The sequence below is a fragment of the Cryptomeria japonica genome, chromosome 4 (assembly GCF_030272615.1).
Source record: "Cryptomeria japonica chromosome 4, Sugi_1.0, whole genome shotgun sequence".
NCBI lineage: Eukaryota > Viridiplantae > Streptophyta > Pinopsida > Cupressales > Cupressaceae > Cryptomeria > Cryptomeria japonica.
In genome coordinates, this window is record NC_081408.1 from 454,731,730 (window position 1) to 454,803,818 (window position 72,089).

A 72,089-nucleotide genomic window follows, 5' to 3' on the forward strand; every position below is an offset into this window, starting at 1 on the left:
TTTTGAGGGGGGTTTTTGTTCCCATAGAGTTTTTTTCTTTTTTTCCCTCTCTTTAGGATTTTGTCTCCTTAGTTAGACTTAAGGGGGGGTGTTAGCGTAAATTAGTAACAGCTAGAGCTACCGCGGTTTCCAATTGGCAAATTAGAATTAACAACAACTCCTTAATTGGAACTTATCTGTTGTTGCCCTATTTTTCTTAGTAAGCTAACGAAGGAAACATTCTTGTGTTTTCCTTTATTTCCCCTATTTTCTTGCTTGCCTTCTTCGTAGTTGGCTTTAATAAGCTATGTAAAAAAATTGCAATTTAATTAGAGTCACTAATAGAAATTTTTTATTCTTCTGCTTCTAAATTTTTGTTCTGCAAGTTCGTTCTTTCTTTGTTGGCTACATCTCTGTGTTGCAAGTTTATTAAAAATTTACAGCTTGTACAAAATGGTTTGTTGAAAGGACTTTACAAACTATCAAACAAATTGTCACAACAGGCATGCTAGTGCTACAGAATACACAACAATAGATTTGTTGAAAAGGATTAGGAAAATTTCAAGAAAATATCATTGGTTGGCGTAAAAGCCCCCATCCCTCTTCAATGTGTAGATATCTGATATGCAAATCCCTTTAACATTTATTGCTTTTGCTACTTACTGGTTTTTATGCTTTGCTAGAAAACCATACCTCTTAATGGCATGTCGTTGGCCCTATGGTTTTCAAATTAATAACTTCTGTAAGATATTGTTAACTTCAAACACCTTGGGCCGATGTGGCGAAGGTTATCATGAGATACATCACTCTTGATGGTTGGTATGTGAGCATTTTTTCCCACCACTTTGTCATTTTGAATCACTTCAGGTACGATAGGAAAATTTACATTATGTTTTTATCTTCTATCTTCTTTAAGGCATAGTCTGGAGAAACATGCTGAGAATATGGATAATCTAGTCCTCCACGAGGACCTTGTTCGACTTATTATGGATTATGCCAAGGCCCATGAAGTCAAGCCATCCCCTGTTATGAAAACCCATGTTTCTTCTTCCAAACCAAAGGTTCAGGTGTTTTTTGACATGGATTTGGAAGGGGAAGATAACGGTCTTGCCAAGGAATGACAAGATCAAGACTTGTTTGTTGATCCCAAGTATTGTCCGCCTACTGGTGAGGGCCCCATTCAAAATATTACCCCTGGGACAGGTAGTAGTAGGCACAACAAGCACCCTAGGTGGGCTGCTAGCAAGTAAAAAAATCTAGGGACCAAGTCTGCTGACTTTGTCTCTCCCAAATCAAAGAAGCCCAAATCTGGAAAGGGGGGTGGGGCAATATAGATAGTGAACATGAGATTAAGATCGAAATCCCCATATACAGTGATCATGGGAAATAGGGGAGGGTTGTCATTGACCTCGATTTGGATAATTGCATTTCCTTTGCGGGCAACAGTCAGTTCGATTGTCTCTAGAAGATGAGCATAGAGATTGAAGTGTTAAAAGAGGGTATAAAGGGTATTGTGGATACTTTTACGGACAACCCTAGACCCAGTAAAATGGAGAAAATCCTCTAGTTGAAGGAGAAAGTTAGTGAGGACGTGGACAAGATGAAATCAAATCATGAAAGAAGAATATGGAATTTGGAGGTGAGTGTGGAAGAAATCAAAGGAAGTTTGAAAAATCTGGTTGAGATCAGTAAGGCCACCATGAATAATAGTTTGGAAGGCTTGATGAGGATCAATAATATGATTGCAGATTACAAGGTTGATCCCATTGCCAGTGTGACTCCTTCGGATTCCAAGCAGAAAAAGAAAGTGAAGAGTATAGGTGGTCAGATTTCTCGCCCCCATACTACGACTGGTTCGTGTACCCGTACCAAGAGCAAGGCAGCTCCAAATTTATCATGGACGAGTTGGAGGTTATCAATAGGAAAGTTATTAAGAAGAATGCATATCTGTTGCATTCTTATTAGTAGGTCTTTGTTTCTTCTAGTCTTATTCTTTTTTGTGTTTTAGGCTGTTTTGTGGGCTTGGCCCAAGATGGTTTAGCTTTTGTTGTTGGTTATGGTCTTTGATGCTTATTCTCTGGATATTGTAAAACTTTTGGTTTCGGGTCCCTGTAAAACTCGTTTACCTTAATAAAAAACAGTTAAAATACCAAGTGGTGCCATTAATCGCACTTGGGTAATATCATTCTTAAGTGTAAAAATAGAATCACTAATACTAATATTAATCGCATTAGTATTAATAAAGTTCATATTATTGAAAGCAAAATTAACATTGACATTACAATGACATGAATAACCATATTGACAATAAGACTATCGTTTAGACCATTGTTAGCGTAATTGATAATGTTCTTGTATCATGAATAAATTATAAGTGATAATGTTATTAGGATAACTCGTAAGTGTATTACTATATTGTGATGACCTTAGGCACTATTACTATTATAAGGATATTATAATTAATTTATTATTATTTTATTATTAATGTTAGTTAATATTAATAGTAGATACTTTATATGTTTATCACTAATACAATAATTCACAAGGGCATTTTAAATGACAATATTAATATCAATAGAGGATAACGTTGATATTCATTGAATGTGAATAGAAATATTAAAGCGAATGTTAACATGATTATCAAATATATTGATGTTAAATCTAGTAATAGGTTTTAATATGGTGGATGTGACCATTTGTAATAATCATGTTAGTTAAGGGTCTCGTGAGGATTTGAGGATGTGCATAACTTACTTAATCTCTAATGAGTTCCTATATGTATATTTACATTTAGAAAACTTTGTTAGCCTCTAACTACTTATACCTCTACTAATGATGAGCTATACACAAATACTTATAAGAAATGAATTTTCAATTAATATACCTATTAGAATATTTTTTGAAGAGGTGAATCAAGATACCTCTTAACTTATGAAATCAAATCCCACCCAAACATGATGTATACACATAATATCAAATAATGACTCTATCTATTTATTTATACTTCAATTCAATAGTTTAAAATACTAATTTGATATCTTTATAGTTAATAAGGACTAATCCATTCTTTCAAAATAACAAAACATGGCAAAGTAAGCAACTAATTACCTCATTACTACATGACTTGTTTCCTACCACTCAATTCTTCCAAGCCTAAGATCTGATCATACTCAATCACAATCATTAGTACAACATAGCATCACAACCAAAGTAATATGATCTTGACACAAAGCATTCCCAATCATTTTATCCACAATAGTAAAATCATCATACTTTACTCTAAAAATATTTATATTTTAAGTTACTATTGTAGATTAATTAAACCACTTTGTATTTTTAATTTTGCCTTAAGTATAATAGATTCTTAGAGCATAATTAACTATTCCACATGCATAATGTAACCATAACTAAGGTCTAATCACAAGCCCAATTTCCATATCATTAGAATCAAGTAAAATACCACTGAGTAGTGTCAAAATAAGAAGTATCTATGTTCGTCTATACCAGATACCCCCCTGTAAATGTAAGTACGATGTTGACAGAAGTAATTATTATGAGTGTCCAGAGGTGATACTCATCTTCTCTGAAGATGTATTTCTTAGAACGAAAAATCATTATCCTTCTGTATATAACAATGCTCAGCATAGCCAACACTGTGAATTCTATAAGTTCGAATTTTGGTGCCACCACCTCACAAATGCCTGCCCCAAATATCAGTAATAGATATATCAAAGCTATCCATTATCCAGTGAGAGAGGTGTTGAGAAGAAGAGGGTCTTCTTGTTTTCCATAAAGTGCATACATTAGCAGAATTGCTGATGAAATTGAACTGCAGAATGCTAATGCATCACATATCACTGTAATTTGAAACAAAATAGCAAATGCTACCGTTGCGATCAACACCGCATTTACTGAAATAATTTGGACTTTCCACATTGATTTTTTAGTTATTAATGGGAGCTCTTTTGTTTCCTCCATCTTCTTCATAGTCCTCCTTGCGCCATTTATTTCTAGCAACCTTTTAATCTACACACTTTAAATCAAGAAGGTTGGAAAAAAGTTCAAGTTGGAATTAAGAGGTAAGAAGATTCCTTTTTCAATTACTTATCTTTCACGAACTAAGATTTTATTTTATCAAGATGTAGAGTATTGTTTAGAGTGGAAATATGTTAAAGACAATTTTCGATTTTATTGTAAGGGTAAATTAATGTTTAAAATAATTTATTTATTTTGGTATGAATATGGTTATAATATTTGTTTGCACTTTCAAACCATTGAGAAGTGTCATGGTATATTTGGCCATTAGAGTTTAGAGTTAAAATGAAAGTGGCATATTCTTCATGAGGTAGGGGGATAATTTTTTTTAATATTATTTATTTTTTCAAAGAATGAGTGAAATTCTTAAGTAGAATCTTTTGTAGGAGTATTATTGTCATATCTTAAGTTCTAATTTAGTGTTTCCATTATTTAGTTTTGGTTCTCTTTTATAGCATTGATGAAGAACAATGATTCGACAGATTTATGTTGTTATGTTTAAAATAGGTTTTAATTATTGATCACCAAGTGATTTTATTCCTTTGACAAGTGTTGACAATACTAGAGAATTTGAGGTAAACTAGACTAAATGAATGTGTGGCTAAGTAGTAGAGAGTTGGTTGATAATGCAATCAAGGATTATAGGCATAAGGAATCATTGAGATAATGCTCATTATAGTTAGGCATTGATGAATCTTGTTCACACTACATGCACAAATGGTCAAAGACATGTTGATAAATGATGAATTTGAACATCATCTTGCTAGTTAGTATCAAGAAATGTTAATGGATGTTTGTAATATATAGGATAGTGGCATAGGATGCTAGATGTCCAGGATTGACAAATATTGCTCCTACATGAATGTGAAGCAAATGGTCACAAATTAGGTGGATGCATATAAGTGATTACACAAGTTGATTGGTATTAGGAGATATGAGACTAAGTTTACAAAGAAACATGATGAGTCTTGAAAATTTGATGGATTCTCTAAATCATCCTAATTTTTTTCCTTTGGATAAAGGATTTTCTTAGGTTTACATGATACAATGGATTATCTTGTTGTATGTTATTAATTTTTTCCATTAAGGGCTTTATTATATGTTGTATAAGTTTGATATGTAATTCAAAGTTACATGTTGGCTAATTTTTTGATAGGGTTAGATAGTTTTTGAGTATTTTTTTTAATAGGTATTTGGTACCTACCCAAGTTGTTGAAAATAGATGAATTTACAAGTATATATTTGATACTATAAAATTAACCTAAATATACCCTCATTAATGGGGCTCAAAAGGTTGATATGTCTTTCAAGAAACCCATATAGGGGAGTAGTTTGGAAGGAACCCGATTTTGGTTGTGTGAAGGTCAACTTCAATGGGGCATCCAGGGGCAATAATGACCCAATTGGTGTTAACATTGTTGCAAGAGACCATAAAATATTATCCTTAGAGAGAAGTAAAAAATTCTAGATGTAATGATAAATAACATTGTCAAACTAGTGTTGTTTTGATCTTTTGTCTCTAGAAGTGGTGGGGTTGAACTATGCTTGGATTGTTTAGTTGGTGGTCCATTTCTCTTGTTCCTATTGAGGGGGTTCCTTTTCCTATTGAGGTGGAGAGGAGCTGCTCTAGAGGGGAGCTAGATTTCAGAAGGAAAGTCTTTGTTGGTTTCAAATTGATGGTTTTGGGAGCCTAGTCAAAACCCATTATGAAGGTTTGGAGAGCCTTTCAAAACCCCTTGGTTCTAGAGCATTCCTTTATGCTTCTCTTCATGACTTTGGTTGTTCTGGTTTTGGTACATCCTTGCTAAAATCCAATGTTCAGGTTATGGGTGCTTGGAAAAACCCTTGGTACTTGATGCAACTTAAGGAAGCCTTAATAAAACCTTTGGATCTTCTTGGGTTGACATCTGTTGGTTGATAGTTTAGGCTTTGTGGTGGCCTTTCTTGCTCTCTACTGCCTTGCTAATGTTTGGTTTTAGGTTGGTTACTCTTATTTTGTGTTTGTACCTTTTTGTAGTGTGTTTCTTATGGGTTTTGGATGCTCGTTAATTCCAAAGGGTTCCAGGCCCCTCCAAAACCTATTATATGGGGTTTTGGGTCCCCTCAAAACACGTTTTATCTCTAATAAAAAACATTGTCAAATTCTATAATGTCATCTTATGTCTTAAATATGGTTTAGAGTTGAAAGCAAACCACTTGCAATTGGCAGGTGACTCCCTCATTAGAATAAATTTTATTCATCAAAATATTACTCCTAATTGGAAGCTCAAAAAATGGACAAGTCCTATATGAAAGACAATAGGCAAGCTAGATGAGTTCAAAATCACCTATGTGTATCATGAAGGAAACATGCTAGTGAATGATTTGGCCAAGATGGTAGCGGGGTATTTCATTTCCAAGTTAGAATTTCACTCCCTAGGCAAACATCATTCCTCTACCTTATGTTGGAGGGTAGTGATAGGATGGGCAAGCTATAGTTTATGATTTTGATCCATGTACTTGTGCATGTGATATGTCTCCAAGGTCATAAATGGGTTGATCGATGCACCTTTACATTTAAGTCTACATTAGCTACACCTTTTCTAGGATTAATGAATCCGTACATGTATAAATTTGGCAAATGAAATCATTAGCTTGAACCATTGGAGAGAAGTATGTGTTGGACGATTCTCTAGCCAACATATCGACAAGGAGCTATACTTGGTAGATTAAATGGGCGGTGATAATAAGAATTTTTACACCAAAAATAAAAACCTATTGAATCCTTAGATACAAGGAAGCTTGACGTAAGGGGGATGTCTAAAAAATTATGAAGAGGATGCGATTTTTTGGGAGTAAAGTGTGTTAAAGGAATTTCAACAGGTTGTGAGAATTGATTTATACCCTTTGGAATAGGTTTTAAGTCATTATTCTTGGAGGTTGAGAGAGAGTGGATGAGTGGTAGTAATAGACATGCCTTGTGACTAGTATGCAAGAAAATGCAAATGTCTTTTTTGTGTGAAGTGTCAGAGAAGAATTTGAAGTGCATGCTTAAATCAAACCATGGCCTTGTCATTCATGTTGTTAAGGTGATTCTTAGAGATGGGTTTCTATGGATGGACCATAGACACAAAGTCAATTTGAACATCTCTGCAATGTTTTTGGCAACTTTGTTGTATATGGAGGAAACTAAGGACATGACAATGTCTATGTACCAGAAATTGATCTAGAAATGCAACTCAAGGGAGTTCAAAGATGTGTTAGAAAATGTTGATATGGATAAAGGGATACCAATACCAAAAGACTATTGTGTTATTTGGCATTTGGGCAAAGAAGTTGTGAAACTCTCTCTAATCATTTCTTTGGAGTCATCTCACCTCCCTCAAAGAATTATAGCGGTTGAGTGTAATATTATTTTTCTTAAAAGAATGTTGAGTTTGGTTCCTAAGGGTGGTGTTGGATGGTTGCGGAATTACCTACCTTGGTAAAGGCTTGGTGAGTGATGAAGAGGGGGAAGAGGAGTTTGGCATAGATATCAAAGAAGAGGTTCATCCTGAATGGGAAGTCTTGGAGGAGGTAGAATTGGAAGCACATGCTGATTGTGCTTCATATTTCCTAGTGAAATGGGTCAGTGCAAGAAGCTAAGTCCACTTTTTGGCCAAAAAGTGGAAGTGTTTTCCCTGATTTTCAAATTTTGTCTCATTTGAGCTTAAATTTTGAAACACTTGGAGATTGAATCTTGGAAAAAGTTAGGAATATAAAAGATAGCCCTTTGAGTGTACTTTCCAAATATTTAATTTATTTTAATACCCACATAATAAAAAATAACTTTTGGAATGGAGTTCTAAAAACTATGTTTTAAAAATGCCTGTTTCAGGACCATACCATGCATGTGTACAACCCACACTTTTTGACACAATTAAAATTATTTTCTCAAACCATTTTAGGAAATGGTTTGTAACACACTGAAGATTGATGATCATATTTTTCTGTATTTTTTTTAAAAATATTTTATTTTTAATTAATTTTTTAATGACCGTGATTATCTTTTTAGAAATTTGACGTGTACGACCCACATAATTTGACATAAGCTTAAAATTTTTATTTTATTTATTTTTTAAATAGAAATTTTTTTTGTGTAGATTGATGACATATAATTTTTTTTTTCAAAATTCATTAAAATAAAAGAGTTATTAAATTAATAAAATTAGTTAATATTTCAAGTTTATGGACCCGATTTAGTCTAAATTAAATGAAAAATAGTTAAAATAATTATTTTTAAAATAAATTTACATATTTAGAATCTAGATAGTATAATCTGAAATGGGTTTTAATTTCGTATAAAAATTCTCTAATTACAGGCATGTAAACTATTTTAGAAGTTCATATTTGTGCTTTCATTCATGGAGATTTGAATTTGCAGGTCCATGTCTCAGGTGTGGCCATCCTAGGCCTATCCCGGGCCTCATTCCGAGCCAAGTGGCGGGTTGTGGAATCAACATCCACAGAACGGGCCCTCGTTTTCAAACAAGGGCAGCTTGTGGAAGAAAAAGGGTAAAATACGATTTAACGTTTTAGAACAAAACAGGGGCCCATTTATTTTCGCTTTGGGCCCCTGTTACCTTTCAGCTCGGGAGCCCGAATCATAAATGGGGCCATGTTTTTTGAAAACAGGCCCTTGTTTTTAAGAGCACGTTTTCCAACGCACGAACTTCCACGAATTTGTGACTCATTACCTTGCACTTGCCCAAATCCAGGGTGGCAACTTAGAAGTGTGATTCGTTTGGTAAGTGAGTTATGGTGCTATGTTATGATTTTTCTCCTTTATGTGTTGTAATAGTTGCATTTTCATATCAATAGTGATTTGTTAATGCTAATAGTCAACTGGTAGTGTTAATCTAGTTTTTTGGGTCTCTCCATTTTGCTCTTGGAGACATTTTGTGGGTTGCTTGGGATGCCTTTTAATAGGTGGGTTGTTTGGTTTGGATGTACTTGGATGGGTAAACAATGATATAGGATTGTTTTATAGTTGAAGCTATGAACTAATGTAATACTCTTTTGATATTAATACAAGGGTGCAACCCCTAGAGCTGCTTTTTACTAATAAAAAAATTAACCTAAATATAATAATTTTTGCATGTAGATTTGTATCACTTGAAAATATAATCTTAATTTTTTTATATCTATTTGATCCTGGATCTTATAATATCATCATAAAACATTTATACATACAATGTAAAATTATAAATGTAAATGAGAACTTGCATGCCATTTTGAATGAGGGTTCTTGTGACTATGGATAAATCTCCACCTTGAGATATCTACTAGTTGGATTATTATATTATTTAATGTTGGAATACTCAATCCTTTCATCTAGCTATGATGTATTAGTCCATGCCCCTATAAGATTTTCTAATGACATGCCTACATAAGGATAGTTAGATCTAAAAATTTGTGAAGAGTTTATTATATTAGACTACGTGCCTAATGAATAAAATGTATTGTTCTAGTTCAACTATAATGCACATCTTAGATGATTCATCTCACTAATTTTAGATGTTTCATGAAGTGTTTGAATGCTTGTAAATGCATTTTGCACAAACATTCAAGAAAAATATTGCATACATTGGATGAAAGTTTTTTGAGATAATATAATGACATGAAATGGTAATATGATTGTGGGCTATGAGAAAATTGGGTTTAATAGAAAGAGTTAATATTTCAATTTTATTATACAAATGTTTTGATGAGTATTGTATTGTGTACAAGTATGGTATATATAGGCAAGTGCAAGTGCAAGTGCAAGGTAATGAGTCACAAATTCGCGGAAGTCCATGCGTTGGAAAATGCGCTCTTAAAAATGGGGCCCCGTTTTCAAAAAATGGGGCCCTGTTTATGCTTTGGGCTCTCGAGCCGAAAGGTAATGGGGGCCCGAAGCGAAAATAAACGGGCCCTCATTTTAGCTCCATTTCTAAATCGTATTTTACCCTTTTTTTCCACAAGTTGCCCTTGTTTGAAAACAAGGGCCCATTTTGTGGATGTTGATTCCACAACCTGCCACTTGGCTCGGGATTAGGCCCAGGATAGGCCTGGGATGGCCACACCTGAGACATGGACCTGCAAATTCAAATCTCCATGAATGAAAGCACAAATATGAACTTCTAAAATAGTTTACGTGCCTGTAATTAGAGCATTTTTATACGAAATTAAAACCCATTTCAGATTATACTGTCTAGATTTTAAATATGTAAATTTATTTAAAAATTGATTATTTCAACTAGTTTTCATTTAATTTATACTAAATCGGGTCCATAAACTTGAAATATTAACTAATTTTGTTAATTTAATAATTTTTTTATTTTAATGAATTTTGAAAAAAAATTTGTATGTCATCAATCTACACAAAATTATTTTCTATTTAAAAAATAAAAATAAAAAAATGTTAAGTTTAGTCAAATTATGTGGGCCGTACACATCAAATTTTTCAAAAGATAATTACGGTCATTAAAAAATTAATTAAAAATAAAATATTTAAAAAAAAAATACAGAAAAATATTCTCATCAATCTTCGGTGTGTTACAAACCATTTCCCAAAACGGTTTGAGAAAATAATTTTAATTGTGTCAAAAAGTGTGGGTTGTACACATGCATGGTATGGTCCTGAAACAAGCATTTTTAAAACATAGTTTTTAGAACTCCATTCCAAAAGTTATTTTTTATTATGTGGGTATTAAAATAAATTACATATTTGGAAAGTACACTCAGAGGGATATATTTTATATTAGTGACTTTTTCCAAGATTCAATCTCCAAGTGTTTCAAAATTTAAGCTCAAATGAGACAAAATCTGAAAATTAGGGAAAACACTTCCACTTTTTGGCCAAAAAGTGGACTCAGCTTCTTGCACTGACCCATATGCATTTGAATGTAAACATACAAAATAAAGATGAGTGCATGAACATAAAAAATTCTTCAATTTACAAGAAACAAATAACTTATTGGGATAAACCCATTAATTTAGGTACATCCAAGAGCTATATTATTCATTATATAAAACACTTATTTTTTTAATCTTCTCACCTATATGAATGGTTCAATGTATAAATTATAAACTTAATGGATATTTCATTCTTTATCTCATTAGAATATCTTCCTTTATAAATCCTTATTGCTAACAAGTTTTATGTTTATTTCAAAAATATAAAATACTTTAAATTAAGATGTAAACACAACTTTGGCTAGTTTCTAACATCTTCAAATTGGTATGGGAGTTTAAATAGGCCCATATGTTGGATCAATTCTCCCAAACCAAGATCAACAACAACTACAACTTCCACAATCAAGAGAAAATATAAATCACCATAAATGATAATGTATTGAGATGATAAACTATGCACAATACCCTTCCTTATATAGGTAAGAGTTAGAGAGCACCAATGAGGTGTGAGGGTAGGTACAACTCTCTACCAACTATAGACACAAAATACTAAGTGTAGATGAATAAAATGATATTAAACCTTACGTAACACCTAGAAAGATGCTATGATACCTAAGTAAGCTTAAGCAGAAAGAGTAAATAATAGTTTACTCTAACACCCTCCCTTAAGTGCAACTTAGGGAGAAGAATTATTATGCAAAATATATTATAATATGATGGCTCCTAACAACTAGGCCATGATATGTACCCATGTACAACTAATCATGCAACTAATCTCTTACAAACAAAGAAAAGGAAAAAACCACATGGGATGAAACTCCTCTCCAAAAATGAAATAATACAAATGAAGATAAGTGATAGGATGAGTGATATATGGAGGTCTCAACACCAATACCCCCAGGAACTACATTCCTCACAAAAATACAATCAATAGCCCCCCAATAGGAGGGAAAGTGAGAGATTATATATCCCCCCCATAATGAATGATCTCCTAGAAGTATGATAAGTTTTTCAAGATAAAAGGAGATCCAATGTTTACAAACAACTTGTCTCCCCTTAGGAAGAAACAAAACCATGTAGAGATGTAGGTATGAGCTTCCCATTTTGGATAGAAATCAGTAGGAAGAAAAATCCAAATTTATGATGACGTGACTCAAAATTTCTTAGGTGTCTCCTTGGTCCATAAAATATGATGATGTCACACTCCAATCAACAAACAAGAAGTTGACAAGCTAGAACTTTGTGAGAACTAATATAGAGCAAGATCCAAAGATGAAGATGATGTGACAACTAGAATGCAATAACTGTCATCAAAGAGGAAGGGAATCCCATCAAGTGTGTCCTCCAAATCTGAAATGTGAGACTCCACAAACAATGATCCAATGTCTAGCAAATAAGAATCCTGATGAGGAAGATAAATAGATACCTCGTGCAATGAATCACTGCCAATGTGTCCTTCAACGAAATCTGAAAGACAATGATGTTCCTACTGATCAAGAATAATGGAAGTCTCAAGTGAAGGTAGATCAACTACCTTTGACAAAGAATCAAGAACTTCTGAAGCAATTGCAGCTGAAGTGTCAAAAACCTCCAAAGGATCGCAAACATGGGTCATCATCTTTGAAGAATGAAGAGGCAAATTATTATCGGAAATATGATTATTCAAGAATGGTTGAGATTCAGGATCACCATATAACTCCCAAATGTAAGTCCAAAAGGTATGCGGACACTCAGATGGAACAAGCGACTTGAAAGTGTTTTCATCTAAATGTATAAAAATGACTCTGAAAACTTGAGCCCTATTGTATTTCCTAACAAGATTTTGACGAGGATTGTTAGGAAGAGGAACAAAATTATATAAATATGACAAATTGAAGCTCACTAAGTTGAATAATTACAAAATTGCTCCATTGACTATAGTTCCCCTTTTCCAAAAAAATAATCCATTTTCAACTATAATGATTCTTAAAAAAAATTAATACAAAAATATAACTATCACAAAAATAATAAAGACTTTCAAACAATGATAGCCAATCAAGACTAAAAATCAAGTAAAAAACCCGATTTGATAATAAGGCATGCGAGGCCCACTAATTGGGCAATGATCGATAGAGTGGCGGGTTCCCGCGCCACGTCAACTTCAAGTTGACCACCAATGCGAGTCCCCGAGCGTCATTAATATTATGTCACCTCAGGCCAAACAATCAAGGCACAAAGCACCAATCGTGCACATACACATTACACATGCCTTTCCAAGTCAGGAATCACCTTTCACACAAAAAGCATCAAAACTGATCCAAGTCAAGAAATAGATTTAGCGTAGTAGCAATGAGAGCCTATCATAGGTGTAATTATTGCCTCCTCCTAATCGAAGAATTAGAGATGCCCGTAACCAATAGATGAAAAAGGTTGGCTTGCTCAAGCAGTATAACAGGCAAAAATCTGAAAAAGAATGGCAAGTCTTTGATCAAAATGCATAAACGCTTCTAAGGAACAGATGCCCCACATGAGCAAAATACTCCACGCAAAATCAATTGGGCTGATCTAATGATCACATAATCCACAGGCCAATGCAAAATAGATGAATGCCGATCCTCCCAAATACAATTTGCTCAACACTGAATGCTTTGTATAAGAGTGAATAAATTAGCGGATGAAAGGTTTGCCAAGCTGCAATTAAAACTGGTAGATCCTGTCTCTATGGCTGCAGACAAAGAAAATAAGAAGCCTCCAATGACAATCAAATACTGAAGACACATGCGATAACTATCATATGCTTCCCAAAGAAAAGAAATAAACTGGCAAAAGAATTGGCCAACATTTAGCACATAAAGAAAAAACCACGGCAACCACCATGAACTTTCAAACTCTGTAAAATAAAATGATTGGAGAGGAGTGGTATCTGTATATTCAAAATAATGTTGGCTCCTGTTGGCTCTATGTCGATCATAACTGTTATACCACCTGGAAATGATGAGGAAACTACGCTTGCATAATAATCCCGAGAGTTCATATCCTCACAAGCATACAATCCTTCCGTTGCACGCTCCATCTCTCCCGTAACAACAGGCTACCCATAAGCCACGTAAGCCCTATCATCGTAGGAAACGGCAAAAAAAACCACTCTTACAAATTCTCTTGCAGGTACTCAGAGGTATAATGTCCTTCACTCCCATTACGAATTCCCCTGCCTCCTGACACCAGCTTTACTTTAATCGAGTTGTTGAAAGGCTTATCCACATTGACACTATCATCCACATCCATCCAATCAGACTGGTGAACCTCAAAGCATTTTGGTCGAGACAAAACATCTTCTCCTCCATTAAAATAAGCATTCACAGATTCATTAACGCCTCTAGCCTTCGCCTCATGACATAAAATCTGAATATCTCTCTTCTCTCTTTGTGACACCTGAAATCGCTTGGAACGATGCCCATTTTCCTCTGCTCTTGTCAATGGCCGCTTCTGCTTCAATTCAACAAGCCTTTTTTTATCTTGTACTTCAACATCCAAATCCATAGGCTCATAGTCTTCTATGAAATAGTATGTGGAAAGGTTATCCTCATCATCATGGGAGTGCCTCTTTATCTTAGTTAAGGCCACACCATTTGCAAAGCCCGCTGAAGCCACAAATACATCCAGGGTTCCGTGTCGTGCTACCTCACTCCAATCTGCATCCTTCTCATCCCGGAGGCAAAATCAACAACATAGTCAACTTGGGTTTTCGATGGTATATTGTCTTTCTCCCACAATCTTATGAGTTCATCCTCTTTTTTCCAATCATCCCACCAATACATACAAGGGGGATTGCATCAACTTTCACCTACATAATATCACTCTCAACAAATTCTAAACTATCTAGAAATCCTCCAGAGCCACAAGACCAGGGCATGAGAGTTTGACACCATGCTTCCCAATCTAGTCTCTCTTCCATATCACCTCCTTCTTCTTCTTCCATCTCTGTTCAAGCCAACCACTTCTCTAATACCAATTGTAGATTCAAAACGAGCAAAGAATCATAATGAAACAACTAAACTAAAACATAAATGAACCAAAAAATAAACAAAGACACGAGACACAAATATTTATAGTGATTCGCCATAAAGACTACATCCACTCTCAAGCATGAACTCTCTTTATTCATCAATATCAATACATGACTATGCATATCTATTTATACAATCATATTAAGCTAAAAGACAAAGTGATGGGGAATGTGAAAGGTCATCTGACAGTTGGGCTTCACATTCCCAACAGTATCTGATCAAAATGGAAGGGCATGGTCAAGAATGTTAGCCAAATTGTATAATCGCCAATCAACAAAAGCTAGATCACTTGTAAATAGAAGTGAAGCCAATTGAAATAGAAGCTCCACGCAGGCCAGGAGACCCTACAGAAAGGATGATGAAGGTAGAATGCACACTGTCCACCAAACCGCCGATTTGGACAAAGATCCGTTGTAGGCTTCAACACGACCTTGGAGGTAGAAAATAGGTGTTGAGCACTGGTAATTGGGTTGTCCACTCAACGGACTTGATCATGCATGACAATAAAGAGCTTGATTTAAAATTAAATCAATCAAAACTATGCACAGTCCAAACCTCCACCAAACCCTAAATAGCTGAAAAACTATGGCACGACGCTTGTTCCAAATGCCATTCCAAAAAATGTTCCCAAAACTCAAACATGAGTTCGTAAGAAGACAAAAAGATCACAAATATCAAACTTGTAAACAAATAACTGATACAACAATCAATATTTACACAAATAGATATGAAGCTGGGATCTCAACTAGATTGGTGAACGCCTCTAACGCAAAGAAGAGCTAGTCTATAGGCCCTGATATCATGTTGAAGCATACTCCCAAGTCAAGATCAAGTCAAGATCAATGACAGTTACAACTTCCACAATCTAAATCATCAGAAATGATAATGTATTGAGATGATAAACTATTTACAACACTCTATTTTATTTACCCAAGAGTTAGAAAGAGAGCACCAAAGAAGTGTGAGGGTAGCTGCAATTACTTGGCAATTATAGACACAGAATTCTAAGTGTAGATGAATAAAATAATATTAAACTTTACCTAACATCTAGAAAGATGATATCAAGATGTTATGATATCTAAGTAAGCTTAAACACAAATATTAAATAATAATTTACTTTAACACCATATACAATATTAGTGTAGGAATCTTAGACTTGAAAACAATTTTATATCATCCAAAAATAATTTTCTTTATTTTTTTAAAATTGTAAGTGTGAGTTGTAGTATGTAGTTTGGTCAAGCATATTTTTGAAAACTTATGAATACTGTACAATGCTAATATGAATGTCTTTAGTTATTAAATTGATCTTGCATAGAGAAATGAGATCAAACAATTGTTTCCTTTGGAAAACACAAAGTGATCCCTTGTAAAGCCACAAGTAATTGAGATTTTACTATACTTTAAATTAGTTAGAAATTTCAATAGATTGTTGTTCCAAATGACGATGGACTAACGACCACACCTTCGAAAATTGATATCATAAATTAGACATCACTATAAAAAATGAAGATGCTAGATTTAAAAATTTCATAATACCTATGTTTTGTTGTAATAACAAATTTACAAATGACACGATTAATAAATATATAGATATATTAAACATACACAGTTATATATGCATATATATGTATAATTCTAACAAACAAATATACTTAACTATTTAAGATGCTCCTACAATTAATAGTATTTTTATTTGAAATAGACTATTAATATTAATAACTAAATTGTTTGATAACAACTTAGAAAACAAATGAAATGAATTACTTAACCCGTATAAAAGTTGTTCGTCGTTTGCCATGTTGTCCATTGCTATATGTAATGGTGTTTTGCTAGTCTTATCAAGTTTGTTAATCAACCTCTTTGATGTTACTAACAATACAAAAGTTTTGGTGATGATGCTGAGGCGGCTCAAAGTGGTGAAGGACCTTGCAAAAGGACTTGAGGGAACATGAAGAAAAAGGCGGCTATTCAAAATTTGGACCATAAAGCTATGAAGGCTGTTGATGATACCGTGAATGCCCTAAAGGCTGAGGTCGCTGAGACCCTCATAAGCCTAATATAATCGGGTAGTTTTCTGTTGTTGGTTCTGTCTGTGTCTGGGTTTGGTCTTTCTGTTGTCTTTTTGTGCCCGGCTGGGCTTTTGCTGTCTCTTTGGCTGCTATTTTTTATGCTTATCCTTGTAGCCCGTTTTGTTTTGGATGCTTCTTTCTGATTCTATACCTCTTAGAATTATTTTGTAAAGGGTTTCGGGGCCCCTTCAAAACTTGCTTTTGCCTTAATCCAAAACAATACCAAAGTTTTATCCGCCTTGAAATTCTGTAAAACGTCTGCACTGCATTTTCAACAGCCAAGTGCAGAGCAGTTCTCCCATCATTATCCACAATTTCCTTGCAATCTTTGACATAATTTAATGTCTAGGTGACTAAATCTAGGTTCCCTTCTTTCACTGCTATATGAAGTGTTGTTTGTTGATTGTTGTCCACTTTATAACACAAAGAGCTATCTTTTTCTACAAGAATCTTTGCAACTTGAGATATTCCATGAAGATAGGCAATGTTATGCAATGGCATTCTTCCCAAATTATCAACTTGTTGAAGGAGCTCTAGATTAGTAGCTATGAGTTTCCGAAGCACACCTACACAATTTGAAGGATATCCATTACAAGGAGCTCTTGATTGTATTTAAAATGTTATTCTCTAAAAATAAGAAGGGATATTTTGAGGATACCTTTGTGGGTGATATAGATGGCGCATTGTAGAAGGGTTTGATCATCAGATGTCCTCCTACAGTAGGGAGAAGATGTGAGAGGCAGAAGTCTGTTAACGATTTTCTTATGACCTTCCTCTGTAGCTTTGAAGAGGGTGGTCTCACCGGCATGATTGATGATATCCACCAAATTAGTGTGATGCTCCACTAAAACCTCCACAACCTTAGAACCGATCGCATCTTGACACCACAAAGCGACGTATGGGTAAAGTTGAAGGTTGTCGGCCCGGGGTATTTACAAATCACATGGCCATGATATGATACCAAATGGAGTGTTGTATTCCCTGGTTACCAGTCTCGATGTCTCGATGCATGGGCTCAATCAACATTTGCACGATTTACTTATGGCTATGATATGCTACCAGATGGATTGCTAGAAAAATAGAAAGGAAAGGTTCTTTTATAGTCTATGATGCCAGTAATCTATATATGGATGTATAGATTGGTTAGAGCAATATGGGACTACCTCGTGCTTCTTGCGGGAGGCACCTAATTGTGCTACAAACGAGGCGTACACACCTAACCCCTTGTGGGATTTGAACTTGTGACCTCTCTTTCAAGAGTACAAGTTCTCCACAACTAGGCCAACTCAAGGAGTAACCGCTTGAAGAATGTTGAGTCCCTTATGGTAAGGGCCTCCACATTGCAACTTAGAAATATCCCTTTGCACGATGGTAAAATAAATAGGAGAATTTGAGTTAAAATTTGAAGAGAGGTTCTTAAGCTTTTTAGTAGGAAAGGTAACATTGTAGCCCGATCATGGCATTTGCACACACTTTGAAGAATAAGGGTAGACTTTTGCTCTTTTAGATAGACTTCCTTAGGCCCTCCAAGAAACAATAGACCGTTTTAATGTCTCTAAAGAGACAAATTTAGTTAGGGATCTTCTTAGGGAAAGATTTATATTAGGAAGTTGATACATTTGTCTTTTGTAAGGCAAATATATCTTCAAAGAAAGGTAGTTTATCAATGATGTTTCTTATGAAGGATGAATTTTTGTTGAAGGAGAATAATAGTAGTGTAGGATCTATTAATGTGGTTTATGTGACGGTAACAAAGTTGGAGTAGAGCTTCCATATAAAAAGGCTTTGATTATTAGTTAAGGATTTGGATCAAGTTGACTAAAAATTGGTAAATGGCAGTTTCATTGAGGTGGTAATATTATTTTAAGGGCTTGTAGCATTTTCATATTGGTGGTAATCTTATAGAATCAAAAAATTATAAAACCTTCCAACCCTTTACATTAAAATAGTGTGCTTTGAGGCATTTTGTTTTTTGTCATACAGTTCAGGTGCCTTGTTTATGCTTATGAATTTTGCATTTCCTACAATCATGGCATTATGCCAACAATTCTTGGAAGCATTATGTGAAACAATTCACACACCTTATCTTTGTTTACACAATTGTGCACATGTCTACCAAAGCAGTTGTAGCTACAAGATTTGACAAAATTACCCTATCTTTTTTCTAGTGGTGGATGTCCTTACCCCATTCCAAATTTTCTAATTCTTATGACAAATGGAAGAATGGAAGAAGATGCCTTCAATTTGGAGTAAATTAGAAGTGGATAGTGTTATCACATTCTTGGAATAACTCCATGGTCATGATCCTCTGGCAATCAAGGATTTCCTTAGTGCATGGAAGATTGGGTCCCTCTCAGCTTATAATGTGGAGCTGGTGCTCTCTAGAGACTTGATTATGAAAGTAACTAGCTTGTTCTGTGAGGGAAAGAAGGTTTATCGAGACAAGAAGGCGTTCAAGGGAGCCATTGTTTTGTTTATCAAGGAGGATGAGTTTGAAAAAGTGGAAAGAACCAAGTCTCGGGGCTACAATTATGGCACCATCAAAACTTTGCTAATGAAGATGGCTAAAGTTGTTATAAGGCACTTTACACTAGATGACCATTTTTGTAGTACCCCTACTCGTTTGAACTCATTAGACTCATATTTTATTATTGGTTGTTTTCAGAGGATACATTACCGTGATGTGTTATTCAGACTTTTATGACATTATTTCATGCTTTATCTGGATATAAAATGCATAATTTATTTACAGTATTTCAGTACTTGTGATTTATGGCATTTTATGGATTATTGTTATATATTGACACTTTACTTTATATATGCAATGTGGAATTATATGTTGTGTGTCTGGGAGTGTATTGGATTCAAGGGGACGATTTTCCTTCACTCATTTCGGTGAGATAGGGAACGTCGCGATTCTCTTTCATCGGTGTGTATGCCCTGTTTTCTATATTGTATATATGCACGTGTGGTTCGATGATGCAGGATATTGTAGGTACAAGTACTGAGTATCGTCTCCACCTGGCTTCACAGGTTTGAGCGTGCCTTATATTTTCCAATGGAAGTGGAGGAGATAGTAGTTGACCCTATTTTTACTCAGTTACACTCTTGTGAGTGTCGTCAGTTGGTCGTCCTGTCAGTTTGTTCGACTTTCATATTTTGTCGTTTGATCTTTTTATGAGTATTTGCTTGAGGTTTTTTCAGTTTGTGTGTTTTAGTAGATTTAATTAATTAATTAAGTTTATGGAGTTATCTCATAGTTGATTTATGTATGCATTGAGATTATAAATTTAATTAATTAAAAGAAGTTATTAAATTAAGTTGCAAGTTGCATGATATTAAAAATATATTTTATTTAAATTTTAGTGAAAAATAAATTAGATTAATTTCATTTATTGTTCCTAGAATTTTAAATTAAAAAAATAATAAAAGAATTCATTAAAATTATAGCATTACTTTAATTTCTTATTTAGAAAATTGATTAGAGTTGCATGAGAAAAGAAAAGAAAGAAAAATGATTTTTAATTATTGCATGTTAACTTATCCCTTTGTTAGAAAATTAGAAAAGAAAAGAAAATTGCTTTTATTACTAAATTTAGGTTTTTGGGAAAAATGTATTCAACCTAGAATTTTAGTTTAAAAAGAGGAATAGGTCATTATTTTAGGATACACAGGAAACATGTAAGGGATTTAGGTGAAGAAATTTATTTTGAAGCTTGTTGAAAAGATTAGGGCTCTTCCTACAAATTTCTTCCAGGAAAGCTATACCAGGTTGGGTGGCTTCTTTTGATTGTTGTTTTAAAGAAAATAGTTTTATTTCTTTTCTCTCTGATTGATGTGTGTGTTAAGATGTTGTTTAATCTAAAATCCTGTCTAATTATTTCTCGTTCTTGGCTAAAGTCCATTCCTGATGTTAATTTCTAGTTTATGGAAGGAAGTTAATTTTGAGAAAATTACGAAAATTATTATGGCAGATTTTGCCAAGATTTTATTTTGCATGGAAATTGTAAGATTGGAAGAAAACGGGTTTTTTACCAGAGAGAATATTTCCTTTTTATTGGGGGTTAGTTTTGATATTTGGCTATGGATGTTATGTCAATATTAGTGTAATCTTTGGGTAATTATTAATTACTATGGTAATGGATCTAATTTTTAATTAAATTAATTTCATTTTTATAAGATATGGAGAAATTATCTTATTTAAATCCTAAAAAAAATAAAAGAGTTGTTTAACTAAATTCTGGAAAATGATTTTTAAGAAATTTATTGCAAATTTTCTGTTATTGTAAAATATTAATAAAAAAAAAAATAAAAAAAAAAAATTATATATATATATATATATATATATATATATATATATATATATATATATATATATATATATATATATATATATATATATATATATATATATATATATATAATAAAAATTTGGCAGGTAGCAACTACCGAGGCTAGTACGTCTACCGTGCGGTAGCAGTACTACCATCAGTAGTATGCTACTAGCGGTAGCATCTACTACTGATGGTAGCATGTGCTACCGTGCAGAGTAGCCATGATGTATGGTTTCCTCCTTCTTTTCCCCTGTGCGTACTTTGACATGGCACTTTCGGGTTTCGTGCCCAGGGGTTGTGTATTTTGGGTGATTTATTAATATATGTGTGTGTGTGTGCGTGTGTGTATTATATATATATATATATATATATATATATATATATATATATATATATATATATATATATATATATATATATATATAAGTTTTTTTTTAATTATTATGGGTATTATATTATTTTAGCTTTATTTTAATACTGTGGAAATTAAATTTTGAGTTGTTAAATATATATTCTGTAATATAATTATAAGTGAATTATTTGTAGGTATTCATATAATTATATTATATGAATATAATATAATTTATAGTTATATTTATATTTTATGAATGTAATTAGATTATAGTTTGGGTGTTTTCAGAAAAAATTGTAAATTTGGAGATTTTATATTTATGCTTGAAAAACATTAGGAGATTAGTTTTTGTGTGATTGATTTAACCTTATTGGACAAATGACAAAATTGATTTATTTGTACTAATATAGTTGTAAATTCTTATTATCTGTAAATTCCTTATTTGCAAGTTATTTATGCTTTTGGCTGTTGTAAGAAAAGATTGCTTGTATTAGGGTCTTGTGTAAATGGTGTTTGCAGTCAAGCTTAATTCTGTTGCAATTTTGGTTGAGTTGTCATTATGTCCTATGTTATTATATCTCCTTGGTCAGGTGTTGTTGTATAACCTTATTGATGTGAGCCATTGTGTGTTTTGTCCAAATGGTCAATCTTGGGTTTGTGTATCCTTCACCTATGGTTTGTCAGGATTAGCTATGGCTGTCTATTTCACCATAGAGTTCTCGTAGAGAGACCTTTCCTGTTAGTGTCCTATGAGAGAGAGAGTGGCTTTCGAGTGGGGGCTGTGCTCGAAGTGGATGACAGGATAACCCGTCAAAAGTCAGTTAAAAAGTGATAACCTAATAATATATTGGGGGGGAGTGAAATAAATATTAATTAAGATAATGTACCTCGTGCATAGGTGAAGTGCTTGTATAGGGCTCATAATGTTACGAGAAGGCCTGGAATGGTAAACTTACCACCTTGTCTTCACGAAAGGATTGGTAGGGTCCGCATGAGACTTAGTTGGAGCCGGAAGTCGGGAGAGGTTACCTGGACAGAGAGCCGAGACCTAGGAGGCCTACCATGGTAACCATCAAGGTATGCAATGACACTCTCTCCTTAGAGTCACTAGTGTTTGTGAGACATGGATGTTTGCAGAGTCATGTAGTTCTTTTGTACTTGTCTTATTTTGCTTGCTTGAGGGTTTTCTACTATCTCCTAACATGGTGTGGTGGTTCCATTTCGGGATCACATGGTTGGGTGGTAGTGCCACTTCCCATCAGATGTTCTGGATTGTATCTTCAGGCGAGGAAAGACTTCGCTGATGTTTCTTGGTTCGTGGTTCATGTACCAGCTCATGTCCGTGATCATTGTTCAGTTGAGACCTTGTGGTCATTGTATCAACTTTTATGTAACCTTGATATTGTAACTTTGTAATCTGTGGCATTATTGGAAGCCATGTATTTATGGATATTGTAATAGTATGTTAATTCAGTTGCGTTGATCTTATGTATAAATGTTTTATGGAAATTGGATACATTGGAATACTTTAATTTGTTCATTATGGAATTTATATGTATGTGTAGTTTTGAACTTAAGCATTCACTTTATCTAATTAAATGGACAATTGGATTAACCATGGTGTTAATATAATCTACGATTAATCTTCGTTGGTAACCCTTAGGAAATCATGTGTTATTCTTCCGCTATGTTATTAGACGTGCAATGGTTATAATTAATGGACTTAATCTTTAAAAAAAAATTATTTCACCCTTTAGTTGCCTAGTTGTGTTGTTTTCCTTTAGGGTTCCGCGCGGGGCATTACAATTTTTCTAGTTTACTTGGACATCATTTTATTGTTCTTAATCACTTTCATTTTAGACATCGAGTTTCATTTACATTCTACCTTGTTTCCTCTCTTATTGCTAGCATCAATGAGCATAGAAATAATTATGCCTTGGTCCTCCATGAAGGCTTAATCCTCCTAATCATGGAATATGCGAAGGTTGTGTCCATTCCCATTAAGTCCCCATGGGGAAGTGTAAACTAGAGTATGCCCAAAATGTCACAGTGCACTACTCAGATATGTCTATTGACTTTGAGGATGAGATCTTAGATGAAGAGGTTTACTATTATATTGGTAATAGAAAGAAGCCCTCGTCCAAGAAGAAAGCCAAGAAAAAACCCTCTCTTTCTTAGTCTAAGGGTTTTGAAATTGAGGAGTATGAGGTTGAGCTTATGTCTCCCATTAGACCTAACCTATCTAAAGATAAGCCAAGGACTTCTCAAAAGGAGAAAAGGCCTAGGCTGAGCCTCATTCTTGATATTAGGGAGCCGTTGGACCCCTGTAAAGGTAAGAAGGGCTCTTATGCTGATAAAACAAGAAGGGTAAGTGTTGATGTGGGTAGAAGTGTGAATGTAGATTATGAGTCTCCTCCATTTGATAAGAATTCTAGGAAAGGGATGGCAACGAATAGGTATGTGGACCCTCAAGAGGATGAGCTGCAAACTGTTCTTGATCCTATGATGGTGTTATGGAGGAGAACCCTTTTGAAATCCCTTGAATTCCTTTGCAGATGTGGAGATGTTGTGTTTGAATTTTTTTCATGGTCAAGCCAACCTAGCCAATTGGGTGGTCTCTTAGATTTGGATATCAGAAATAACCTTTGCTCCCTCTCTGACAAGGTGGAGAATATTCTATTGATGGGGAACATGGTTATGGACAATAAGGAATTTAAGAAAATGTTGGATATTATTTAAGTTGATTTCAATGATGTGAAGTATTTGAAGTTGAATTAGGAGAATATAATAATCTCTTTATAAAGTTTGGTGGCCAAGGTAAACAACAAGCTTAATACTATGGTTAATGTTAGTAAGGAGGTTTTTCGGGAATTCTAGTAGACTCCATATGTTAAATGAAATGGCCCAATCCCTAGGGATGGGAAAGAAAAATATAAAAGATAAAAGTTATGATGTTGATGGTGTGGAGGTGGAGGTCGGTGATCTTGTTGGTGGTTTTGAGAACTGGGTTTCATCCAAGGTGCAAAGGCCCTCTTCTAGGACTAATAGCTAGTCTAAGGATGTTGGTGATCTGGCCCAAGTAATTAAGGAGGTCATGGAGATGAATGACCAGATTATACAAAAGGATAATGAGGCTACCAAGATTTTGGAAGATCTTGAATAGGTCGGGTCAGGCTCGTGCCCTATTTTGTTTTGTTGTTGTTGTGTTTTTCACAATTGCTGTTTGTTTGGTTATCTTTAGTCAACAACTATTGGTCATTGTAAAGGGTTTCAGAGCCCTTTCAAAACCTATTTTACCTCATCAAAAACTATGAAACGTTTTAATGTATATAATGAGAATAATATTCATGCACTCATATATTTTGATGTATATAATTATGAATATTTATTGCATAAATTAAATTTATTATGCATTAAATTATTAGGTTTGTTAACTATTTTGAATGAGCAAAACACAAATAAAATATACTTAAAACATAACCATCTTAATAATGTAGATAATGATAAAATCTCTCTCTCTCTCTCTCTCTCTCTCTCTCTCTCTCTCTCTCTCTCTCTCTCTCCAAATTGTATAAGGCTATCCAAATGGCTTAAATATATATAGTTGATACATTGATTGTTATTAAAATCATCCAAACTACTGGACACTAATTGTTATTAAAATCATCCAAAATACTAGACACTTAATAGAAGTAGAAGACATTCATGATCAAACCAATATTTAAAAAATCAGATGTAAAGTCCATTATCTCTAAAAATGTGACATTTGGAATGAATTTTTTTAAGGTCCATAAACACTCTGGAATCCACATCGTCAGGAAAATGGTGATCCTGATTTAGATGATAGGAGTTTGGTGGGATGGGGTGTCCATCCTACCTATTTACTTTCCCTGTGGGGTAAGGAGGATGGTATCTTCCAGAATGGTCTTGTCTGGAAGGAGATTCGACTGCTGGCTTGGCTACTCCTGGAGGCCTCTCTGGGCTCTCCCGAGTTGTTTGGACTGGCCTTTTCTTGTTTTGTATTGGGATGGCAAGTCCTTGCATGCTCAATCTAATTTGATTGTTGTTGCCTCCATGGGCCCTACTGCTATTAGGGATGGATGGTTTTGATTTTTGGAGGCTCCCCTGTTCGGGTCTTTGCTTTGTTTGCATGTGTGAGGTTTCTTTCCTCTCCTTTGTGTTTGGGTTTTGGCCAGTGTTGAGTGGAGATCTCTTCAACTTTGGAGAGGGCTCTATTTCTATTTTGAAGGCTATTTTCGTGTTTCCTTTTGCCTTTGCCAGATTTGTGGTGGCTTCTTGTGCCACATGCGACAGAGTGATGGGGAGCTTATGGTGGAGGGTTTCAGTTCTATGTTTTCTGTGTTATGTTGTGCGGACGTTGCCAACCCCCCTGGTGTTTGGTTCTTCCATGTTGGTTGGCAGTTGCAGTATTTTTGATGGGGTGTGTCCTTTGATGGATGAGAAAAGGATGAGATGCATTTTCCCTTGTGCTCCCTACAAGATTTTGATGTGGGAGGTTGAGGTGGTTTAGTGACAAGGGAGATTCTTGATAGTTCACTGAAATCATGTTTCACCAAGCAATTCATGATTGAGGTGATCCAATGTATAAAATGACCAAGATAGTACTTGCAACTGAACAAAGGGTGTGCACCAAACTACACATGCATGAGGCATGAATTTCATTGATTCATCTATTGACTAAAGGTACACTCACTTTGACAAGATTGTGATTGGCAAACAATAAAGGCTCTACACAATCCCTCGTGGCACTTTATAATACAGTGCGAGTACAAGAATATGGCACAATTTGTGCAAAAATCCCCCAAAATACATGATGTGACACTTTAGTGCAATGCATCTACAAAATAAAGTTCTTATAAAGGATGATGAAATGATCCATAAGGACAAAAAAAACTTGCACAAATAGATAGTGCATGGAACCGCCTTTTTGACGATACTTCGGTTGACAAGAATGGATATCGAATGTTCAAGTTATGGCCATTTGAAGAAAAAACATTAATTAGGACCTAAAGGTAAATAAATGACCCACCCCACTCAACACTTGGGGGTGAGGGTTTGGTCACCATGTGACCATCAACTCAACATGTTATAATAAAATGCCCCCATGATGGAAGGGGCACCAAAAGAGTTGATTAGGTTGCCTAGTGCATGTCAAGTGGCTTTGTAAGAGATATTTTGCATGGGATCAAAATAAAATAATTTATTAGTTATTTTTATTATGTTGGATGCTATATTAGCATTTTAATATTTTTAATTACATATTTTGAATGCTATATTAACATTCTATTGGGTTTTTATCATTCTAAGTTTGTTGTAGATTTCATCATATAAAATATTATTAAATATGGAATGCAATCTAATAATATACAACTCCTAATGTCTTACTTTAGATATATGAATGATTGATATAGTATATAGGCATCAACATTGGTTGACCTTTAGAATTAAAGAGTCAAATCACTTGACAATTTAAGCATATACACATATTTCTCTTTATAACATTAATCAAAGACTAAAGATGACTCTTGTAGATTTATCTTCAAAAGGAGATAGTTTGTTTGAGGAAATATGAAGAGAACTAAATTTAAAATGTTCTTATCCTTATTACTATTTTATTTTTTATTTTTTAAAGTAAAAAGAGTCTCAATGATTAAATTTATAATAATTCTGCAATACATATTAATGTATAATTTTATGGTGTTGTGTTCTTAATATAGGAAACTCTAGGGTTGACTATGTATCATTAATATGCATTTGCAAAATGCATCTAAAACATATTCATGTAAGAAGCATATACATTTAATCACTATAATGTAACAAGCCACTTCATTTTCTTATTATCATACCATAAAAATCTTATATAAAAATTGCACACATAAAATATTGATGTTGTGTAAATAAACAAGAATAACAAGTAGAGCAACATACTATGAAACATCTCAATAAATACAATAAAAATAATAATAATACATTTATGTAAGTCAATATACATAATTGAAAATACATATTCCATAATTTAAATTTATTTTTTATTAGTTAATTATATTTATTAACTTTTAAATAAAAAATACAATATACTTTTTTCTCTAGAATAAAATATATTTTTATAAAAATCTTAATTTTACTCCTAAAACTAAAACAACTCTCAATCCTAATTAATATATATTTCATTCAATTAACAACTATATATAATATTTGAAGGGAAATGGGCAATCCCAGAAAGCCATATGAGATCAATATGAACCTCCAGTATCCTATATCTTCTTCAATACAAATTACAACATGTTGATACAAGCACATACTACTATCCCATAAAAGCAAAAACATACATAGTTGATTTCCCACGATTAAAACCTTAGAGGAAAGTGATTGCAGTTTATAGATCTAAGAAATTTCCGTAGCATTACGACATACAGATTTAACACATTAGAATCATGGAACAAGAAGAATGAGAAATAAGAGAGAACACAGATTATAATACATAGTTGATTTCCCACTCTCTAAAACATCGAGCCAATATATCATTCAGCAACAAGTTATAATACATTTTGAGGCTTTAAGCCTTTACATGGATATTTACATCCAGTTCCATCCTGGAGGAAAAAACCGATAGTGTAACCCCTGTAAAATGAACTCCTCTCCTCTCTTAAATCAGCCAAGGCATCAACATATAAATAGAGATCAACACAAAGAGTTAGGTGCCCATGGTTTCAAAAACCATCTTCAACACCTAAGAGGTAAGTTGTGTCATAAACAATATCTTGCTAATCCCATGACACATTGCTCATAGCAACTTCCAAGGCAACAACACCTATCTCATCTATAATGGTCATCTTGCCAAATACATTGTAAAGACAACATACAATTTACTATGAACATGAATAGGCACCTTCCTTACCTCACACCACTTGTACAAGTGAACTCCACCAAAAATGCCAATAGCTAAAATACAACTCCAATACATAATAGAAGTTGAAAACCAAGACTCTTTAGTCAACACAGGAAAATACCAAATTAATTTCCACTCCAACATAGCATCTTTCAAGTGGGTACCAACTTCCTAGAAAATAAGGACTATATCACCTCACCAAGAGGTCCCACAAAGCGAATGACAAGTTAGTTTATATCTTAGAATAAATCAATTAGACAACAATTAATTAATTTGACATGTTAGGACTCTAAGATTGAGACACTTTAATCCCAACAATATTTTTTACTTATTATACTCCAAGCTTCTTCAATATTAACACTGTTATTTCTTCTTTTCTTTCAACTCTTCATCAATATTAATAAAACAAAGCGACACATTTAGTTCTCAAAGATTCTTTTGTATAGTAGCAAGTCTGTATCGCAATTACGATAGATAAAATGACATTCACAATCAAATCAACAAGAAAACAAAAACCAGGCATAACCCCCATTATCTGTAGAAATCTGTTGTTTACAATGAAATGATTTTATAGCCAATCCAATCCACCACCATTACCCCCACGAACATACACACTTCATTTATCCGATAGATACCAAGTTTATATATAAGTATGATTTGGACATAAAAAATGATTAAGGATGTCCAAAGGTGACGCTTGTCTTCTCTGAAGATGTATTTCTTGGAATGAAAAATCATTATCCTTGTGCAAATCGAGACAATGCTCATCATTACCAACACAATCATTGCTACAACTTCATTTTTTGGTGCCACCACCTCGTACATGCCTGCCCCACATGTGAGCAATAGAGATATCAAAGCTATCCATAAAGCAGTGATAGAGAGGCTAAGAAGAAAAGGGTCTTCTTGTTTTCCATATAGTGCATACATGAGTAGAACTGCTGATGAAATTAAAGTGCAAAATGCTAATGCATCACATATCACTAAAATTGAAAGAAATTAGTATAGTTAGGGTTATCATTTGGAAGACTAAATGTTATTGCGAATGTTACCATTGCGATCAACACTGCATTTACTAAAATAATATGAACATTCCGTGTTGATGTTTCAGTTGGTAATGAGCGCTCTTTTGTGTCCCTCATCTTCTTTGTTGTCCTTTGTGCGCCATGTATTTCTAGAAATATTTTAATCTTCACATTTTAGATCAAAAGGGATTGGTAGGCATTCAAGTTTTATTAATTACAGAATGAAAGTAGCCTTAAAATCAATTAAAATAGATTTTATATGGGAAGCCTTGGGAGATTGTGAAGCAATTTTTAAAGGTGTCATTTATCCTTCATATAAAATAATATTATCAAAAACATAAAATCTGTAAATCACAATAGATTTTTATATGATTTTTATAAGTTTGATTATCTTAGTCTACCTTTTCAATACTTGAAAATGTAAAAAAATCTGCTGAAAAATAATTGTATTATAAAATAGACTATCAATATTAATATTTATAATTATTAAAAACAAATGAAATGAAATGCTAGTTACCCCATAGAAAAGACGTTCGTCATTGCCCATTTTGTCCATGGCTATGTCCAATGCTGATTTTCCAAGCTTGTCAGGCTTGTTAATCAGCCTCTTTGATGTTACCAACATGACCAATGTTTTTATCCACCTCAAAATTCTGTCAAAAATCTGCACTGCATTTTCAATGGCCAAGTGCAAAGCAGTTCTGCCATCATTATCATTATCCACAATTTGTATGCAATCTTTGGTGTAATTTAAAATCTTTGTGACTAAATCCAAATTCCTTTCTTTCACTGCTATATGAAGTGTTGTTTGGTGATTGTTGTCCACTTTATAACACAAAGAGCTATCTTTCTCTAATAGAATCTTTGTAATATCAGATATTCCATGAAGACAGGTAACATTATGCAATGGTGTTCTGGCTAAATTGTCAACTTGTTGAAGAAGCTTTGGATGAAGAGCTATAAGTATTTCAAGCACACCTATACAATAATTACAAGGAGCTCTTGATTGTATTTAATATGTTACTCTATAAATTAGAAGAAAGTATGTTTTGAGGGTGCCTTTGTGTATGCTGTAGATGGCACATTGGAGAAGAGTTTGTCCATGGAAAGTTGAAGACTTGGAAGTTAAATTTTCCTCCCTCCACACACAGAAGTATGTAACGGGACTAATTGAACGAGTGGAGCTCCTGCACTCTCACGGATTTGTATTTTTGGAGGAATCTATTCCACGATGCATTTCTTCCTTTTCAAGTTTTTGGTTATGCGATTTCCTTTCTATTATTGGTTTTAGTCACTGCCTCAACTGCCTCCTTGTTGACTTGTGTGTGTGAAAAGTGTAATTATATATGTATATGTATATGTATCAGTATACACAACACCTCAATTAAGTCATTAGATGCATGGTTAGTAAATCAATAATCAATGAACAATGAAACCATTACAAAGCGACCTATTGCCTTCCAGTCGATGTGAGTTTTAGTCTTGCTCTCAGATTTCCATATGCAACACCAGTGACTATACGACACCTAAACGAAGGATTTAATCTATACGAGTATGAAATTGAGTTGAAGGAATGCAAGATATGCAAGATTAAGCTAACATGATTTAAGCAATTTATCCATCTATATGATTTTAATCAAACTAACATGATTCAAGCAATATGATTAAGCTAATGCAATATTCTCAATGCACAAAAATCTCAATAGACCTAGAGCAAAAACAACATAATAACAATCTCCATTTTTTTTTTTAATGAGAGATGAGAGCCTGAATTTATAGAAAATCTAGAGAGAGACCAATGGTCAAGATCGATCAATGATGAGCGATAGAGATTTTCCAAGAGGAAGCACAATCCAGGTGAATTGATGTGATTGGCTGCTTTTCTCAGCTTTAAAGGAAATTGAACTAAATTTAAGATAAAATTAGAAAAACTAATTTATTTCATATTTTATTGAATTTTGATATTTAATTGATTTAATTGCTTTTCTGAGATTTTTCAATTTAATTCCATTTTGATTTCTTTTCTCAATTTTAATTCTTTCTCAAATTAATTCCTTTTTGATGATTTAATGGTAAATTTATTTATTAATTAAATATGTTAGAATATTTAATTAAATAAATAGGATAATTGATTAAAATGATTTACTTGGAATGATTAATTAATTAAATGATTATTTAATTAATATAGAATGATTTATTTGCCATGTGACATTGATGATTGAGAATTAATTATTTAGGTGCGCATGATTGATTTAATTTGCCTTTGGTTAGGACCTTGGTTATGTAGTAAAGATTAGGGGCCCATGGTTTAGGTGACCATTTTTAAGGTATTACATTTGCCCCTCTTTGAATTGGTGTGCGAGCAGCGCATTGATTCAAAGAAAATTTAATGTCAAACAAATTATCAGTTCAAAACTTGATGGATCACAAACCGATGAAGAGTGAGATGTTCAACTTGATTTGAAGCGATGAAGTTGAACATATTGATTAAAGCGATATCGATCATGAACTTGATTGAACTAGGACCGACAAAGAGCGAGATACCGATCTTGAACTTGATGAATCAAGAAATGAGTATCGATCTAGAACTTGATTGAACTAGATTGAGCGAAGAGATGAAACTGATTCTGAACTTGATTGAACAAGAACAAATTGAGCAAAGAAAATGTCTAGCTTGATTTAATGCAATGAAACTGAATACCTATTTGGATTGAGCGTGTGATCACTGTAAAAAAGACTCTTTAAACCCTTGATTAGGTTTAAATGGATAACCAGCTTGATGAGATGCAATGGAATTGATTACCATTAAGAGACTGATTCAGATGAAGACAATATCAACTTGATTTGATGCGATGAAACTGATATGCCCCTAGTAATGAGGTTTTAGTAGATTTGATTTGATTGATATTTGATTAACCTTTGATAAAAAAGATTTTCTGCTAGACTTTAGATGAAGATTTGAAAAATTTCTCAACTTTAGATGACGTAATGATCATGCCCCCTCGTAAGTGAAATTGAAAGATGGTGAAGTTACAAAGATTTTAGGCAATTGAAATGATAAAAAGATTTAACGATGATAATTTGAGCATGAATATTTATTGAAGAATTTAGTTCAAAGCATAGGTGATTGGAGCGAAAAATGATGAGAAAAAGTGACCTGAAGATGAAAGTACCAAGTGGTCAACGTTGTGAGATTTTTACTAGAAAAATGATCTTAGATTTTGATTTTGATCTCGAAAATTGACTCAGGATGGTCTATTTAGTCAAGGGTATAATTTTCATGTCCATCGGAGCAAGTTGAAAAATTAGGGTTTTCTATATAAGGGGTGAAAAGGGTCATTTTTATTTCATTTTCACTTCTCAAAGTTCAAACATTCAAAAACCTTCTCTGGAGCAAAATGGCAATTCCCGAGCATACCCAGCGATTCGAGCTGCAAAGATGACATAATCGATCTAGGAACTATCCCCCTGCGGTAAGTGATCGATCTTTGAGCTTCTTAAATTTCTGCATTTGTAAATTTTTACATGAATTTCTTGTTTTAATTTCATTTTAGCTCATTGTCAGTCGTTTCATTGTACTGCCAAGTAGGGGTTGTTGTATGCGTATCTATTAAATAGTGTTTACTCGTATAAAGTCATTTATTTTCTCATTTGGTGTGTGCCCTCGACTCATACGAGACATTTCATCAGGGTCTGTTTAGTCATTCTGAAAGGTTTAGTTACTTGTATTAGATAGGTTACTCGTACTATATGAAACATTTACTCGTACGAGTTGTTGCCCCTCTGTGTTTACTCGTTTCAAAAACAACAAGCATTTTTTAGCATCGAAACTTGAAATTTTGATTTTTGTGATTGATTAGTTGGATTCATGGGCACTTTTGACATCTTTCTAACTCAATTTGTATTGCATACTGATGAGTTTTTGTTCAATTTTGTAGGTTAGCTTGTTGGACATACAGTTTCGATGTACGTATCTGCCTACCATGAGATTAGTTTGGCAGCTCTCAGATGCTCAGAGGGCTTACATTGATGCATGTGGTTTTGGACACGTGTTGCAGATGCTAGATATTCGTGTGAATCATGGATTACTGAGTGCATTAGTCAAGAGATTTCATTCTGAGTATAACATGTTTCACCTACCTACCAGGGAGATAACGATCACTCCCGAGCACGTATACAGGATTCTGAGGATTCTGTTTACAGGTGGTAGAGTGGACTATGATTCGTCTCCTCAGGTGGGGATTACAACATTACACAGGGTTTTCCAGGATGACAGTCTTATAGTGCGATCCATTTCATAGGATGACTTGATGAGAAGATATGGAGGGAGATTTCTAGTTGCTTGTGTGTTGACTGGACTGATAGGATGTTTTTTTATGCTGGACAGAGGTTAGTAGGGATTCTTGTGTGGCTAGGGGAGGATATTGGAGATGTTAGTTGCTCAGCCGAGGAGATTAGGTTGGGGATCTTTCTTGCTGGCACATATGTATCATGAGATGCATGAGATGCATCAGATCGCATACCAAGATGCGAAGAGCATGGTTGTTGGGGTTCTTAGTCTATAGATATAGGCATGGGAGCATATCCCAGTTTGTAGGCCAGTGGTCGATGATTTGAGAGAGGCACATCAACCCATCATGTGTCGATATTCAAGTTATTTGATGCAGCCCCACTTAGGGAAGACATGTTTTTGAAGACGCCAGTTGGATGACTTGATTGTAGTTGTCTGGAGGCCTTACAGGGGTTTAGAGGAGTGGGATGACAGGAGGCGTGAGCAGAGATTGATGTTTATGACACACCCACTCATTGAGGGATTTTAGATGGTTATTGAGCGGTTTGTTGTTAGCCAGGTGATGAGGCAGTACGGGCAAGTGCAGACTATTTCACATGAGTTTACTGCTTACGCTTGGTTTGGGGATGAGGAGAGGAAGGGATGGGGGCCAAAGTTATCTTACGCCCTAGCAGTACAGGAGTCAATAGCCCTCCAGCCACAACACTGGGATTATCTAGAGGATATTGTTGATGCGAGGGTGACCCCAGAGTACAGGGATGAGTCCTTGAGACATCCATTCCCACAATTTATAGTTTCAGGAGAGCGAGCACCTCAGATTGATGAGGGAGAGATGGGAGAGAGAGTTGTCCCTCGAAAGGTGTGACAACAGAGGGATGAGCCGACTGAGGGAGGAGAGGAGGAGAAACCTCAAGGACAAACACTAAGAGATATGATCCGTACACTGAGAGGGAAGGTGAGGATTCTCTAGACACAACTGGCAGTCATGCAGACCCAGGTTGCAGAGCGTGATCAAGAGGTGTTGAGATTACGAGGAGAGTTAGCTGCCTCCCTATGTGAGGTTTTGCATCAATCTAGCCGAGCAACGTATTATGTGGTAGCATATAGTGCAACAATGCCGACAGGTAGACAGGTGGCTCCTTACTCACAGTATATGGCTAGATCAGAGGGAGCACAGGCACCTCAACAGTTTGATGTTCTACAGGCACCTCCTCCTCCACTAAGCGATAAGGGAGAGGGCCAGAACTAGATTGTTATAGGCTCTGTGTGATGTTGTATACCCCATTTTTGTAGTTTATGTGATTCTTTCCCTGATAGACATTATTTATGACACTTTATATCATTTGTACCCCTTTGACATTGATATTTTTTATGAGATATATACGACACATGATTCGATCTCATTATTCTTGTGTTGAGTTATATCAGATATTTTGGGAGATATCCTTCTATATGCATTTTTATACGTGATGTTCTAAATGAATGCATTTCTTTTCAGTATGCATGTAAGGCAAATGAATATGGATGTTCTTTGTTTCTTTTTCATATACAATAAATGATAAAAATGATGAGCTAATGATGTAAATGTATATATTTTTGTTTTTCATGCAATAATATGAATGTTGAATGAACTTATGCTCATGAATGCAGCTAAAATCTCATGTAATATTTTGGATTTCGATGCTTAAGAACTCAATCGTGTCAATAAAGTCATTTGACCACTTGGCGAATAAATGATGATTGTTTTCGAAGTCGGGCTCTCATTCAAAGAACAAAGAGAGAGATTGTATTATGTTGAAATCACTCGTAATGCACAAAATTAAGAATGAATGCAACCTAAAATAGAGTCACTAGATTTTAATTTGTTTTTTATCATCACTGAGCGGAAATGTAGGAATAAACATAAGCATCAAAGCACGAAGAGCTAGGATGACCTGAATGTCACGTCCTTTTTAATATAGCAAGCGAACATAAGCATCAAGGCATAAAGATCCAGGATGACCTGAATGTTGCCTGGATACAAACACACCAGATAAAGCAGAGTTCCTTCCTTGTTATATGCAATATTGATTATCTTGTCCGCAATGACCCTTGTATTGTTCATATCCTAGGACATATTAAGCATGTATCCAGATTGCATGATAAAGAAAGTTACTCAAAACAGACAAGGAAATGATTCCAACCTCCCTATAGCATACAAATAAACATAGTCGAGGTATGTGTGGCGAGTTCACCTTGATGTGAAGGCACTTATCACAGGCACCCAACTTATGAGATATTTTCAGATCATCATAATCGTTCCTACAAGTAGAACACAAAGAAAAGTATCATGCCCCTAGTCCTTGCTCCTCTTAGTCAAGATAGACTTCCTCGAGTTGCTCAGAAGGAATACTAATCGAAAACCAATTTAAAAGACAACATTCAAAGAAAATTTCAATCATAGCTCAAATAGTTTTCAGTGTTCTTGCTTTATGTGTTTATTCAGTGGTAAAACTTTGTAGTGGATAGGAGACAAGTGACTGACGCAGATTGGGTGACCTGGTACTATCGACATAAAGATGACTTGGTTGAACTTCTTAAGACATTTAAATTGATCAGTTGATTACCCTAAGACTAGGATAGTGATTGGTTTCAAGCCATGAGGGTTCCAAGAAGAACCAAGGTGTCACAAAAGTGACTGAAGGATATATACAAGCTAAAGTGAAGATGTAGAAAAGCCGGAAATAAAGCAGGAAATGCCAAATTTGCGTTGATAGATGGAGTACTTCAATACAAGAGGCGCTTGTTTACCAGGTTTTCACCTGCTTGGCAAAGATTCTTTTCTTTTTTTACTACCAAGGTGCCTGTTTACCAGGTTTTCACCGAGGCATTTTTTTTTCATTTTTTGATTTTTAGAATTTCTTCAGGAATTTTTCTAATTTTTAGAATTTCTTCAGGACTTTTTTCAGATTTTTAGAATTTCTTCAGGACTTTTTCTGATTTTTAGAATTTCTTCAGGACTTTTCCTAATTTTTAGAATTTCTTTAGGCATTTTTATATGTGTAGATTGGTGGAGCAGAGAATACTAAGTTTAGAATTTCTTCAAGTAGATGGTGTTTATCAGTTCACGGAGTTGTTCTCCTTCCGATGTTGAGAGTTGATAAGCACCAGAGCCAAAGCCTGCAGTAACGATGTAGGGACCCGACCAGTTGGGTTCAAACTTCCCCTCTTGTTCTCGAAACTGTTGATTTTTAGGATTCTCTCTTAAAACAAGGCCACCAACCTAAAATTCTCTGTGTCAAACTTTCTTGTTATAACCTCTAGACATTCTCTTCTGATAAGCTCGCAGATGATTGAATGCCACTTGTCGTCGTTCATCTAGCAATTCGAGTTCTTGCAATCTAGATATTCTGTGATCTTCATCAGTGACAAGACCTTGTAGAGAAACTCGCAAAGAAGGGATTTCCACCTCTATAGGCAAGATTGCTTCAACCCCATATACCAAAGCAAAAGGTGTAGCTCTTGTAGGTGTTCTAATGCTTGTTCGATAAGCCCACAATGTTGGATTGACCTGCAGATGCCAATCCTTTCCAGATTTGTTGATCGTTTTGTGTAAGATAATCAACGGATTTTTGTTAGATGGTTCAGCCTGGCCGTTACCTTGAGGGTAATATATAGAAGACCAATGCTGTTTGATTTTAAACTTTTTGCAGAGCTCATCTAGTTCCTTGTTTTTGAACTGTCCTCCATTGTTAGTCATAATCGAAGAAGGCATGTCATACCTGCATATGATATAGTTAAGAATGAACATAGCTACTTGTTTACTGGTTGTTATGATTAGTAGAATCACTTCAACCCACTTGGTGAAGTATTCAGTGGTAGTTATGATAAACTTGTGTCCATTAGAGGATGCAGGATAGATTTGGCCGATGAGATCAAATGCCCATTGCTGAAAAGGCCAATGTGTGATAAAAGGTATTAGCTCTCTTGCTAGAGCATGTATGAGATGCCCATGTAGCTGACATTTCCCACAAGTTTTAGCAAATTTTATAGCATCTTTTTCCATATCTGGCCAATAGTAGCCAACCCTTAGTAGTTTCCGAGCTAAAGTTAGCCCGTTTGAGTGAGATCAACAAATACCTTCATGGACTTCAGATAATGCTTGTTGGGACTCCTCAGGTTTGAGACACCTAAGCAAAGTACTATCCAAACCTTGCCTATACAAATCGTAAGCAATGATGACATACCATGAAGCGTTTCAGATTAGGTTTCTTTTCTCATTATGGGTAAGGTTATCAGGGATAATTTGGTCACGTAAGTAAGAGTAGATATGACTATAGTGAGATGAGTCATGTCCAATGATAGAACAAACCATTTGGGATTTGGGGGAATCATAATCAAGATATAGAAGCTCTTCCACCAGGAATTCATAGCGATATTGAAATTCTTGTAGTTGTGGTATAGATGCTAATGTAGCCATAGCATCTACTGCTCTGTTTGTTGATCTGAGAATCTGCTGAAATGATACAAAGGTAAAGTATTTCTTAAAGTCATCAACCATTCTGTTATAGGGAATGATTTTTTCATCCCGAGTTTGATATATATCATTGATATGGTTGAATATCAGCTGAGAGTCACCATAGATGTGTAACTCAACAAATTTCCATTCAATAGCTAGCTTGATTCCATTTACCAGGGCTTCATATTCTGCAATATTGTTTATACAAGGAAAGAGGATCTTGTATACCTTTGGGTTTGAATATATTTGAGGAGTGATAAAAATAATTCCAGCACCAGAACCTTGTTGAGTAAACGACCCATCAAAGAACATTTCCCAGGATCACCGAGTAAGATGCATTATGGATTCATGCGAAAATTCTCTGTGTAAAGGTTGATTGTCTTCAAGCGAAGCATCAACAAGTTGATCTACAATGACTTGTCCTTTGATAGCTTTGTGTTCTATATATTCAATGTCAAATTTTGTAAGTATCATAACCCATTTAGCCAATGTCCCCGTAAGCGTTGCCTTGCTTAGAAGATATTTGAGCAGATCTATCTTAGCCACCCGTTTGATAGAAAGTGCCAGCATGTAATGTCTTAATTTCAATGATGTGGAGACCAATGCCAAACAAGCTTTCTCAATAATAGTATAGTTCATATAATAGGACACCAACGTACAACTGATATGATATATAACTCTTTCCTTTTTATTCTCATCATGTTGATCCAAAAGTGCCCCCAGTGATGTATCAGTAGTTGATATGTAGAGTATCAAGGGTTTGTCTTGAATCAATGGCATTAAGATAGGTGGATTAGAAAGATATTCCTTGATTTGATTTAGATGTTGTTCACAGTCTTCATCCCAGTTGTAGGTAACTCCTTTTTGTAAAGCTTTTGTGAATGATTGAGCTTTACCTGCGAGCTGAGAGATGAAATGTCTTATTGATTGGAGCCACCCTTGTAGAGTCCTCATTTGACTGGCATTCTTTGAAGGTGGCATTTCCATGATAGCCTTAAATTTTTTTGGGTCCACTTCAATTCCTTTCACTGAAACAATGTATCATAGGAGCTTGTCAGATGTGACTCCAAGTGCACATTTCTTGGGATTTAATCTAAGTTTAAACTTTTCCATCCTGTCTAAGATTGGACCCAGTTCTGAGAGATGTGTTGATCTTTTCATAGATCTGAGTAGAGTATCATCGACATAGTCCTCCATATTTTTGTGCATCATATCATGAAAAATTATTGTTACATCTCTTTGATAATTGGCGCTTGCATTCTTTAAGCCGAAGGGCATTACATTCCAACAGAAAGTTCCCCATGCACAAGTGAACGTTGTTTTCTCTTGATCTTCAAGTGCAATTTTGATCTGATTGTATCCGTAAAAACCATCCATCAGAGAGTACATTTCATAACCAACAGTCATGTCCACTATCATGTCTATTTTAGGCAGTGGAAAATCATCTTTTGGACATGCATTGTTTAAATCTCTAAAATCTGTGCAAACACGTATTGATTTGTTAGGTTCAGAAATATGTACAATATTAGATATCCACTTAGTGTAATCAATTGTTGTGATGAATCCGACTTTTAGTAATTTTTCTAACTTAGCCTTAACAAGTAATGCCACATGAGGATGCATTTTTTTAGAGTTTTTGCTTGACAGGTTTATCTCCGGGAGCGATAGAAAGATGATACATTATGAGGTCAAGATCTAGACCCAACATATTAGCATATGTCCATGCAAAATTGATCTTTTTTTTTTTTTCTGTGAAGAAATCAACAAATTCTTTTAGTTCTTCTATTGATAAGGATTGAGCTACATGTATGGTATGATGAGCTTCTTCTGTTCCAATGTTCACTAGTTGTGTAGGTTCAATCAACACTGATGATAACTCTTGAAAGTGAACAAGCAAAATATCAAGTATCTCACCTTCATGTGCCTCAGAGAGGTTTTCACCATTAGGTACGTCCTTTATTTTTACTATTTTTGATTCTGACACCTCCACAGTGTGGTTTTCACCATCAGGACACTTATTTTTCTTTTTTAGAATTTTGAGAATAAGATACTTGACATCTGTTGTTGTCATGTTCTCACTTTTTTCACTCGTGGAAGAGCCCATTTGTTCGACTGCATTAAGATAATAGGCTAATGTATAGTCGTTGGCAAAGGTATGGATATTCAAGGGTTGATCTTGGAGAGTACAATCAATAAGCTCAGGATGTACCAGGCATAAAGATTCAACAGGTTCAAGGGAATTCATGGTATTGTCATCACAACCTTCGATCGACAAGTTGAGTCCTAGAAGACTACCTTGCATAAGCATCTTGAGACCGGGAAGAGTTAGAACACGATTATCGAAGTTTACGTTAGTATTTAAGGGATCTAATCCAACAGACCTTCCACCCAATAGCACCTTCCTCTACTTCATCTTGGACTACATATTGTGGTTTAATAGTAACAGGATTTTCAGAGAGAGTTTCGACATTCATGACAAAGTAGTCATAGTTTGGTGTTGAATAGGTAATGTCATAAATAGATCTTATTTCAGAGTGATTAGAGTCAGAAGATGAAGCCTCAGACTCCTCTTCAAGTGGCTTAGTGAAAGCATGCATAGTATTAATATCAATATCTTTGATGTTGCAAGTTCCTTCGTGATTTGGTTCAATGATCACTTGTAGTTGACATACCTGTTGACATAACCTTGATGACTCTATTAGTCTTTGTCGTCTTTCCCATTTAGCTTCCTCTGGACTAATGACCTATCCTGCTTCTCTAGCCTTCAATTCTTCATTTGTGGTCCCATATCTGATTTATCTCATTAGAGGGAGATATAATAGGAGAAGAAATTTTCTGTGCTTTTCATTCTTTCAGTTGTTGTTCATAATCTTCTTGTCTTTTTAGTCTGATTTCCTCTATTTCCTTTTGCAGCTTCAAGCGTATTATTTCTTGTGCTTCATCTATGATATCATTAGGCTCTTCAGGATTTTCTTCAGTAGATGTATTTGAGAGAGGCTTTGGACCCCATTCATACTCATTCGAGTATGTTTTTGAATCCTCTACTTGCATTCTCCCCATATATGTGATAGGAATGTTTAGTGGTGCAAACATGTTTTTTATTCCTTCCACCTCTTCTCTCATGTCTTCTGGAACATTTACTTCTTGTAGTATTATTGCTGATATAGTTGGAACTCGATTACAAGTCGCTTCTTCTCTTTTGATTGCCAGTTCTTCTTGTTCTTTCTCATACTCGTCCTGAATTTGCTGAGTATTTACTTCTTGTGATGTTTGATGTAGTATCTTTTTCCTCCACTTAGGTTGTTGACGAGAAGTGTGTTTTTGATTTGATGACTCTTCTAGATGGTAGCCGAGTCTACTTTTATCATTTGTAGACTTAGTTTGTAACTTGATAGGTTCAATAATTCCTTCTTGGCGCTTTCCCAAAGGACTGGTACCTGAATATCCCATGCATTGAATCATCTTATAACCTGGACCATATTGGTCAGGGGAAATATCACTATGTTGCCCTTCTCTATTTGCACTCTCTTCTTTGAAAATCCATTTGAGAACAACCACCTCTTCTATTTCATCTGCAAGGAAAGTAGAGGACTGTACAAAAATACCATCATAGATGACGTTTGTATTTGAAGTTTGTGGCTTCATATCCTCCGAGGGTTTTCCAAACTGTCTTGGTGATTGTGGAAGAGACATCAATGAGAGTATAGGTTCTATCATGTATCCATCCATACCAGTACATGTGATTTTCAATTTCTTTTCTAAGTCTTTCATCAAAGTTTCTGAACTTTCAACTGCAGAGGCTTCTTTGTTACAAGGAACAAGGGTATCAACACATTGCTTTAAAGCATTACACGTGTAGGTTGTATCTGTAGGATCACTGACTTCAACTCCATTGTAGGGAAATTTCAAACACTGATGATAAGTAGACGACACTGCTTGCATTTCATGAATCTATGGTCTACCCAACATGATGTTGTATGATATAGGAAGATTAAGCACCTGACAAACAACATCTCGTTCTACAGGTCCCACCCTGATAGGTAATAGTACTAGACCCTTAGATGTTCTTTCTTCTTAATCATAATCTTTGATTGTTATTTTCTTTGTTGGATCAATGACATTATCAAAAAATACCAACTGACTTAGTAAATTGTAGGTACAAATATTCAACCCAGCGCCTCCATCTATCAAAACACTCTTGACTCGGTGCTTATGGATCATAGCTTCAATGTGCAATGGCTAGTTATGTGGATGATTTAGTGAATTATCATCTTCTTCAAAAAAGGATAGGTAGTGAGGTGAAGTCAGGTGACCCACCATAGATTGAAACTGACCCAAATCGAAGTCTTTAGGGACGTTAGTAGTGAGCAAAACTTTGTCCAAAATCTCTCTATGAGCAGAAGAGATTTTAAGTAGTTCAAGAATGGAGATTTGAGTGGTAGTTCGCTTTAATTGTTCAACAATGCTATAACCAGAAGAAGATGATGAAGTCAACTATTTTTATTTAGCCGTGATCGTATCTGGTTGTTTATTTGAAGAAGTTGGTAGGTTTGACGTTGTCAACGGATTTGATGTTGTTTCATCAAGAGAGGAAGAGTTAGCTCCTTTGAGAGAAACCTTCTTTTGAGCACGGGTTATGACATTTGCAGTTTGCGTTTTATTTTGCTTATCTTTAAGTATGATCACATTGCAACTAGAGTCTTTATGTGTTTCTTTATAAAGTGATATATCCCCTTTCCTTACAAGCACGCCTTCCATTTTGAGAGAACTATCCACCATTTTGTTGAATGAAGGGTATACTTATATTTGGATATTATATTTCAACTTAGGATTCAGATTATTAACAAAGATGTCCATTTTCTCAAAGTCAGGAATGGGTCGTGAATATCTAGAAAACCTCTTTCTCAGACGTTGAAGGAACGTGAGAAAAGGTTCTCCTGTCTTCTGTTTGGTATAACAAAGATCGATCATTGTGACCGGATGATGAATGTTATAGGAGTATTGTTGTAAAAATAATTCAACCAGTTCTTCAAAAGATTTAATTTATACATGCAAGCTTGAAAACCATTCCATAGCTTGTCCACCTAAACTTCTTGGAAGAGGCACATGAGATAAAAAAAAATTTGTGCATGAACTCCATACATAGGGCACAAAATTCTTGGACATGGTCCTGGGGATCTGAGTTTCCATCATATTTATCAAATTTAGGAATTTATGTTCTAGAAGGAAACGAAGGCATGTAAAGACTCTTGTCCAAGGAATATTTCATAGGAGATTTGTCTTTGTCTTTCATTTCCTTAATCTCAGTTTGTAGTTCTTGTAATTGTTTTGACACCAATGCTAGTGGAGTATTGTCTTCTTTAGCGATAAGACTTTCAACATTGTAATCAAGGGGGAGTTTGGCTTCTTGTTTGGCCAATTCTAGACAGTATTCTTTTTTTTCTCGGGCCATGATAATATTCATCATCTTTTTGAAGTCTTTGTCCTTTTGACATTTTACTATTGTATCTTCTCCGGGTTCGGAAACTTTAGAATCACTGGAAGAGGAATCAGTGTCATTAGCTTGGATGCTAAGATCATCACGAGCTTTATGTTTACCAACCTCTTTTTGTTGTCTTCCTTTAGGCATATTGGAAGATAAGGATTGATCCAAAAGTGGTTTGTTTGAAGATGAAGGTTTGTCTGAGTTTTGTTGTTCAAAAGATTTGTCAAAAATTGTTTGTTTTTGGAAAAAAAGGACTAGTTTGCAATGTTACCGTCTCTTCCTTTTTCTTGTTCTTGTTCTTGGAAGAGCTCTTGGTTTGAACAGGCATTTACAATTGACATGACTGAGAGTTAGATGTGGTGCAGATGTCAAGATCAAATCAAAGCTAGTTATTTGTTTTAACTTAGTGATTAAGAAACGTGACTAAGACTTAGTTTGGTTTCAGGAACGATCTATCCTGTATAAGATGTGATCTAAGAAACCTAGGTTGATTAAGTTTGATAAGTGATTGATTAAACTAGTTGGGAGATAATTGACAAAGTCGTGCAACACAACGACATGGGTACACTACCAAGGTTGTTTATGCTCAAGATTATGATGACCAGATTTACGCTGACTGCAGACTGATTAGGCAAGTATGACAGATCTGAAAGGATGCAAAAAGACAAACTTCTAGACTGACAAAATCAAAGAGTTGTATGATAAAATATAACAACCCAGACGACAGTTTAGTAACTTCGAGACGATAAAGACAGATACTCGTACAAGTTGCTTCCTATACTCAAACGATAATTTAAAGCTTACCAGACGACAACTTTTCACAGACCAGTGTGACTCGTATGACAGATTTTATAAGTCTAGACGATAATTTTCAGGGATCAGAATGACAGTTTAAAGAAGACAGAATGACAAACTAGAGGAATTAGATGACATTGTAGGTAACTCGTATGACAATTTAGATGACTCAGACAATGAATTAGGAAGCTCATACGACAATTATGACCAGGGGCAAATTTTTGACAGGGAAACCGAGTTTTTGACCACTGAATTTGATTTTTTTTTTTGAGTTTTTCCAGTTTTTAGAGTTTTAGTTTTCAGTTTTGGACAAAAAAAACATAGCAAACACGTAAGATCCAAAGTGACTTCAAACACAACACGCTAATTCTAAGGACATTGGTTGAGAGAGAAAATCTTTGCTTGCAGACTCAAGTACACACCTGATAGCTAATTAGAATACAATCGTTGAGTCTCACGCAATGGATTCTCAACGCTGTATTAGCCGACTCCAAATGCAAATGGGGGCACAATATGGCAAGTATCTTGGGAGAGTTACTATCTCTCTTGCACAAAGATTATCCCCCTTTTGGAGGTGAACAGAGTAGCTGCTATTTTAAAGTTTGTAGTAAGGATTTTCGTTCAAAATCGCCCCTTGAAGTCGCGCAAGTGCGATTGAGGCCTATAGCCCGACAAGGTACCGAAACAAGTTGTAGTCATGCAAGTGTGATTGAGAACGTGAGGCCCTACAAAATGCTCGATATGAGAGATCTCAAAATAGAAAACTCAAATAATCTCATCCTTCGAGACTTTAGTTGTACTCACTTGGATCGTTCTCACAGGGAGATTACTTTTTCCCACTGTGATAGGCCTGCTAAAAGGTACACAAATCTCAAACCTAGAAAAAGCTTTAAGGATCTAGATTTCTGATTGTCTGTGCAAACAAGAGCGTACTCTCCTACCTTTCAAATTATTCTTCAAACACAAAAGACAGATTTGTTCATTAACCAAATAGAAATTTAAGTGCCTAAAAAATGAATTAAAGAATACACAATATTTAGTCGATTCTCCTTAGGCAACCTACAAAACCAACGCATCAGTAGTCATATTGTTTTCGATTCTTTGACATGGCGTAAGTTTGATTTGACAAATTCTTTGACAGGCGTTCTACAAAAAATCAGTTAGGTTGTGAAAATCTCAGGCAGATAGAAGACAATTCAGGGTTAGCCTCAGTAAAATCCAAAGCCAAATCAAGAAAACCCCAACAAGTATACTATTTATAAAACGAGCAAAGCATAAATCCGTACGACAATTCTCACTGAGCAAAATGAGTATTCTCACCGAACCAATCGAGTAAACCTCAAAAGAAAACAACATAAGCAGATACTCGTACGATGATTCTCACAGAGCCGAACGAGTATTCTCAGAACTCGCCCTGTAATGCACAAAAACTCGTATGACCTTTTGTAGAGGTTGTATGGATGAAACTTGAAAAATAAAATAAGATTTGCAAGGCCGAAAATTGAATTCTTGAGCCCCACGGTGGGTGCCAAAAATGTGTGTGTGAAAAGTGGAATTGTATCTGCATCTGTATCTGTATACACAACACTTCAATTAAGTCATTAGATGCATGGCTAGTAAATCAATAATCAATGAACAACGAAACCATTACAAAGCGACCTATTGCCTTCTAGTAGATGTGAGTTTTAGTCTTTCTCTCAAATTTCCATATGCAACACCAGTGACTAGACAACACCTAAACGAAGGACTTAATCTATATGAGTATGAAATTGAGCTAAATGAATGCAAGATATGCAAGATTAAGCTAACATGATTTAAGCAATTTATCCATCTATATGATTTTAATCAAACTAACATGATTCAAGCAATATGATTAAGCTAATGCAATATTCTCAATGCACAAAAATCTCAATAGACCTAGAGAAAAAACAACATAATAACAATAATCTCCAGGTTTTTTTTGAATGAGAGAGGAGAGCCAGAATTTATAGAAAATTCAGAGAGAGACCAACAACCAAGATCGATCAATGATGAGTGGCATAGATTTTCCAAGAGGAAGCACAATCCAGGTGAATTGATGTGATTGGCTACTTTTCTCAACTTTAAAGGAAATTGAACTAAATTTAATATAAAATCAGAAAAACTGATTTATTTCATATTTTATTCAATTTTGATATTTAATTGATTTAATTTCTTTTTTGAGATTTTTCAATTTAATTCCATTTTGATTTCTTTTCTCAATATTAATTCTTTTTCAAATTAATTAAATAAATAGGATAATTGATTAAAATGATTTACTTGGAATCATTAATTAATTGAATGATTATTTAATTAATATAGAATGATTTATTTGCCATGTGACATTGATGATTGAGAATTAATTATTTAGGTGCTCATGATTGATTTAATTTGCCTTTGGTTAGGGCCTTGGTTATGTAGTCGAGATTAGGGGCCCATGGTTTAGGTGACCATTTTTAGGGTATTACATGACTCAGTTCATGAAAGGTTAAATTTTAATTCATTAATAAATATGGTTAAATGTGCATCCATATTGTCCAACAATCTGCTTAGAATGATTAGAAAATTTGAAATTTTCTCCTACTTACTTGTGTCTAATAAGATTTAAATTTGATGTTGGTATGATTATATATAATTTTTTTAATTTTTTTTTTCATAAAATACTAATTTTCTTTAGGAGACTGAAAAATAATGGCGAAGCTTCATCCATGCCTCTTATATTTATTTATTTTTTCTTTAGAAAAATTACTTTTTCTATATTATCTTTAATTGTTTATTCATGAGATATTTACATGTAGGTCTATTGTAACACATCAAACTAGGCTTGTACATCAAATCTTCTTACTACATATCAAATATAACCTCTGCTTTTTAGAAATGTATATAGATTCTTATCTATATAAAAGACTCATCACGCAACTTGTTGCATTAGCATGTCTAGTGAGAAATGTCTTTTATATGAACTTTTAAAAGATCATCTGAAATTTAATTATGAATCTCTAATAGTTGGGAAAAAATATATCATTTGTTATTAGAATAACATAACATTCTTATTTAGAACCTAAGACAAAATCTCACAAATCACTAGTTCACATGATCTTCAAATTCTTAACGATTTCACTGCAATAGGTGTGAGAAAGTGAAGGTTTAGTTCCAAATGTTGATTTCAATGTCGTACTTTGGCTAAAACGTGGGACTTATTATTGTGAGATTACCCTATGATAAAAACAAAAAATTATGGCTATGAGATAATATAAAACATTCTTAGATGCAAAATTTTAAAAATTAGGAAGAGATTGAATCTAAAAATAAAACTCTAAAGGTGAATCCAAGGGTGTGTGTCTTAGAAAGAATTATATATGTAGAAGGACAAACCTTAAGGGTATAGGATATGTTAGGTTCACTATAAATTTGTGGGAATAAAATCCTATATCTTTAAATTTATACTAATTATACAAATTCAATCAAGAAGCAAATAATTAACCTAGATTTATTAGAGTTGGGGCTTATCATTACCACAAATATAAACAAAATTGGAAATTAAAGTAAATTGAAAATGAAACTTAGAAAGATTTCATAATGGAGAAGTTTTATGATAAAAGCTAAGAAATAGTTTGCATATTCTTGATTTTTTTGATAGACGGAGATGAAGATCTCCAATTCTTTTTTTGGCAACATGGTTCAATTCATGGTTGTAGAACTAATCTTTGCAAGTGTAGAAGCGACTTTCTTCATTACACTAATCTAACTCATAGATTTGATCTCATGAATTCTTATAGTATGTAATCTATTTGTCTCGCTTCTCTAATCTCCAAGTGCTTTTTCACTCTGAGTTTCTATATTTGAAGACAAGTGGGCAAGGAACAAATCTAAGATAATGTTTTTTAATAAATGCTCTTATTATGTGCTAAATTCTTTCTTATTTCTTTTGCAAAATCAAAATCTGAAGTATTCTAGATAATTTCAAATGTTTAAATATCCACCAAACATATAAAACAACTTAATATACACCAAATCCATTCAAAATCATAAATTAAATGATTGATAAAATAAAACAATTAATTTCAATCGTACAAAATTAACTTGTATCAAATGTAATCTGCAATGAAAAATAGTAAACTTCAAAATACAAAATAAAACTTAAAAAATTAAGTTAAACCCTATGAAACCCACACCCTCATGAAATTAAACCCAATACATGAGGAAGAAGGGCATTCATGTATGCAATTTTCCAGCTTCCAAATAGGCAGAATCTGAGGCCATGTTGTGGCCTCGGAGAAGTAATTATTTTAAAACAATGTGCCAACTTACAGGCAAAATCTATCCAAGAAATGTTTGCCAAAACTTAAGCAGCCATGGCCTTTATATTCGACAAGTATGCAGGAAACATCAATGCCCTCTGCAAACAGGGAAGATTGAAGGAAGCACTTGCTATTTTGCACTACATGCTCCACCAATGTGTTCCGGTGGACTCTAAAACCTACTGTTTTCTCTTGCAGGGCTGTTCCAAATTGGCTACTCTATCACATGGAAAACATCTACATTCACATATACTCAAACTTGGATTCCAGCATGACATTTTTGTCGGAAATAATCTGGTCCATCTGTATTCCAAATGTGGGTATATGGCGGATGCTCGCAAAGTGTTTGACAGCATTCCTCAACGAAACGTTGTATCATGGACTGCAATTATTGCTGGTTATACCCACAAGGGAAATGCTAAAGAAGCCATCAAACTGTTTGATAAAATGGACAAAGAAGGAGTGAAGCCAAATCAGTTCACTCTGGCTACCATTATCAAGGCATGTGGTAGTGTGGAAGCTTTCGAACAGGCTAAGGGTATTCATCATCACGTCATAGAAAGTGGGTTTGAATCAGACACTGTTGTGCAGACCGCCCTTTTGCTTATGTACGTTAAATACGGAAGGATAGAGAATGCACGCCATGTGTTTGACAGAATGTCTGAAAGAGGCACTGCGTTATGGAATGCAATGATCACAGCTAACGCTCAGAGTGGCTCTCTCAAAGAAGCTCTTGCACTGTTTCATGGAATGCCAGAGCCAGATGTGATTTCCTGGACTGCAATTATAGCAGGGCATGCACAGAATGGTTATGGCGAAGAATCGTTGAATTTATTTAAGGAAATGCAAAAGACAAACCTGAAGCCAGATGGTTTTATAATGGCTAGTGTTCTCAGTGTATGTGCTAACATAGCAGCACTTGAATCGGGTAAGCAGTTCCATGCCCATATTATTGTAAGTGGATTTGAGAATGATGTTGTTGTGTGTAGTGCACTTGTTGGTATGTATGCCAAATCTGGTATTGTAGAGGATGCGTATCATATGTTTGACAAGATGCATCAACGGAATGTGGTCTCCTGGAATTCAATAATATTAGGTTGTGCCCAGCATGGAAAGGGAAAGGAGGCTCTGCAACTGTTTGAACAAATGGTGCAGGGTGGCATTGAACCAAATGAGGTTAGCTTTGTTGGTGTGCTCTCTGCATGCAGCCATGCTGGCCTGGTTGATGAAGGTCGCTGCTACTTTCATTCTATGGTTCATGATCATGGCATCGATCCAGATGTATCACACTACACTTGTATGATTGATCTTCTGGGGCGTGCTGGGCATCTAGATGAGGCAGAGAAGCTTATAAACGGAATGGTTATTGAACCCGATGCCTATGTTTGGGGAGCCTTTCTTGGAGCATGTCGAATCCATAACAATATGGAGCTAGCAATTAATGCGGCAGAGCATCTCCTTGACATGGAAGTAAACGATGCAGGAATTTACGTCTTAATAGCAAATATATATGCTGCTGCGGGTAGGTGGGATGATGTAGCCAAAGTGAGAAAACTGATGAAAAATAGAGGTGTGAGGAAGCCACCTGGTTGCAGCTGGATTGAAGTTAAAGATAGGATGCATTCATTTGTTGTGGGAGAAGATTCACATCCACAAATGGAGGAAATTTATGCATTATTAAGAAGATTGTCCAGACAAATGAGCGCTGCTGGGTATGTGCCTGACAAAAAATTTGTTCTACATGATGTGGAGGATGAGCAGAAGGAACTTTCTCTTTCTCACCACAGTGAGAAGTTAGCAATTGCTTTTGGAATCCTTAATACAACCCCTGGAGCAACCATTCGAGTAGTGAAGAACCTTCGAGTTTGTGGTGATTGCCACACTGCAATCAAGTTTATATCTGAGATTGTTAAGCGAAAAATTGTTGTAAGGGATGCTAACCGTTTTCATCATTTCGACGGTGGTCAATGTTCTTGTGGCGATTACTGGTGATGCAATGGAAAACAAGTGACAAGAATTGAATTAATTTGAAACCGGTTCAAATTGGTATAGGAGAATTGTTTTGCATGCTATTCAAAGTCTGTTTCTCCAAGATCTAGGACCCTGTCAAAACTTCTTATGCGTTATTCAGATCATATTCTTCAATTCTAAGAACATGGAACCCGCGTTTGGATTCTTTCTTAAAGAAGCAAAAATAAAGATGCATCGGTGAATCCTTGCACCTTGATCTGTTTGATAGTACCAGCCAAATTGGTACTTGTGGGAAAATTAAACAGTTAGGAGACAGTTTCACCTGCATCTTTATTGTGTTCTATTCAGGGTAATCTTCCCCTTTTTAAACTCAGGAGAGCGGTCAAATGGATTGGAAAGAGCGGTAAAACATGGAACAGGGTATAGAATGCTTCTGTCACCAAGGGTTTCAAATTGAGGACATAAAGTTTACCACCATTAAAAAGCACTGGCATGGTATAGCATGATATCTCTGTGAAGAATTCTGCAAAGGCTGTGCCTGCAGGTGCTCCGTTGCAAGCCCTATACCTCCACATTAAGGCAGTTCCTTTCCATTTCCAAAAATAATAATTTAAATTGAACTCCCAAAAGCCAGTACTCTTTAAAAAAACTTACAAATTAATCTTCGAAATTGCAGCACGTACAACGTACAAGCCTGACAGAGCCTTATATGCATAAGCTGCATCCATGACAATTTCTTTTACACAATAAAAGAGCCAGTGTTTCTGTGCCAAACATTACAGGATTAGGAACAGGGCAACACTTCCGCACTTTGTGGATGCTTCCATACTTTGTCGACACTTCCAAAGGGCAGGTAAGAGACAAGCAGGATAAACAATATCAAGCAACATTGAGAGCAGACCAGGTTTTTCTGTATTTATTCTGGTACAGTATCTTCATTTCACCATTAGAGCTTGTTACATCTTTGAGAAGATATTGGTATCTCGCTGATTTTTGAGTCTCCTTTGTTATTGGCAGTTGTTATTTGGGAAACCATTCCACACATAATAATATGCCACTTGTTTAAGTCTTTTTATCATCTTATTGTCTATCCAGCAGCTCTGATCATATTGATTAATTAATTGAAAATTTGACTATAACAATCAATTGTAAATATGGTCAAACGTCTATTCCGAGTGCTGGATAGACATTGCCGTTGTTTGAGGCTTTTGCAAGCAAAGACATTGTAGTGGTCTTGTTATTTCTCAGAAGTCTAAATTTTTGGGCTTTTAGGCTTTTGAGGTAGCCTTGTAATAACTATAAATTAGGATTTTTTTTAATATTGTTAATCCTTTACAAATAATTTGTTCATCTGGTCTTGTTATTTCTCAGAAGTCAAAATTTTTGGGCTTTTAGGCTTTTGAGGTAGCCTTGTAATAATTATAAATTAGGATTTTTTTTAATATTGTTAATCTTTTACAAATAATTTGTTCAGATGAACATCAATATGAGACTATTATTAGTTCCTTTTGAGTTGCAACTTAGAAATCTACTTGTTTAAAAACACCTCCACATTATAAGCCAACTATGGAATACCAAGAGTCACAACTTAGAATTCCATATTAAAGATGTTCCACTGGATTTCAAACTTGGATTTTCATATTGAGAACTCAATGCTTTAACCAATTAAACTCAATCTCATAAACCAAACTAAAACTTTTTTAAAATTTTAATTGAATATATATATGGTTCTGTATGCATTTGCAATGGTGTTACTGTAACCAATTTAGTTGTCTTTCGTTGTTCTTTGGGAATCTTAAGGGGAGAGGAGTTGGTTTTTTACAATTTCTTAATCACTTGATATGTCACACATGAGTACCTTGGTTTTTTGTTTTTTTTCTCTCTTATAACTTGACAGAATCCCGGACTTTAGGTGTAGCTACAAGACTGATGTAAAAGAATTGGATTCCCGCTGAAGAACTTGCTGGATATTCAAGAACTTGATTTAGTTCCATAACAACTACCAACTACATAAGAACTTCGGATATCTAACTACACAAAGAAAAGTAGGGTTTTGGAACTCAAATTTAGTTTTGGACAAAACCACAAAACTACATGAAAACCCCAGAATATTGTCAATTTGCATTCATTTGATAATTCGTCTCAGAACGAACTTTCAATTTCTCTGATGTTGCTTGAGCTCTCCTTAATATTTTATTTTAAGAAAACTATACAGTACATTCTACTTGCCTTTTACATACCATTTTTCCTATAATGTTGTCCTATTTCAATTCTTATAATGTTTTCTGTGGAATGCCTTTTTTTGGGTGCAAATGATGATTGTAATACTTGCATCTCATACATGTAGCATTTTGCCAACCAGTATGCGGTACACGGGATTTTGAAGATTAATTTTTAATGTTTTTTTGGCTATCAGCTTTTGGGAGTTATATTAGATTACTAGTTATGGGTGTGGAAAAGGGACCGTTGTGGAAATTGAAAATTTTAGTTTTAATGGTGTAAGGTTTGTGGTGGTTTGGTGAAAATCTTTATTTGAGATTTATTTTATAAATTATAGTGATGATAAGTTATTATCATTGATTTATCTTATGTTAAAAATTTATAATTTATAATTTTAGTATTGTTCATAATTGAATACTAATATTGTATTTTTATTTAATTTTTTCTATAAGTTTTCAATTTTGTGTAATATTATTTAAGACATTAACTTTATTATTTGGAGGTGTTTACTTGTAGTCATCAAGTTGTATGAATTTATGTGATAGATAAATTTATATTCAACACATGTAGATTGTGAGAATGATAAAACTATATTCAACACATTAGATTGTGAGATTGATAATGTGGACTTTGATTAGATTTGGCACAAAAAAGTTCAAATAATTTTCTTTTAATTACGAAATTATCATTTTTCTATCCTCAACAATAATAATTCAATTGAAATTCCAAAAAAAAAAAATCAAAAAATCTTTTTAAAAGTAATCTTTGTACATATTATCATATATGTTTTTGATACCATACAAAGATTGGGAAAAAAAGTTTATTTGACACTCCAAATTGGAGCATTGCATTCCTAAACCATCTAATGTTTTTTCCACATATTTCAATTAAATGGATTGAAAATGGTAATGCCTTAAATTGAGCATCCTTCACAAATAGTGTAGATCTTAGTGCTGAGTGTTTACTTTGAAGGGTTTAGTGGATAATGATGCCATTCTTTTCCTTGTAATATTATTTTAAAAGTTCTTTTAACTCTCTTAAATTGGAGTTATTCACTCGTGGCAAGCCTACTCAAAATTCATGGCATAATTGAAAAGCAACTCTAGGGAGATGTTCCAACAAAAAAATCATAGAAAATGAATGTTAATATGGAGGAGGTACCACATATGAGTAGGCAAAGCATTACACATGACATTATAAGAGCAAGAATAGGACAATGTTATGGAATAGTAAGAGATGGGTAGGATGTAATACATTGTTTAATTTTTCTTATAAAAGATAGTAAATATAATTCATATGTTTGTATTAATTCTTTATACATTTAATTTTTTTATTATTATTTAATCTTTTTATAATAGCTATATATTTTTTCAAATGATGATGGTAATGTAATCAATTCATATGTGTAATGTTTAGGGTTGGAATTATACCTCACATACATTTTTAAATAATAATTACGTGAAATTTGTCAATGGGTTCTTGGTTTACTAGTGAAGTTGAATGGTTTCAAATGAGCCCACCAAGGTTCAAGTCTTGTTCAATGCAAAGGCTTTGACATCATAAGGGATGAGGCCGGGATTGTGCCCCAGATGAATTTGGTTGGTGGCTCGCAAGCGAACCTCCATAAAAAAAATAAAAAAATAAAAAATAAAACGTGAAATTTGACTAGGTCTATTATAAATGAACAATTGTAGGTTAATAGAGTTAGAAGTCAACATTCAAGTGCGGTTAGAAAAACTAAACAACAATATAATATTTATATTCAATTATGCATGTTAATTTATTTGATAGCTATGATGACACAAATGATATTTATTCATGTACATTAATTGATTTAGTATCCACACTATCACTTTATAGTATATTTGATCCACCATTTCATTGTTTTTGGTGCTCATCATTGTTGGAGAAATTAAATGCAAGTAATAATACAAACACCATTTATATTTACCTGTGTGTGTTAATTGATTTGGCAACTACATTGATTATAGCAATATTTTACTCACCTTATTGTATGATATAGAGTTTAGCTTTTTACCACAAAATCAATTTTATGATAAATTTAGAGATTTTAGGCAAAGTTGAGGTTAAGTGCTAAGCTATGTCTTATACTTTTTGAGAAATATTACAATGTCAAACGATTAAAGTTAGCACAATTTTACCTATGTTTGTCAAGTAACTGCTACACTTGAAACCCAATAAGTATTGCATCATCAAAATTTTCTATTACTTCAACACCCTTATCTCTACCACCTAAACTCTAATTGCGTTACTCAAAATTAACATATTACTTGAGTTTCAAGTTGTTACTCTCCCTTTCAAATGTGATTCCAAGTATGCAAATAAAGAAAGGATTTACTAGGGATTATAATAATGGATTTGGGTTTAATTCAAAGAGAATAGATTAGGTTGAAGTGTTGTTGAAAAGTTAGTGATATGAAACAACTTCATATCATAATGAAAAATGTACCAAAATAGGTTAAAGCCCATCTAATTAGAGTATGCCAATTTTGGGGGCTTTTTAGGGACCTTTACACAAAATGGTGAATGATGAGAGACATGTGATTTTTCATAATCTATTGTTTTTTAACAATTTTTATAGATGTAAACTATGTAGACATTTTTAAAATTAGGTGAATGATAGTTAAGTGAGAAAAACTTGGTGACTTAGGTCTTATAACACGTGATTTTTATTCTATCAAATTCTTACACTAGGCATCATTTCTATTAAAGATACACTTTGATTATTTTATTTGACTTTGAATGGAAGACATGTCATCACGAGACAAGAGAATTATCTAATTTACTTTGCATTGATTCCCCCTTAAACAAGATTTATCTTTGTATGGACCATTTCAATAATGAAATTGAAGCATCTAAAGATGGGGAAGGGTGATAGACCTAGACATAGATACATCAAATGTGGGTGTCAATCTAACTTTAGTGTTTGCATTCTTTTGAAGAGAAGTGAATTTGTAATTACTACATATTCTTGTATGGATGGTGTGGATAAAATTATTGTTGACATGATGGTCAACAAAAAGAACTTGAGGGGTCTCAATCTTATTATGCATCATGTATTAGCTAGGACTTGCTAAAGTGGGTGAAGAAGTTGGTAATGTCACCTAATGTTGTGTATCAAAATTATCATAAAAATTGTTTATGAGAACTAACTTTGTTTAATGGATAAAGTAAATGAGATGATTTATTGTTTGTGATGATGTGTACAACATTCATACAAAAAATGAAATAAGAAAAAATCTTTAATAGAAATGATGCTATAGTGTAATAATTTGAAAGAATCAAAATCATTGAAGTATTAATTCATTAGGCTTTTCTATCGCTTAAGAATGACTCATATTGTGTGCAAAGGTCACTAAAAACCCCCAAAACCTAACATGTTAATTATTCAAGTTTTTGTAACCCACTTTGTCGCCTTTTTCATAATTTTGTAAGGGAGGTCAATATCTTGACAATATTTAGTTGTAAAAGTTATTTTACTTTGAGTGAGTGCATATGAAAGCATTTTCTTTTATTCCCCTCTTCATTTGGGGAGTATATATGTTGTTTTTATCTCCCTCTCCAAGAAACTTATCTTCTTCTTCGCTTGCAATTGTACATGGACATGGAATTGTAGTAATGGCTTTGAAACCATGCCATTGGGAAATTGATTATCTTGTGGCCCCAAAACAATTGTTTCATTTGCTATTTAGATTGAATGAAATCAAAACCATAAAAACTCTCTTTACTCTCATTTAAAATAACTTTGTGATTTAAGATTAGTAATACTATTGTCTACAAACAAGTATTATGTTGTTATAAAATATCCCCATAACTAATTATCCATTGCACTTTCCACAAATGGAAGCTACAAATATTGGTGAATCACAAAAGATATGTCACATCCAGTTTAAAAATTACCTAAAAGTATTTAAGGAGAAAAAGGATGTAAATGGGAAAAAAACACATGATAAGAAATTTCATCTATGTTTGTATTTTCTATCCTCTCAATTACTTGCTTCCCCACTCGTATATACAAAAATATCATTCTTGTAATTCATGCTCTAGTGATAAATGGACTTCAACATAATGATGATACAAAAGAAATGACCATTTTAGCCTTAATTGTTTTTTATTTGTCATATGTAATAATTTTGCATTCTTGTTTAGTAGTAATACATGATTGATGAATTATAGCATATCAATGATGTTAATGAGGTTTTAAAATTTTGAAATCAATATTCATGTTTTATTTAATCCATTTCATTAATAATTGATTTTGTACCCACCCCATTCCTACAAAGTTTGAGATTCAATATCTCTACCCACCCATTATTTTATTTTATTTCACAAAATGCACAACAAATATATATATTAATATTAAAAATAGAACCAAATTATGCCATTACATTTGGAGTAAATGTCAACCAATGAATAGGAGATTGATCCACATACAATAGATCAACAAAGGGAGCCAAGTTCAACTAGACTAAAGGTAGCAAAACACGAATGTATCATATGTGAGTAACAAAGGTGTATCAAAAGATGGTCATAGCAATACAAAATATGCATATATGTATTCACAAGGAAGTTGGACCTTTGAATATTACTTACACCTAGTGCAAAACATTTTCATCTATTTTTTCTTCTTTAATCTTGACCTGAGAATCAGAAGTGGCATTATGACTACAACTACCTAGCTAATTTGTGCACTCTAGCAATGTCAAAACAGAATTGTCTACTCACCCATTCTTGCAATGCATGTAAGAGAGGATTGAGTGTGGAATGCTATAGTCTAAAAGAGGGGTAAAAATTTATTCAAGAACAAGAAAGATACAGAAAAGAACAGGCAACCTGATAAGGAGCTTAAAGAGCCCTATCATTGCCCACTAAACAAGCTAACATAGAAGCCATCTTAGGAGGAAAATGATCCTTATAAACAATATTCTAGGCATACATTTGATTGGAAGACCATTTGGCCAAACAGTCAACAACTCCATTCCACTCCCTAGGAATATGCCCAAAGACAACATAATCGAAAGAGCCTCATAACCAAAGAATCTGCCTAATAATCAGCTACAATTGCCATCCAACACCATCCAACTGCTGTCTGTTAAGAAAAGTGACCACCACCTGAGAATCAGATTCACAAATGATTCGTCTCCAACCAAGAACAGAGTTGTGTTCAACAACGTACAAGATGGCCATAGCCTCCATAAGATTATTCGTGTAGAAGCCTTTATAAACAGAAAAAATAAACTGGATATCCCCAAAACTATTGTGACCAATCCCACTGATACCAACATGACCAGGATTTCCATGGGAAGAACTATCCATGTTAATTTTGAAAACTCCCTGAGGCGGAGGGGTCCAACAACCCTCTCTATTGATACGTCGCAGAGGATGTCTACACCGATTCCTCATAACCTGACCAACAACTAATAGCGCACCTCCTTGAAGGGGAAGAGTAAGGCGAGTACAAATAGCTACCTCCCTAGGATCCACACCTTTAGTAAAGTCACACTTCACAAGAATAATTTCTCGAAGAGAATGAGTAATTTTCCACCACAAATGCTCAAAAACCATCCTACTATCCTAAAAAATCCTACGATTCCTCTCTAACCAAATATGCCAAATAATAAATGAGGGACCAATTGCCCAGCCCACCTGAAGAAAAGAGGTCTTCATAGGGGGTCTCCCCTAGCGGGTCCAAAACTCAACCAGAGAAGAGTCATGCCAACAAGATTGGCTCCAAGCTAACCACCATAAATGTAAGATCCCCTTAGCAATTGAATACTGAAAGAAAAGATGAGAGACATATTCACCATCAGTGCGACACAGAACACACATCAAGGGACCCTGGATGCCCCGCTTACATAAGCTATCCCATGTAAGACACTGATTATGAGTAACCAGTCATAGAAAAAATTATACTTCGGCCAAGAATATTTACTCCAAACCATCTTCCACCATGGAATCTTCATGTCTCCAAACATATGTTTAAGAAACTCTAAATAACCTGCAAAAACTGAGTATTTGCCTATTGAGGCACCACCCCAGGTCAAAACATTTGTCCTAGCCAAAGAGTTGCATTCCCTAGATGCAAGAACCTGAGCCAACTCATTTTGATGCTCCTCAGAACCCCCCAGTGGCCATTCATCAGGGTTCTTGCATCAATACCCTATAGTAAGGCCTATATTCTGAACACACTTATAATGCATAACCTTATCCCAACCAGCTGCAAGAAACCTATCATAGAGGGGTTGCAAATGCAAAAACATGGTAAGAAGAGGAGGATTACCGTCCCAAGAGTCCGACCAAAAAAGATCTTTAGAGTCGCGATTACAGATCTAAAAAAGGCCCTTTTTAACAAGTTGGGCCCAAAATTTTAGAGTATGCCAAATCATAGAGCCCCTGCCCTCTAAAGGATAACGACCAACATCCACCTAAGAAACTGAGCCCAAAGTTGGCTCTAACTTGTACACCATCACCAATATAATTTGGCGGCTAAGGCCTGCCTATTTTAGAGAGCAGAATAAAGACCCAGACCCCCTTCCTTCTTCAGATGACAAACAACTTACCATCGAACAAGGCTCCACTTTTAAGACTGCAAATTACCACTCCAAAGAAATTGATGCGAGAGAGCATCAAATTCTTTAAGAAAATACACCAGAGCTACTTGAACAAAACTATGATAAATAGGAAGAGCCTGAATCATAGATTGAAGGAGGGTAACCCTAGCAGCCATAGAAAGCCACTGATGTGTCCAATTATTAACTTTACTCCTTAACTTATCAAGCAAGTCTTGCCAAAGTGGTATGGATTGTCGATCAACAATAAGGGGAACACCCATATAAAGCAACAAGAGAGACCCAATTTGAAACCTCAAGATACCCACAATCCTCCTTTGAATAGCATCCGGGGTATTAAAACAATATATTGAAGATTTATGATCATTTACTTTTTGACCCGAAGCAGCTAAGTAGATATCTAGCGCTCGCCTAAAGGATCTTGTCTCATGACTGCGAGCAACCCCCATAAGAGAAATGCCATCCACAAATTGAAGATGAGAAAGCTTTGGCAACTCATGACCCCAATTCCAGTCGTGAATCATACCCTGAGCAACACAAGACTTGTTAAATCTACCTAGGCCTTCAACCATAATAATGAATAAATAAGGGGACAGAGGGTCTCCTTGGCAAAGACCTTTGGACGCACCAAATAACGACGAAGGTTCCCCATTAAGAATAACATAGAAGGAAGCAAAAGTAACACAACTCAAAACCCAACAAACCCAATTAGAAGAAAAACCAAAGGCAAGAAGAATCCTCTGCAGAAAGCTCCACTTAACTCAATCATATGTTTTGGCCATATCAAGTTTAATCAACATAGATTTCTCTTTAGAAGCTGTCATAAAGTGAATTGCTTCCGAAGTCACTACCACACCATCAAGAATTTGTCATCCTACCACAAAACCCCCTTTCTCATCTAAGATTAAAATGGGAAGCCAAGGTTTAAGCCTCTCAGTAATCAGCTTGGTGACAATTTTATAAACAACATTACACAAAGCAATAGGCCTGAAAAAGTCCAACCGATTAGCCCCATCCTTTTTAGGAATAAGAACAAGGAAAGTAGAATTCATAGCCTTAAGCATCTTTTTTTGCAATAAGATTCATGAACCACCTCCAACAAGTCCAAATTGACAATATCCCAAACTTCTTGGAAGAATTCCATGGGAAACCCATTAGGACCTGGAGCCTTACCCTTATGCATCCCAAACACAACCTCCTCCAACTCAGACAAAGAAGGAGGTCTCATAAGAGACTCATTCATCTTATTATTAAGAAGAGAATGAATACAACCCAAGATAATATTCTCCTCAATCTCAATAGGAGGATAATCTTCAGTAAAAAGCGCAGCATAATACTGAGTGGCCTCACATGACATAGCTGACAAAGAAGATAATTGATCTCCAACTACATTAACCAAAGAGGATATGAAACTCCTGTTATGACGAGCCTGCACCGACCTATGGAAAAAAGCAGTATTTTGATCCCCTTCCTAAAGCCATTCATTACGGACCTTCTGCTTCCGAAGAATCTCCTCCCTAAGTTCCCATTCTTCTAACTCACTAACAACTTGAGACTCAGCTCTACCCAAATCCTCAGAGAAACTAAGATCTTGGATTTGATGAGTGATAACATCAAGGCGAGCCTGAAAATTTCTCTTTGTAACATAAATGTTACCAAAGCATGACCTGTTCCACTTTTTCAGATGTCACTTTACAAATTGCAATTTCTTAACAAAGCAATACATAGTAGTGCCATAAGCAAGAATTCCATCTCTCCATCATTGGGCCATTAAGTCATGAAGCGAAGGATCCCGCAGCCACATAAGTTGGAACTTAAAAGGAGGATTTTGAAGAACAATCAACGAAGAAGCTGAAAGTTTAATAGGCCAATGATCAGAGCCCCTCCAGTCAATAATTTCAGAGGTAGTACTCAAACCACCACCGGTCCAAAAGAAGGAAACCAGAAACCTATCTAACCTTTCGAAGATAGCCTCAACATTCCAAGTGAAGATACCATTAGATGGTTGAATATCAATTAAATTCAAGCAATCCACATTATCACGAAAGAGCACAGAGGAAGTACCCAATCAAGGCAACCCACCCCTTTTCTCCTCCAGACATAAAACTGAATTGAAATCACCAACCAAAATCCAAGGAAGAAGAAGAGCAGAAGCTTGAACATACCGAATATGGGACCAAAGCAAAGCTTTACCCTGAAAATCTGTCGGGGCGTAAACAATAGTTACCAAAATTATCTCCCCCAATTCCAAACTAGTAGCAACCAAAGAAAGAGCAAAGGGACTATAAATCCACCAATGTGGAACTATCCTCCTTGGATCCCCAAAAAGGGCCAATGTTGCTAATACTATGGGCTTGCATTAATTTTTTCCATCATATAATAAGACACAAAATACTTGCATCCATTGATCCCAAATTCTAGTACGTAGTTTTAAAAGATATTGTGAGCATTGTGTTAATTTCTTACAATGTTGTATATTGTGATATATTTATATTTTATCATTTTTTTTGCAAACATAGGGGTCACAAGGACCCCATTCTAAATAACAAAAGAAATATTGTGATTGAAATAAAATAACACATGTTAAGAGTGTTGTTATTACATATTAAATTCATGTAACACTCATTAATATTAAAACAAATAATAATTAAAAATTGGAGGTTGGATATAATCACAACTCAACATAGTTGTTATCAAGCAATAATGAACTTTGAGAAAGAGTAATTTTTTTTGATAAAAAAAGCAGCGTTAACAAGGGCGCTGACCCAATACAAAGAGACCTCAATCCCTTAACGATTAGCGTTAACTATTGCTAATTGTTTTTGAAACAAAGCAACGTTAAGAAGGGTGCTGACCCATTACAAAGCCAAAGGCTATCAAAATTAAAGACCAAGCAGGGGTGCAAACCCCAAAAGGACAAAGTCGGACCGGCTAAACCAACTAGATAAACCATCAACACCCAAACCAAATCAAGAGGGGGGAGAAAACCCTGACTCTTGAGAAAGGAGGGCTTGGGAAAGGTGGTTAGAATTACCTTTCCACCTATGAAAAACCACCGTCCAGGAAACACTATCAGTAGGAACTTTCACAAAAGAAACAAGTGGGGAAAACCCTGCAGAGTCACTGCCAGACTACTGTTGCAGAGCGGCAACAGGCTGTTGCACTGGAGCAACAACAAGAGAAGGAGTGCCAGGAGCAGAGTGAAAGTGAGAAGCAGGAGCATCAGGAGGAGGATCTAAGGGGGCGGAAGGGGCCACAACAACAGTAACATCAACCAGGGCTTCATCAGCTGTAAGGAGCACCTCATCTTGGGATGAATCAGCCAGAACATAATCTGAAGCATTAATCATCAAGTGGTCCTCCGTAGCATCTTTCCACCAAGTAGCAGCACGTTTGCGGTGAGAGAGAGAATAGTTAGAAGCAAGGTGACCTGTTGAGAAACACCTTCGACAGTGAAATGTGAGACCCTCATAATCCAGCAGTTGAGTCCAAGGCCTGTCCCCAACCATAAGAACCACATCCCTAGGGAGGGCCAGTGATAAGTCAACATCAATTAATAGGCGAGAAAAGGTAGAATGACCCATGGAGAATGTGGCATCATCAACCTTCAAGAAGCTGCCAATGGAGTTATCGATGGCCTCAAAACAAGAAGGTTGCCAGAAATGGAGGGGGAGATTGGGGAGGCGGACCCAAACCGGATGAACAGAGAGAGATTCTGCAAGGGGGTTGAAGGAAGGAGTCCAGGGCTTAAGGGGGAGAGAGTGATCCTCCCAAGACCAAAGCTTACTTAAAATCAAATCACGTTCATGAGTAGAGGCAAAGGAAGCAACAAAAAACCCTTAGCACAAGGGAAAAGCTCAATGCCATAAGAGATATGGGGCTTCCAAGAATCACTCACCCAATGATGAAGGTTCGGGAGGGAAGGCCAAAACCTAGTAAATTTGTAGACCAAAGCGCTACGTTGATAGAAGTCAACATTCTCCATAACCTCATGACCACAGACCACAATAGGAGAGGTCTTGGCACAAGGAAGAGGACGAACCCCCCTAGAAGGCTGGGCAGCAAATTTAGCCACATGGGCAATGCTATGCATCCCAACAAAGGGTCTGGGCATAGTAGTCTCACTAGCAGGAAGGTCGTCACTAGCACCAGCAGTAGTCGCCAAGGTATCCAAATCCAGAATTGGATCAGAGACACCAGGTTTGGGAGGGACAAAACCACCAACACGGATCTTAGCATCCAAACCCCCAACATTAGTACCCAAAGCCATAGGAAGACCTTCTGCAGCAGTAGAATCACCCAGTGTAGAAGATAGAGCCACCACGACACCAGCACCGGAAGTAGCAGCCACAAGTGGGGGAAACTCACCGTCATTGTGGGAACCACTAGTGACCCACCCAACAATAGACCGAGGCACCAGTTCTGAAGAGGAGCATGGAGCAACAGTCGTAACCCCAGCTCGGGCAAAAGCATGACCCAACACAGAGGGGAGCGAAGAGCCTTTGCTGGTCCATGCAGTAGCAGGCACATTTGAAATGCAGGAGGCGGGAGAGCCGTTGGGGAGTGGGTGCGAGAGAGACATCTCGACTAAGTTTGTTGTCTTTGTTGTCATTTATAATATAAATATAATTTAATGAAAGGAATTATATCTATTATCATTACAAATAATTATTTTGTATGTCTTATTAAAAAGTTAAAATTTATTAATGTAATCTTTTGACTCCTAGATTTTCTTGTATGTTTGTGAAAAAATAAATATTTTATTTCTAAAAGAAATTAGATTCTCATTGTAACTTGAACTTATAATTTTATGTAGATTTAAGGTCTAGCTATTAGTAAGGTAAATAATTCTAATATTGAGCAAGAAAATAACAATATTTAAATCTTTAAGAATTCTACTATGCTTTTAGGATTCGGGATGTTCCTATCCCTTGTAATGGTTTCCTCCTTGCTAGACAAAAATCATTAAATATCCTCTAATCAAGCCTTTTTGGATATTTTGAGATGCGTTACAAACCCCCTTCCAAGGCCTCTAACACTAGATCAACCTTCTAGTAAGTTTTTCAACAACTAGAATTGGTGAAACTTGGTAAGGTGTTTTCTAATCACCTAGTGAATTAGTGCTACTTTTCCTAACAAAGATAAAGGTAGTGTAAACATTGCACTTATTGTTATTTTCAAGTACTCCATATATGGAACAATCTCAATCAATGTCATAGATGAAGTGGTAAAAAGAGTTGCAACAAAAATGGAGAATTACCTAGTGGGCAAAAGTCTTAGGTCAAAAACCCAACATGGATGTTATTTAGTTCTAAGTAGTCCAAAATGGAATCCCAAAGGTTAGCTCAACATATCAACATGTGATGATGAAAAATTAGGGTTACAATTAAATTAAGATAATAAAACCACTAACAAACCTAATTCAACATCATATTGAGGAGGAGAGGAATCTAATAGATCTAGATTTTGATATGATTCCAAGCCTCACTGACGAGGCTCTATCCTCCTAAAATTGAATTGATTTGATTAATTGAAGATTCAGGAAAGATAGTGAATTATTGAAGCAATTTTACATAAAGAGTGAGCTACAGATGTCATACGGAGACACCAACCTAGATCTTAGCAAAAGAAGATGATTCAGATCTATTCTTAGAAGTTCAACCTAATTTTTTGGGACTAGGTAGTATCAATTCACTATAGTCCTCCAAATTTATCGCAATCAAAAGTTAAACTTGTTCGTCTTTGTGAATCATGTTGATCCTCCCAAATGTAGATATGTACCTGTTTCTTGCACATAGAAAGAAGGGGGAAATTGTTGAGAATAGGGGTTTGCCTTAGGTCAAATCCTGATTTTCAAATTAATCATGAAATTTAATTGAAAATGTAAATGAAGTATTGCAAAAATACTTTCCTTTTGAGGGAAAGGCTAAAAATGACTAAAATAATGATGATATATGTTGTCACAAAAGTCAACCCGCTTGATGAACAACCTTGATCATTAACCTTGTGACACATTGAAACAACCTTTAAGTGTGGGACCTTGCATTGTTGAGGCTGAATATCTGGAGAAGGTCGACTTCCTTTCCAATCTGATGCAAGTGTTGGTCTAACCCGACACTCATAAATCTATGCTACTGATTTGAGAGGGAAAAGGGTTAGAAGGAATGCTTGAAAGGGAAAAGAGGTTTGCACCTAGAATGAAATTTGATCTCCCTGCTTATATCTACACATAACATAAATAAAACTATGCAAGGTATACACTAGTTTCTACCTAAATCAACTCCCTATTGCATGAATGAAGGTTGGAATTCTGATAAGATAGTAAGAGGAACTGAAAATAGTTCATAGATGATATCCAAAGATGGTTCAACACAATCACTTATGCAAAGAAAACAAATGAAGATATATTCAGACAATAAGGTAAAGACATTACACAATTTTCTTGAATTGAAACAAGGTAAGATGATTAAATTCTATTAGTGCAAGGCAAAGAAATTTTTACAAATCATAGAAAATATGTATTCTAAGATAGAAAAGAAAAGAAGATCCCTATAAACAAGTTACAAAATTGCCTTTATAGGTCAAGCATAACTCAAATTGAGTTACAATTAGAAACCCTAACTCTTCTGGGTTGAGTTACAAAATATCAGAAGAGAAGGATCAAATCAAAAGATTAATTTGATAGTGTGAATAGCAATCTTAAAATATCTTCCCCTACTCAAAAGAAATAAAATCCCTACAGATAAGAGGCAATCTCTGCGTATGAATGCACTAGGATGGCATCTGCAAGCCAAGAAAGTCTCCATTCTATATTAAAGAGTCATAGGTGGCGTCCAAAATTGTCCTCAAGGTCACTTATAGAGTTAAGGCAAAGAAATCTGGCAGTTGGAGTAAAATCCAATTGGGTTTGGGGCGCCGACCAAGGCAAAACTTGGATTTGACCGCTTGGTCGGCAACTACCCTACATAAACAATTTAAATCCTCACCTGCCCAAAAAGATTGAATTCTAACCCTTCGATCATGGAGGACACATGAAGATGGAAGCACGTGATGATGCCACATGGCTCTTTAAAGGACTCAGTAAAGTTTAAAACATGGTCGTTGATTGGCCCCTTTAAGTGAAAATCCACAACCGCGGATGTGCCATGTAGGAGGTCAGGTCCACTTTGTCTATCATTGCTTCACAACACATGAAACTTTATCACTTTACATTTTTGCGAAATGGTGAAGGCAATCGCCATTTTGCGGCTGACATCTCTTTTGTAAAACCATCATTGTGAAACAACGATGCCATTTTCCTTCACTGTGGTTGTTATCGCCATTTCATAGGTTGAAATGTTTCATTGGATTTAAGTGTCGCAAAATGGTGATAACCCCTTATGTTACTATATCTATTTTGCGGCTTTGCATGGAGGGCCCCACCTTTCATTTTGCCTTAGCGAAACCACGAAGACTTTGATCTTAGCATTATTTTCCTTTAGTCCTCCTATCGCTATTTTGTCAAGGGGGCCCACCATGGGCCTTCCTCTTAGTGAAATGAAAAAACTTATTTATACTTAGTCCCCGAAGAGCCCCTTTTTCGCTAGTTCATGGGGGGAACAAAAAGAGGAGTCCCCTACTCCGCGAAATAGCGAAAGCATTGAAGCTTGTGAGTAAGTAAAGGGAAAATAAGGGGAACCGACCCTGCCATGACTTAAGACCCTTCAACTAGTGACCATTAAGTGATTTGATAGGCCAACCCAGTCAGCATAAAATTATACTTTTAGAGCTTGTAAGGATAGAAGGCCAAAATACCTTAGGGTTTAGGGATTTAGGGCTCTTTTGGAGGTTTTAGCAAGGTTTAAAAAATGTTTTCCTAGCCAACTGGGTTTTCTCAGATCGGTCATTTTCGGGGCTAAGGTTAACATGAATTTAGTCAACAATATACCTTTAATGAATTTTTGTTTGTCTCCACCAAGGAATTAGGGTTTAATGTAGATTGTCTCCATAAAACATAGAAAATGAATGTCATCTGTAATGCTTAAATCTTGACTTCACTTCTACTCGAATGCTTGATAGAAGACTGATTGTTTGCTCACTTGAATTTGCTAGAGTGTAATTGAGATCTTGAATTTGTTAGCTTTAAAATGAGAGGGGTAGACCTCCTTTTATAATTGCCTGTTGAAAATCAAATTAAATTTTTGACCTAAGCTAACACATGATCTAATTCCCTGCTCTTACAATGTGACCATTGAGAGGGCCAGTTTGGGGCCCAATTGAGGAGCCAAGAGCATGGGCACCATGGTCCTAATTTTGGTTTGTAATGCCTACCAAAATACCCTAGAGACAATAATAAATCTAACTAAAAAATAGAGATAAATTTTATTTTTAAAACATTCACTAATGCCACACATAATACAATAAGTACTCATAAACTTCTTAAACATAATCATATTCTAAACAACATAAGATGCAAGCAGAAATAACAATACAACAATTATCCATCCCTAGGGTACCTCAACGCCATTACTTAACTAAAAATACACATAAGCACAATCATAATCATGATACCATTAACATCCATTACATTTAGTTCCTAATCAATTACTTTCTTCCTACATGAGTATTATGAACTATGAAAGCAAATCTTACATATCTTGAATTCATTTTATAGCACCAAACCAAATGTTCCTATTTTCCTTTTTAGAACCATTCAACATGATATCAACTTTCCCATGCAAACATCATATAAACTTAACCTAATTATTTTCCTTAAAGTCAACCATACGTACCTACGAACCACTCATGCATATTCATACTCAAGAGGAAACCAATAATAGGGAATAGGATCATTTCCATTAAGAACATCTACCATAATGCTAATGTGTTCATTTAGCATTCTCTTTGCATCCATAGATACACATAAGATAATCTAAAAACGTTACTCATTCATTCAATTGTTTCCTTCCAATCCCAAATTACATACATAATGAATATCCAATTACAACATAAGTGTTACAGTGATTACAACAATCATAACCTACTACATTATATCATGATCACAACCCTACTACAAGTCTTATCACATATGATTATAAGATACATAAACATGTTGCATAGTCTCTTTACAATTGCATCCTTCATCATGACATAAGATACATAATTACAATCTCAATTACATAGAATAAGCTCCAAGAACCCATCCACATCATGGGGGCTTCACTTATTGAACCTAGGTTATAGCACGTGCGTTCATGACATACTAAAGAATCCCCCTATTTTCAAAAAATATTGCCCTAAAATCTTTTTTTGTCACCCCCTCCCAATACACATCTCGAATTAAAAGCCCCCTATTTTCACCAAATATTGTATTTTTCATAATTGGAATTAAAAATCCCCCTTATTTTCAGCGATAGGAAATATATCACACCCTCATTTTTGGGATATTAAATCCCCCAATATGAGTGCATGTGATATAATATTGCCTAGTCAGTGAAGCCCCCATGATCCACATGAAGAGAAAATAGGAATCCACATCCACACATGCTAGCTTCCAATAAAGAACATCCCAATGGAAGAAGGCATCAAGCCACCCCACCATGTGGAACCACCCCCCATGCTAGGAGATGACACAAGGTTCCAACTAACACTCTAGACCTAGGCTGACACCTAACATCCAAAGGAAAATGACTCACAATCTTAGAAAAGAAACCACATAAGATTACACCAAAACTCAACACAAGGCTAAACCATAATGCAATAAACTCCCAGAGGCATACCAAACAATCATAGCATAAGGATCATGGACACATGTAAGGAAGAGTGCCATCACATGTTATCCTCACGAAGAAGGGAGAAATATCAAACCTTGATAGGCATGCCCCTACATGCTATCCTCACAAAGAAGGTCAATCCACACCCATGGTAGTCATGCATGTTATCCTCACAAAGAAGAACAAATCCATACTCCTGATATACATACATGCTACCCTCATATAGAAGGGTAATGGCAATCCCCTGATAGACATATGGAGCCATCTCAACCTATGTGAGAACAAGGGAGATTAGCTTGTCATCTCAATGGCCTCAAACCAATTATTATCTTATGAATTGAATCTCAGCCCAGTTAATTAATAATTAATATTTTCAGTTGTTTATATCAAGAAAACTTTCAATGTGCCCTGGCAGTCTAGACTCTAAGCATCCAACAAGGAACCACTTAGTAGCCTATCTCACTCGACACTGATCATCACATGAAATCCCACTCCCCCTAAATATATGCCAAGACCTTAGGGTGAAACATAAACCACATCAACATTACAACAACATCATGAAGGATTTCCATGAATATAATATCATGACAACAACATCACAAATACACATATGAAGTATAACAATGAGCTATAATGCCAATATGCCTAAACAAAAGCCTCCACCATCAAAAGTATAAAAATAAACAAGAGTAAGGCATACACCATCTTACTTAGAAATATGAAAATGCAATCCTCAATAGTGAGGCACATCCATCCCATTGGAGCTCATATACAATTTACCTCAACAACAAGGCATTATTCTTGTTGTTGGAGCTAATCAACATATATGCACAAACCTCAACAAAAAGGCACAAACCATCTTGTTGGAGAATAAATCAATAATAAAATGAATGATACTGAACCATAAACATCTCAAAGAAAACTCAAGACAATCACAAAAAGTCTCTAGTACAAGCCCAAATCCAAAAATGCATCACAAACTGGTCAAAGACCCATATACAAAGCAATTTAGCGCATCCACCAATTAGATCAGCATATCTGCAAAACATAGTAGCACATTCACAGAACATAACAACGCATCTACTGATCATAATGGTGCATTGGCCTAACATAACAACGCATCTGCCTTTCAGAGTGGCGCATATACTAGATTAAACAATGCATACAATATATATTTTAGCGCATGCAACCAATTCTATAGCGCATATACGACAATGACTAAGAACTCAGAAAAATGGAAAGAAAGACCCACAATTGACTTAGAAGATTCACTAAGGCATAAAATATGACTCGAAACCAATCCAAAGAGGGATGCAATAACAAATATATCGCAAGGAACAAGTAAAAATCTCAACAGTCAACCAATGTAAGGACATAAGGTTTATTCTCAAATGCCACAAGAACTCACGAAAACACCCAACACAATAAATAAAAATCATACAAATATTGAATTCCTCAATCTTAATACATATATTTCAATATTAATAACCTTTCTTCAATTATGTTTCCCAATCTCCCACATGCAATCTTTTAGCAGACACAAAGAAAACAACTCTTTTTTCAAAAATCAAAATGCAAGAATGGAAAGAGATCTCCAACCTGGAAGTAGAGTGATGGTAATGCAATCATAGAAGAGCAAAAATACAATCCAAACAAGCAATTCCAACTCCAAGTAATTCAAAAATCCAAAAGTTGCAGAAAAATATCCAAAAGCACACACTCCACAAATGCTCAAAAAGCCCCAATAAATAAAATCTCATTTCAAACTATAGAAGAATCCTAGCCAATCAAATTATACCAATAAACTATATTCTATACCAACCCCCTTCCAAAAATCGAGGTAAGAATATAAAATAATATTATTTATTTACCCCCAAATCTCAACCAATAAAATAATAGGGTAGGTATAAACATAATATTTAATTACTCAATTAGTAACAAGAGAATGTAATCAATAATAACAATAAATCAAATCCCAATAAAATAAATCAAAGGCAATATAAATAAATGCTCCAATTAAATATAAAACCACACATAATATAAATAAATAAATAGATAGATAAACAATAAATACATAAACAATAGACAAATAAGAAAAATGGATAATAAATAAGTAAATGTATGGACAAGCATAAATACGCAACCAATAATTTAAACAATAGATAAATAAACAAATAATTAAGTGTACAGATAAATATAAATGCTTTAGCCAATATAATCCCACCAAATAATCATTATTTTTTTATTAACTCCCAATAAATAAATATATTTATATCCGTACAAACCATTATTTAATAATTTACACCAATGAGCTATATGTAATAATTTAATTAATTAGTTTCCACAACTCCAAATAACCAATAAATAAATAATCAAATTCATATATAATCATAAGTGCTCAAATATTATAATTTAAATTTAATACCATTATGATCTCCCACATACATATAAAGTATAATAAATAAATAGTCTTTCATGAATAATTATATATGCCAGATAT

At 34.9% G+C, this 72,089-nt stretch overlaps 2 protein-coding genes across 2 annotated transcripts; one reads left to right on the forward strand and one right to left on the reverse strand.

The window, feature by feature from the left end:
* Nucleotides 1-14,055: 14,055 nt before the first annotated feature.
* On the reverse strand, nt 14,056-33,114 carry LOC131875160 (uncharacterized). The gene is made up of 3 exons (XM_059219194.1): nt 33,042-33,114; nt 30,186-30,646; nt 14,056-14,607 (listed from the first exon to the last, which is right to left on the reverse strand). The coding sequence occupies exons 1-3, from the start codon at nt 33,112-33,114 to the stop codon at nt 14,056-14,058; spliced, it is 1,086 nt and encodes a 361-aa protein (XP_059075177.1).
* Nucleotides 33,115-48,942: 15,828 nt separating this feature from the next.
* On the forward strand, nt 48,943-52,377 carry LOC131077379 (pentatricopeptide repeat-containing protein At4g14050, mitochondrial). Its single transcript, XM_058014870.2, has 2 exons — nt 48,943-51,571; nt 51,704-52,377. Exon 1 carries the CDS (start codon nt 49,111-49,113, stop codon nt 51,046-51,048), a length of 1,938 nt encoding a protein of 645 aa, XP_057870853.1. The 5' UTR covers nt 48,943-49,110; the 3' UTR covers nt 51,049-51,571; nt 51,704-52,377.
* Nucleotides 52,378-72,089: the final 19,712 nt, after the last annotated feature.

Excerpts from the sequence above, each read along its gene's own strand:
- LOC131077379 (XM_058014870.2), top strand. The coding sequence starts at position 49,111 with ATGGCCTTTATATTCGACAAGTATGCAGGAAACATCAATGCCCTCTGC.
- LOC131875160 (XM_059219194.1), bottom strand. The coding sequence starts at position 33,114 with ATGTCATCTTTGCAGCTCGAATCGCTGGGTATGCTCGGGAATTGCCAT. Across the intron at positions 30,647-33,041 it reads TCCAGAGAAGGTTTTTGAAT|GTGTGCTTGAAATACTTATA; the intron begins GTTTGAACTTTG and ends ATTATTGTATAG. Across the intron at positions 14,608-30,185 it reads ACGAACGTCTTTTCTATGGG|GATGCAGATTGGAGTGAGGT; the intron begins GTAACTAGCATT and ends CGGGATGAGAAG.